General features: G+C 40.6%; 1 long non-coding RNA gene across 1 annotated transcript; it reads left to right on the forward strand.

Annotated features, from left to right (window-relative positions):
* The first annotated feature begins 24,526 nt into the window (after positions 1 to 24,526).
* LOC138737693 (uncharacterized) lies at positions 24,527 to 60,705 on the forward strand. The gene is made up of 3 exons (XR_011341153.1): positions 24,527 to 24,650; positions 40,847 to 40,930; positions 60,574 to 60,705. It is a non-coding gene; the product is annotated as an uncharacterized lncRNA (long non-coding RNA).
* Positions 60,706 to 60,948: the final 243 nt, after the last annotated feature.

Below are 60,948 nucleotides of genomic sequence, written 5' to 3' on the forward strand. Positions count from 1 at the left end.
TACAGTTTTTTTTTGCACTACCAATAAGTGGTAAATCTGTCTGGCCTGCAGGAAAAAGAATCTTAGTGTTGTATGACATGTCATCTACGTATTCTGACAATAAATCTGAAATCTGACAAATTATCTATATTTTTGGTTTTTCTGTGGTTCCATGGAGGGGGAGGAACCTGCAGATCCAGTGACGGTTAAATGTTTTCAAAGAATGTCACAGAAAATAAAGTAAAATATTTTAAGGTTCACATATTCATGCAAGTGAATTTTGTTCAGTGTTAAACAGTATAGTATTTTTGTCTTATAAACTGTTTATTCTTAAAATAGATGTATTAGTCAGGCATTGTAAAATTAAGTCTCAAGGAACAGGAAAATACAATTATCTGGCATTTATCAATCCCCATAGATGACGGATACGAGTTTTTTTTTAATGGTACCTTGGATTAGTAGAGAATAAATTAATCAGAAGATATATTTTTATTCATTGCAATTTTAAAATATGTTTCCTAATTAGGGAACAGCTAGCACTGGGCTGAGCTGATACAACCTTTCAGAAGAACCACATTGATTGTTGGAGAACAACGGGATACAATGACATCAGTACTACCAGATGAACATACTTGTATGAATTCCTTTCAGAGATTTTAATGGCAATAATAAATGATTTTAAAATAAACCAGATTGACACCCCTGCTAAAAGAGAAAAGGTAACATTTTACTTGAACATCAAATTATTTTAAATAAAGCACTATCGGGCAATAAGAAATATTTTGTGGTTCAGATGGTGTTCTCAGGAAGTGTTCCAGACCTAAGGTGCTATCTGCTTTCTTTTTCATCAGATGCTGCTTCCCTCTGACTGTTTTTTGTTCTTAATTTATTCCAGAAATGGTTGATCAAGATGGATTTCAGTTTCAGTCAGGGTCATTCGTAAAATCTTGAGGTCCATCATTGGTACAGAATTTTCGCAGGATATAATCAATGTTAGGCTGTTCAGTATTAATTATTCTTTCTTGGCAGCATTTGGGTAACATAGTAGGAACCTTCTTCCTGAAAATTTGTTGCTTGTGTGGTGAAGGTACATGCACAATTTTATTCAGTAAAGAGTTCTATGATATTCACACAGGGATCATAAAACAATGAAGATACAATGTTCAAAGTGAGGGGAGGAAAATTTAAGGGAGATGTCAGGGGTAAGTTTTTTTTACACAGAGAGTAGTCGGTGCCTGGAATGCATTGCTGGGGTGGTGGTGAAAGTTGGTAGAATAGGACATTCGGCAATGGATGCAAAGTTTCAGTTGGTTGAGCAGCATCAGTTAGAGAAAGTAATGGTGGATGTTTCGAGTCAAAACCTAACTAAATGTAGTGGGGATGCTACAAGCTAAAGAGGGCAGGTAAGAGGAGTGGAACAGGAGCCCCAAGTGGGATAGATGAACCAGGTGGAGGTGAAACATGACAGGCAGAGGCAGAGGATTGGCATACGTCAGGCAAATGGAGAGAGAGGAAAGAAAAACAAGGGCAAAGGCTGCCTGTACTGCAATCTGTTAAGTGGGTTTGCCGGCAGAGCATATATGCTCTGCAAATGGTTCCAAGTCTGTTTTTAGTCTCACTGATGTAGAGGAGATGCATGTGAATCCTTACCCCAAGTTTTGGGATGCTGGGTGGTGGTGAGGGAGTATGTAAAAATGTTGCAGCCTACAGTGGCAGGGGAAGTATCAGGGGTCATGGAGAGTTGGGTGTGGAGGGATGAGTAGACAAGGAAATCACAGAGAGAGTGATCCTCGCAGAAGGTGGAAAAGGGTAGGGAGGGATACATGTGTCCGACGGTGGGGGATAGTTGCAGCTAGCATGGAGGATGATGTGCTGAACACGTAGGCTGGTGGGGTGAAAGGTGAGGACAAGAGGAACACTCTCCCTGTTCTGTTTGGTTCCATCAGGTCTCTCTTTATACCACATCTTATCAGATTCCTGCTCTGGCAGTTTTTGTTTTCTCATCACCCACTCCATCCTGCAAGACTCATCTTTCCCTCTTTTGACCCCTTTATTTTTCTTGCCTTTATCTTCCTCTGCCTGTCCATCATGTCTCTCCTCCAGTTGGTTCACCACTCCAACATGGGACCCCTGTCCCACCCTTCCCATTCTGTCCTCTCTACACCAGATTCTCTTCTTCATTGAACCAGTCAATGCAAGGTTTCAACTCAAAAGTTTGCCCATTCTTTTTCTCCCAGTGATGTTGCTCACTCTTCTGACTTTCCCTAGGAAAGTGGGTTAAGCATTTACTGACGTTCTCTTTCTTTGATGGAAATTTTGTGTTTGTGAGGTGCTGCTAGAAAATAGAATAATAACTTCACTCACACTTTGCGTTTCTTTTCCATTATAACTTTTATATACATTTGGCTCCATTCGACGAGTCTTTACAATATCCAACACAATTGATTGATCATTAAAATCCAATTAAGCTGCTATTTTAAAAACCCAATGTTCTTTCATTGTGGTTTTTAAAAAAATTCTCTTCCCGCACTAAATTTATGTTAATGTAAAATTGTTTCGGTTCTGTTGCCAGGCACAAGCGTTTGCTGATCTGCTGAGCATTTTATCAAGGTTCAATTAGAAATTTAATGCTAACTTGCATTAGTTAATTAATGTTAGTGCACACTTGCCAGATTTAGTAAAACGTGCTATACATCATAATGAAGAAGTCTGCCAAAGAGGTGAACTCTGCATCCACAAGAGATCTGTGCAAAACCTGTGAAAGATCTTTGGAGTATGATTCTCTTTTACCTGTCATTCTTAGCCTAGAGCAATTAACCATTGAAAAAAGTAACTACATTTTAAAGGACACAGCTTACTATGACAGAAAAAAATGGAAAGATTAATAAAGTACTGAAAAGGGGTTCTCTGAGAACTCTGAACTGTGTATTGCACCATCTGAGAATTCTCATGCTTTTCAAGTACTGAAAAAAAATATGCAAGATGATTAATTAATGACAATGCAGAAAGAATTAGGTTCATGCCAGCTCCCAACAAAAAGAACCCACTAGCCCCATTCTTGGTCTCCTTATGCAAACCTGCCAACTTAATTTCTTTCACTTCCCCATCAACTTTGATTCTGTTGCTGAGAGGTAATTATGTGCAGCTAGTTCATTTACCAGTCCACCTTTGAGAGATAAGACACTACAGGACCCAACAAAAATCAACATGATCATAGAGCAGATGTGCATTGTCCGCATAGACATCACCAGATTTTATGATCAATCCCAGATTAACGATGCACAAACAGTACCACTCTTTATTTAATAATACGCATTTACCCTTCTTTCCTAATGTTTATTTCAACATAAGCAGCCAATGCCTGCTTTACATATACCAGCTTGCTGTGCAGTAGAATTTCCTGCCATGTTTACATGAGAATTTTGTCAGTCTTCTGCATTATAATTATTCTGCTCTATTTTGGAGAGCATGCCATTTTCCTGAATTGACTTTCCAGAGATTCGACCATCACTTTATCCAGACTCTTAGCTGGTCAGTCCTTTGCCCATCAGCTTCCTGAGCACAGACTTTATGAAATGCGATATTTTTTTTCTGTCATTGAATCTGTATTGCTCCTTGACAACTTCAGTTATTTTTCAGATGAAAGATTGCACAGCTGGGCAGAAAATTGCTCTCACCAGCTATTGTAAATGCTGTTTTGTGGCTGATGGACTGGCTGTGTACTAAGTGGAGCAGGATCACATCTGTTGATCTCCCTTAAAAAATTCTTGACGTAGTCACGGCCACCATGGCAGATTCTCTAATGCTTTGGGATGCACTGAGAGTGAAGGGGAACACCTACTCCTAGTAGTTTTAAAGCTGATAAGCTGACAGGAAGGTGGAAAGAGAATAGGTGCTTGGGGAACCAGCTCCCAAATTTAAATATTTTAATGAGATTGAGAGCCTCACATATTTGGTCCAGTTTAAATTTAATGTAGGCAAACTGGGTTTCCATTATCTGGAATTTCACATCTTCCATGAAGGTATTACTAATCTGCCAAGGATGGCAGTCTTAACATGTGCTCAGCCTTGAGCTTTTTTCTCTGTAGGCTCCTGGTGAATTCTAGATTTGACAAGTAAATAAGCCAAATAAGTGTTGTCCACTGGGAAGGAGAAAGAAAATACATAATTAACTTGTTAAGGGGACTGTTCCCTGCAGTGCGGCATCAGTTTGGTCAACTAAAAACAATGAGACTTCGCGTTTCCATGCTAATTTAAGGTTATTGATTGTGCAATTTTGTTTTCTGAAGAACACAACATGGACCCTGGTGAAGTATCTGGTAGGGCTGACCTTGAACATGAAGCTTGGATTGTTTGTATTTTAATCCATCCATTCATAGAGAATGTGCAATGGTATTTTATTCAAAAGTGATGTCTATCAATTTTGCTTTTATTACCTTCCAGTTTAAATTAAGCAATTTGAACACAATTGCCCTATAGGTGCTTTTACACAATTTCAATTAGAATTAACATAATTTCAATGAACTAACTTCACATTAAGAACAGTCATCTGTACTATAAATATCCTGCAGCAACAATGCTGATGTGTTGCCATGTATGTCTAATTAATGAAAATATTGCCTGATTTTTGTAGCTCTACTATTCCACGTCTGCTTAGAAAAGGGACAGTAATGAGTGAACTACGTAATGGATGTGTGATTGAATCATGACTTGAATGAATCATCCACTGAAACAGTTGTGAGAAAATAGAGTGATTGCTTATCAAGGTTAAACTTAACATATTTTGGCTAATCCAGTTAATATTGATTCTCACAATGGCTTTACTTATCCACTGGTTCATTCATGGAAACCACCAACATGTCGAAGATTTCTTGCCTGTATTAAATTGTAATTGAGAAAGTCCCTCAGTTGTGGTTGTTCCAACTTACTGTTAGATTGTAAGTTAAGGGCTGAGAAGTTGGATCCTTATCGTTCTGTTTTTCGCTGTATGATGAGATCCAATCTGGATTATTAAATGACCAAGTTGTCACCTTTTGATGTGATTAATACCTGCATGGATATTGGAATCAGTTATGAATTCTTAGTGCTAAAAATACCCTTCGGAATCAGAATTTATTGTCATGAACAGGTCCTGAAATTCAGTGTATTGCAACAGCATCACAGGGCAAATATACATGTTATAATCATCTTACAATATTATAATTTAAAAAAACAAAAATCGTAGTGCACGGAAAGTAAGGCAGAGTCTTTGGTTCATTGATTATTCAGGAATCTGATGGCAGTGGGGAAGCAGCTGTTCTTGTGCTGCTGAGTGATAGTCTTTCAGCTCCTGTACCTTTTTATCCCGATGGTAGCAGGGTGAAGAGAGCATGGCCTGCGTGGTGGGGATCTTTGAGGATAGAGGCTGCTTTTTTAAGGAACTGCCTCATGTAGATGTCCACAATGGAGTGAAATCTTGTGCCTGCGATGTTGCAGGCCGAGTTAACAACCCTCTGGAGTTTATTCTTGTTCTGAGAGTTGGCGCCTCCACACCAGGCAGTGATGCAACCAGCCAGAATGCTTTCCATGGTACACCTGTAGAGGTTTACGAGATTCTTTGGTGATATATCGAATCTTCTTGGACACCTCACAAAGTAGTGCCACTGGCGAGTCTTCTTAGTGATTGCATCAACATGGAGGCTCTAGGACACATCCCCGGAGATGTTGCCACGCTGGAATTTGAAGTTTTTGACCTTCTCCATCACTGAGCCCTCAATAAGGACTGGATCATGTTCCCCTGACTTCCTCCTGAAGTCCACAATCATCTCCTTGGTTTTGCTGATGTTGAACGCGTTTGTTGTTGCACCATTCAACAAGCTGATCTATCTCCTTCCTTTACGCTTCCTCATTGCCATTTGTGTTTCTGCTGACAACTGTGGTGTCATCGGCAAACTTGTAGATAGCATTGGAATTGTGCCTGGCCACACAGTCGTGAGTATATAATGAGTAGAGGAGTGGGCTAAACACACATCCTTGGGGTATGTCTGTGTTAATTATCAGTGAGGAAGAGATGTTGTTTCCAATTCATACTGACTGTGGTCTTCTAATGAGAAAATTAAGGATCCAGTTGCAGAGTGCAGCACAGAGGCCCAGAGTTTGTAGCTTCTTGACCAGCACTGAGGGAATATAGGTGCACAATCGTTTATCCGGAACCCTTGGGGGACAGTGTGTTCCAAATTTTGGATTTTTCTGTATTTCAGAAAGCCCACCCGAATTGTGCTGCCATATCCACCCCCACCCTCTTCCAGTCGCCCTGGTGTCTCCCCCAACTACCTCTCGCCTGTCTGACTTGTGTTGCCAGTCTCTTGGCTGCCCGACTCACGCTGCCGGTCTCGCCCTCTCATCAGCCCGACTCGCACTGCCGGTCTTCCCCCCCACCCTCACCCACCCGACTCGCGATGCCGGTCTCCCCCCCTCACCTGCCAGTCTCCCGGCCGCCTGACTCACGCTGCCGGTCTCTCCCTGCTCTTCTCTCGCCGCCTGACTCATGCTGCTGCCTCTCTCCCCACTTGCCGGATTTTGGAGCTTTCCAGAGTTTAGATGTCTGGATAAAGGATCGTGTACCTGTAATAGTATTGATGGCTGAGCTGCAGTTGATGAAGAGCAGCCATATGTATGAATTGCTGTCTTTGAGATGATCCAGAGCTGAGTGGAGAGCCAGTGATATTCATCTGCTGTGGAGTGAATTACAATGGATCCAGATCTTTGGTTAGGTATGTGTTAATTCTGGTCATGATCATCCTCTAAAGCATTTCATCATGTAGAAGTTAGTGATATTGGGTGGTACTCATTCTGGCAGCTCACACTACTCTTCTTGGGTACTGGGATGATTGAAGCCCTTTTGCGAAGAGAGGTTGAAAATATCTGTGAACACCCTGGCTAGTTGGTTGGTGCAAATTTTCAGTACCTTGTCAGATACACCATCAGGGCCTTGTGAGGTTCCACCCTCTTGAATGATGTTCTGATGCTGTGCTCAGAGAAATATATCACTTTTCAGGGATTCTAGTAAGCATTGTTTGGTTCTTTTTTCTCAAAGCAGGCATAGAAAGTGATCAGCTCATCAGGTAATGAAGCATTACAGCCATCTATAGTACTCACCCTCACTTTGTAGGCTCCCTGCCATAGCTGGTGCTTATCTGTCTCTGTCTGTAGTTTCCTTTGGAATTGTCACTTTGCTTCAGAGAAGGTCTTCTACAAGTCATACCTAGACTTCTTGTAAAGATCCCGAACCACAGCCTTAAACACTCTTGTTCTTGCCCTCAGCAGGGTGTAAATTCTCTGATTCATCCAGGGCTTCTGGTTGGGAAACACACTCATCCACACAGGTCTTGATGAAGTCAGCGATACCTGTTGCATATTCCTTTTAACAGTAAAATGACAACGCTGGAGAAACTCATTTGGTTAAACAGTGTACTTTATGTAGCAAAGATAAAAGATGCAAAATCAAAGTTTCGGGCTTGAGCCCTTCATCAAGGTAGGTAAATTACACTTTTAACAGTGCCTGTTAACAGATCCATTGATGGCGTGTTTCATTTTATATTCCAAACAGGACATTTTTAAATGTTGTTTTACTGCCCTCTCTTCAGTGCTGGTAGTTCATCATTCTCAGCAAGATGATATTTTATTTGGTCTGTTACATTGCCATTTTAAAGGTCATTCAGAGTTTCATTTCTGCCACTGCACAACATCTGCAAGAAATCACATAAGGAAATGTGAATTGGCTCTGCCTTTGTAGAACATTACGGACCTAGACAAACATTCTAGGTGTCAAAGGTATGCAAAGAGACCTGGGGGAGGAGGATTCCGAATGCTTGCATATTGTGATCTTATGTCAAAAGTAGTTTCAGGAAAGCATATTATTCCTAGATCTCTCTGAAACATGTGAACAGGGTTAGGTTCACTGTTGCACAAAGTTATGACCTTTTGAATAACAATTTGCTCCACAGCATCGATGCTCATCATGTCGAAGTGAGAGCCATGATGAGTTACATTATTATCCTTGTCAGATTGAGCAATATAGTACAAGTAAATTTAGATAAAACATTACACAAGGAGCTGATAAAAGTGTGTGTGTGGTGGGGGGGGGGGGGTAGAGATGGGAGTTAAATGACCAGAGATCAGACTTTCCCTGATAATCCTCCTCAACAACCATTGGTGTATTTGATTTCTGGTCATTGTATTCAATGGGTATTTTTGTCAATGTTTCCTGTACTCCCTAGTTCCACGGCTACCTTTTTGTTTCTGATATTCTTATGGAATATTCATGGATTGTCCTTAATCTTACTTGCCAAGAATATTTCAGTCTTTTTTTCCCTCCAAATTTTTTTAAAGTTCTCTTCTGACTCTTCCTGAATTCCAGTAATGTACATCAGTCAAATTCTTTTTATTCTTCTTGATGAAACATCAATATTTTTTCTTCATTCTTGTCACCTTTGCTTTTTGCTCTTCCTAGGACATGCTCATCCTGAACCCTTACTCACTTTCTTTTAAAAGACTGATTTGTCAACAGTCTTTTTATCTGCAAAGATCTGCTCCCATTGTACATTTCCCACATCCTCCCTTACATTATAGAAATTAATCTTCACCCAATTCAAGAACTTAACTTGAGAACCAAACTTAACTTTTTCCACTACCATCTTAAAGCTTATGGTCACTGGTCCTAAAGAATGCTACCAATGACTTTTTCATCACCTGCCCAGTCTAAGATAAGATTGAGTACCACTCCATGTGTAGTTGGACTCACTACATATTATTCTCCCTCAAAGATTATTGGACAGACAACAAATTCCATCCATTTTCCATCCATATGGTCTTGTTGGCTGATCTCTCCATGATATCCTATGTACTGCCATTATATTCTTCGTAAGCTAGGGGTGGGTAAACTACGGCCCCTAGGCCACAGTGGCCTGTGGCCCATTTTTAAATGGCCTGTTAGAAAAAAAATGGCAGTGCTGCAGCTGGTGCAGACCTGCAGAGAGTGGGGAACAAAGTCTCAGTGCTACCCTGTGGGGACCATCTGCCCAGTCTGACTGCAGTCAGTTCTGTACAGACTTTAAACAGCCTATTAAAGGAGGACAGTGGTTGAAAATTGCTGGGCGTAATATTATTTGGCCTTTGCTGTAAATGGACCTCATACACCTGTCCTGAGCAATAGTACAAGTTCCCTATTGCTTTTGCATTTTCTCTGTCATGCCTCAGCCTTTTATACCCCAGAACATTATGCTGCTGGTCTTGCCCTTCCCTCAACTATATTCATATGATTTCAATAATATAATTCCAAGTGCTGAATCATGTTTAGAGCTCATCTGCTTTACCTATGAGACTCCTTGTATTAAAATAAATGCAGCTGTATCTCCAATGCTCCCTATCTTCCCTCTGTCTGTTCTTCCCACTGGACTTGCTTGAGTTATGACCTACAAAAGGGGCTGGCCACCTACAGCTTGCGATCCAAATTTATCCAGCCCGCAACTAAATTTATCTGTACAGTGCATCAACACGCCCCCCCCCGGCCCCCGCCCCCCCAGTCCAGCGCTGCCACCACTCACCCCCTCGGTCCGATGTCACTGCCACCCCCGGTTCGACACTGCCACAACAACACCCTGGTCCGACGCCCTGCAAAACACCCCCACCCAAGTCTGATACCACTGCCACCGAAAAATCTGCACGGGCCGCCAATCAACCACTGACTCATCATCAGGCCCATGCATTGTTAAAGGTTGCCCCCCTCTGATCTTCAATTTTCTTTCAACCTACTGCATTTCTATTATGCTTCACCATGCTCCCACCACATCCGTTTAAACCAGTGATTCCAATGCCATAGTCACCACTTATCATTTTGTCATAGCATCATTATATGCACCCATGAGGTGTTTAAAAAGTGGCATTACTAAATCTCACACCCAGTGTCCTTATTTTGCTGTCGATGGGTGATTGTGAGATGATATTATGAATAAAATTCAATCTAACCGTATGTGAAATTTTCATGTGAGTGAACTCTTCAGTCATATCAGATTTGTCCTCCTCGTTCTTTCCCTCACAAATGCCTACTTTCCCAAATAGTCTTCATCCAAGTTCATGCAATGTTCTTTTTGTCATGAGTTCCCTACACATTTCACAGTTAAAAAAAAAATGAAGGCCCCACAATTTATGACATTCAATTTCCACATATTCCCTTTGGTGTAGTTAAAAAGAAACTGCACTAAATTGAATGGAGCATCAGCCATGTTTCTGTTTAAAACCATTGAATTGCAACAACTTTATTAAAATTGCTAAATTTATGATGATCTATTTTCAAGTAATATAAGTATAGAAATATAATTATTCCAACAAATGCAGAAATGTCTGTTTCTCTAAGTTTTGCATGTTTGCAGCTGATTTTAACATTTGGTTTTACTGAATAGAAAAGTGCGCAATAGAAATGTAGTTTTGTTTTGTTTTGAAGCTTTGAGGAATGTAAGATTGTCGAACACTTGAGTTCTAATGATAGAGCAATGTTGGTAATGGAAGAGAAGAATCTATGAATAGACAGAGACTTTGTGTGACCTCAGTAATACATTATGCTACTCCTTGTATTTTCCTGCAGAATAATTTGTTCTTTGATAAATTGCATCCCTACACCACCACACAAAAAAAAGTTAAATGAGGATATTGTTCACCAAATATTCTGGTATCCTTGGGCAGAAATTATTTATGTGCTTGGAAACAAGCAAAAATTAAATTCTGAACATGCTTCAGGATTTCTTTGTGGTGGAAAAATACTTATTAATCAACGCTAATTGCCTTCCCTACTTTTTAATTATTCTATTCTTTTTTGTCAATTTCTTTCTGAGGTGCAATAACATAAGACCATAAAATAGAGGAGCAGAAGTAGGCCATTGGGCCCATCAAGACTACCCTTCTTTTCCATCCTGAGCGGATCCATTCTCCCACTCAGCCCCATTCTCCTACCTTCTCTCCATAAATCTTGATACGCTGACTATTCAGAAACCTTTCAATCTCTGACTTAAATACAGCCAACAACTTGGCCACACGTGGTAGTAAATTCCAGAGGTTCACCAATCCGTGTCAAGAAAAATTCTTCCATTTAAATCTTTGTCTTAAATGGGTGCCCTTCATTTCTGAAGTTGTGCCCCTTGTCCTCAACTCCTCTATCATGGGAAACAGATTTGCCACTTCTGCTGTGTCCAGGCAATTCAACATTTGAAATGTGTCTATGAGCTCCTCCCTCATTCTTCTGAACTCCATAGAGTCCAAGAGCTGTCAAACATTCATCATACTAATCCCTTCATTCCAAAAGTAATTATTGTGGATCTTCTCTGATCCCTCTCCAATGCTAGCCTATCCTTCCTTAAATAAGAAGCCCAAAATTGTATGCCATACCCAAAGTGAGGCCTCACCAGTACCTTATAAAGCCTCAACAACACATCCCTGTTCTTGAATCCTTTTCCTCTAGATATGAATGAATGTCAATATTGCATTTGCCTTTTTCACCACTGACTCAATCTGGAACTTAACCTTCTGTATCCTGCACGAGGATTCCCAAGTCCCTATGTTCTTTCAAATTTTGAATTCTCTTCCCATCCAAATAATAGTTGGCTCTTTTATTCCTTCGACCAACGTGCATGATCATACACTTTCCAACATTGTTTTCCATTTGCCACTTCTTTGCCAGTCTCCTAATCCATCTGAGTCTGGAGCCTTTCTATTTCCTCATCACTACCTGTCCCTTCACATATCGTTGAATCATCTGTAAGATTAGCCACCCGCTCGCTCGCCCGCCTGCCTGGCCTCCTGAGTCGCGCTTGCGTCTCTCCGCCGGCTCGCCCGCCCGGCTTCCTGAGTCGTGCTGGCGTCTCTCTGCTCGCCCGCTTTCCCACCTGCCCGGCCTCCTGAGTCACGCTCGCATCTGTCCGCTTGCCTGGTCAGCTGCCCGAGTTGCTCTGCCATCTACCGCTTGCCCAGCCGCCCACCTGAGTCGTGCTGCCGACTACCACTCGTCCACCCGTCTGCAGAAAAAACTTTAAAAAAATTTACTCTTGTGTATAATATGAACCCCCCCCCCCACCATTTTTGAGGGGGAAAAGGGGGAATTTTTTTGCATTATACACAAATATTTATGGTAATAGTACTCGGAGATTTGTGTGAAGCACAAATATGCTTTTATTCGCTTACATTTAATGAATGGTACCTACAATGGTCTTCAGGTAAATTGGAGGTAAGGCAGGAAAACAGGGTTTATATCAAGATTGAAGGGGGCGGAGTCAAGAGGAAGGGCCGGTCATCTAATCTACCCATAGACAGTGAATTCCAGTTTACTGTATTCACCCCTTTTTGTAGAAGAGAACCTGTGGGTGAAAACAGAGACCACATTCAGCAACACAAGCTTTTTTAGAATTATTTACATGTTGAGTCTGTCTGGGGCCTGGTTATTCTGGTTGATCATCTTAGAACTGGTGAACTTTGCTCTTCCAGAACTTCCTGTGCCTTCTGTGGGTCTTGGATACTGAGACTCAAAGGGGGACTCGGGGGTTCAGGATCCTATGGTTGCATGGTTGGAACCATGTTGGCTGGAACCCTGTGCGGGTTATTTGGAAGTTCCAGGCCTATTGTGGGCATTGGGGCCTCAGTTCCTGAAGGTGCCAGGTCACTGATCAAGACAGTGTCCTCTCTGCCCTTAGGCTATGCATGCAGTAGGTGCACTCTCTTGACCAGAGGTCTATTTTGCTTCTCCTCACGTGTGTTTTCAGCAGGGCTGGTCCTGGTGTTGTTCGCCAGGCTGGAAGAGTGATCCCCAACATGGATTTTCTCGTGAATGCAAACATTAGTTTGTGAGGTATCTCATTGGTCGCACTGCAGAGAAGCAATCTTATGGAGTGGAGCATAGTGGGCAGAACCTCTTGCCAGCATGAGTCTGGAAGGCCTTTAGACCGGAGAGTTAATGTCACAGCTTTTGAAACTATTGCATTCTCTTTTTCAACTTATCTATTCCCCAGGGGGTTGTAGCTGGACTGCAGAGCTCCGATGACTGTGGTGGTGATGGTGTCTGGGCAGGAGATGGCGAATGGAAAATGTGAGTACTCATCAATAACGCTAAGAAAATACACATTTCCATTGATGGAAGGAGGGGGGCGCCTTGAAATCGACTCTGAGTAATTTGAAGAGGCGGGAAGCTTTTATCAGGTGTGCTTTGTCAGGGTTGTAGAAGTGTGGTTTGCACTCAGCGTAGACCTGGCATGACCTGATCATCTTCCTGAGGCCTTTGATAGAGAAGGGCAGGTTGCATGCCTTGACAAAGTTGGCCATGCGGGTGATGCCCTGGTGGCAGAGTTCATCGTGATTGACCCTAACTGGCTGGTGTGTGCAGCAGCACAGCTTCCTTGGGATGGGGCATCTGGAGGCTCACTGAGTGGACCTGGCCTATACACTATCTCCTAGTTATAGGTGAAGAGTTCGATCCTCCACCTCGTGATCTTGTCATTCTTTATTTTACCCTCTTCGTATTCTTAAACATGAATGTTACAGATCACTAATCAGTGAGCAGAGTGAATTTCCTGCCGGCCAGGTACTAACTTCAGTGCTTGATGGCCTTCACGATGGCCTGAGCCTCTTTCTCCATGGAAGGGTTTTGGAGCTTGTGGCCTTGTAGGGTGTTGGAAAAGAAAGCTACCGACTTCCCTGCCTGGTTAAGGGTCACAGCCAGAGCTACGTCAGAATGGTGCATTTTCATCCAACACATGCATGGTGGCCTTAGTGATAAGCTCCTGATGTAGCTAAAATCTACCTGGGCTTCAGTCGATAATGGAAAAGAGGTGGATATTAAAAGGGGGCAGACCTTGTCTGCATAATGAGGTACCCACTGGACGTAGTATGAGAAAAAGCACAGGCACCTCCTTAAAGCTTTCATGATCTTTGGGTTCAGAAGGTCTAAGAGGGGGGACATAAGCTTGAGGTCTGGGCCAATGACGCCATTCTTCACCACATAACCCAGGATAGCTAGATGTTTAATCCAGAAAACACACTTACTGATATTGTATGTGAGTTTCAGGGATTTGGCTGTGTGGAGAAACTTCTGAAGATTGGTGTTGTGGTCCTCCAGATGAAGTCTGCAAATGGTGACAATGTCAAGATAGGGGAAGGTAGCCCTTAGCCTGTACTTATCTTCCATTTTGTTCATCTGCCTCTGGAAGACCGAGACCCCATTTGTAATACCAAAAGGGACCCTCAGAAACTGATAAAGCTGTCCATCTGCCTCAAATGCTGTGTAGGGATGGTCCTTGGAATGGATCGGTAGCTGGTGATATGCAGCTTTCAGGTCAATGGCTGAATAGACCCGTTATTGAGCAATTTTATTCTCCATGTCCAAGATTCAGTGGAGGGGATATGCGTCCAGGAGTGTGAAGTGATTAATAGTTTGACTCTAATAAATCACTACCCTGGGCTTTTCTCCCCCTCTCAAAACCACCAACTGGGCTCTCCATGGGCTGTTGCTTGGTTCAATTATTTTTTTCTTTAAGCAGCCACTGTGTTTTGGTTCTAATAGATTCTCGGTTCCCTGCACTGTATTGCCTGCTCTTTGTTGCTATTGACTTACAGTCAGGGGTTAGGTTCTGAAACAGGGGGTGGTGCAGGTGGTTCAATATTCTGCATGGAGAGACCACATGTAGTGTCGGCCTTTTGGGACCTTCTGTTCCACACTGTGAGGGGGGAAGTGGGCCTGAGTACTCCAAGGTCACGCTTTTAAGGTGACACAAAAAGTCTAGGCCCAGCAACACAGAAGTACATAAACCTCCAATACAACAATTGGAACTTAAAAAATTCCAACCTCCCCCCCCTTTTACAGTTAAGTATACAATACCCCTGAATAATCACTGAATATGATTGTGACACTAGATAAATACAGTAGTCCATTGGGTAAACCATTAAGTTGTACTGCCGAGCAGTCACAGAGTTTATAAAACTCTCAGTTGAGCCAATGTCTATTAAGCAATCCATCAGATGACCGTTTACCCTCACCTCCATTGTCAAGTTGTATAGCTGGTGGGGTTTTACCTGGTTGAGGACGACTGATGCCAACACTCCGGAGGCTGCATTGCTTTCCCTGTCGACATTATCTTGCTTCGAGGACTGGGAAGATGGCAACGACCATGAGGAGCGGCAAGATGGCTGCCATTCCCGATGTTGCTTCACCTTCAGATTTCCTTGATGCTTCACTTCCAGTAATGGCTCCTGTCATGAGATGCAGCAAGATGGTGGTGGTGAACAGCATGGAGAGGCAGGGACCCACACTTCTGGGCTTGAGCAGAGGGCATACGAAGGTTCGGGAGTCGCACATGTGGTCAACTTCCTGGGGTTTCCCTTGGCCCGACAGATTTTCACCCAGTGTCCCCTCTTAACACATTCTGAATATACGGAATCCTTTGCACAGCATCTGGCATGGAGGTGTTTGGTCTGTCCACAGAAGTAGTATCCTTGGTTGCGGGTGGCCACAGTAGTTAGTATTGGTAATAGCTGCGCTCCGCAGGCCTGATCTTCTGAGAAGGTGCTGCTTTCATTAGAAAGGTTGTCCACTCCCAGTCAGGTCTGTTAAAGAGATTTTTCCAGATCAAGGGTACTGGCAAGGTCCTTCTTCCCCAACTCTAGCAGTCGCTGTCTCACGTACCTTGATCTCACTCCTTCTACTAGTGTATCCCAGACTTGCTCTTCTTCTCTCACCAGGGCTGAGACTGCTTCATAGTGACACTTTCTCGTTAGTGTCCATAGTTCCAGAACATAGTTGTCCACTGATTCACCTGGACATTGCCAATGTTGAGAGGGTTGGTGTCTCGCCAGCACATCATTCTGAGGCCTAATTTAATGGGCCTTCAGGCCTTCGGTGGCTGTTTTATATGACGCACAGTCTCTGATGACTGCGTATCCCTTGGGACCAACTTGGGAGAGGAGGGGTCATCTCCAGTGACTGTTGGAGTGGAAGACTTCTTGGGTGGCCATTAGGTAAGACTGGAAGCACTCCAACTAGTAGGGGCCTCTGGGGACAGAGGGTCAACCTGGAGCATGCTTGGCTTCAATAGGGCTTCCATTCCGTTTCCCAAAGTAAGCTAATAAAATTGTAATGCGATTGATAGTACTCAGAGACTTATGTGGATCACAAACGCACTTTTATTAGCTTACATTTAACGGCCGGAATCTACAATAGTCTTAAGTTAAATTGGATTTCCAAGTTGACATTATACATTTTTTTTGCTACAGCTAAGGCTATAATAAAAAATCTTCTTTGCGCTTCATCCAGTTTGAGGCCTAATTCCTTACTTCTTACATTACTTAGCTCTCTGGATTTTTTGGTATTTTTTTTTGTGATTTAAAAAAAAATATCTGATTTAAATCTTCCCAAAACTTTTTCACTTTCTCACATGCCCACATTACATGTAATTGAGTTTGTTGTTGAGGAGTCTGATGGTGGAGGGTTAGCAGCTGTTTCTGAACCTGGTGATGAGAGTCTTGTTGCTCCTATACCTCAGCCCTGTGATGCTACGGTACTGATAGAGATTGTGCAGGAGATGTTCTTACCAATCCACAGTGATTGTGGTCTGGAGATGTGGAAATCCAGGATCCAATTATACAGTAGGGTGTTGATTTCCAGGTCTTGGAGCTTGCTGATCAGTTTTAAAGGGATAATGGTGTTAAATACTGATCTATATCGATAAAGAGCATCCTGATGCATCTTTGCTACCAGGGCTTTGTGTAGAGTCAGTAAGATGGCATCTGTCATAGACTTGTTGCTACAATAGGCGGGTTCAAATTCCCCATGATTTAAGAGACCCTAGGCACATGGATTGAAGAAAAATAAAGGGTTAGGGGTAAGGAGGGTTTAGTATTTTTAAAAGGGTCAGCACCACATCGAGCACCAAAGGGCCTGTACTGTGCTGTAGTGTCCTATCTTCTAAACTATATTTCTCTTTTTGCATGCCTTCTTTATCACCCATTATAATTTGCACAGCATATCCTAACTACTATTTGGAAGCCTGTATACAACTCCCATCGGGGGCCTTTTTGCCCTTACAGTTTCTTAATTCTACTCACAGGATTCTATATCTTCTGATCCAATGCCTCATCTCCCCAAAGATTTAATTCCACTTTTAAACAGTAGAACCACCCCTCCCACTCTTCCTACCTTCCAATACAATCTGCATCTATGAATATTTAGTTCCCAGCTGTGATCTTTCAGCCATGACTCATAGAATCATACAATGCAGAAGGAGGGCATTTGGTCATTAAATGTGGGCATATCTGTGTATATGGGTGCAGAAGAAAGAAATTGTGGTGTGTCTTTTTCTGAGACTTTGTGACATTATCATGAACAGTGTGGAGCTTTTAGTCTGCCAGCTTAAAGCCTCAGTATGTAAATTGTTTATGCAATACCTTGCAATAAATCACTACCTATTTAGATATATGTACTGTGTTTCATTTAAAAAAATATATATTTATCCTTTTCTCCTCTTTTCCATTTTTTTTCTGAAATACATGGAATCATATGATGCTGAGTGATTCCCTTTGCCTGACCGAATGTTTTAAAGAGCCTTTCAATTATTCTCAATCACCTAATTACCTTGTAGAACTCTAGTTTTCCTTAATCATGAATTTTATTTGGAAAATGTGTATGTACAGTATATTTGATGCACTCAAACAGTGCACCCATTTGCAACCCCTTCTGTATACTGACTCCTTCACCTTTGGGACAGTTTGTTTACTTATAGTATCAAGTCACTTGTGATATACAATAATTGGATACCAGTTGGCTTTGCCGGAATTACATTTCTTAAACATGAGATACTGATCAACGAGTGGAGCATTGATAAACTGTTTGTGGATGGACATCAGGTCCTGAGAGGCTTAGGTTTATCTTAATACTTCCTCCCAATAGCCAAACACAATTTTCTCCTCTGTCTTTGGGGCAGAAAAAGCTGATGAAACTGAGAAGAATCCAAGGAATGGCACCTTCCTGGCTTGTGGTTGTAGCTGCTACCTAGCTTAACAAAGGGGGATGTTGAAGAGCTTGACACCAAACCTCAACCAAAAACTGCATAAGTTTTAATAAAGTGATTTGGAAAATGCCCATTTTAAGAGAAAAATAGTGAGAGCGGATGTGATAATGGGATGAACATGCCTTGAGTAACATGAGACAAGGTGTAGACCATCCATCAATTTATGCTGGAAAATTTGTGCATCATAACATTTACGATCTTCGCTGCTAACAAATGACGAGATAGAATAAAACTACTTTGAGCTTATTCATTTATTTTGTTCAAATGATCCAACATTCATATTGAATCACATGGCTCTTGCATGGTTAGTGTTATGCAATCTAATTTTCCTGAAATAACCTGTACTGTGTAGAACACAGAAAAGTGTTCTCCTGATTTCAGTTGGTGCACACGCTACATTCCTTCTGAGACGTTAACACAGACAAACATTTTCAGTGGTGGGCTCCATCAAAGGATGATCTCTGGTCATAAGGGCTCCTCTCTACTCCCTTCCTCCTCACCTTAGTCCACTCTGCAACTGAGAGAGTTGAGCACATATACATTGGAGATTATGCAAGTACTAGGATCAGAGAGTAAAAAAAAACCTCAACAGTTATGATTGCACCTTGTTGCCTCCACCAGTACAGAACCATCTGTGGGTTTGATAGCTTCAGGTATTGAGGCTACATACAGTTCCAGCAGCCTGAGTCGATTCTGATATCAGGTGCTGTGGTTTGGACATTGACAATTCCTTCTATGATTACATGGATTCCCCCTGGCTATTCCACTTTCCTTCTGCACCCTAAAGATATGGTGGTTGTTAGGTTAATTGGCTACTGTATGTTTCTCCTAGTGGAGCTGGGTGGTAGAATCAATGGATGTTAATGAGCATATGTGAGAAAATATATTTCAGGGAAGCAAGTGGGAGAATGGAATTGCTCTAAGAGCCAGCACAGACTCAATGCCCCCCCACCGCCAAAAAAAATCTTCTAATGGGGAATAAGAATTAAAATTCCACAGTGCTTGCCAAGCATTTCTGTCATTGAACAGTGCAGTAAACTATAGCCAGCAGACAATAATCAAAGAAGGGCAGCCAGGAGCCCTGGAGCCTGAGGTTCATGGGGATGAATATGAAGATTAGTAGCACGAAGGGGAATAGGAGGAAGAAGAAGACCACCAGGGAATGTCCCTGCTCACAATCCATAACCTCACCCCATTTGAGCAGAGGAAAGTACAATAGTATTTCAGCTTCTCTCAGAAGCCGCTGCTTCCTCCATGGTAGCTAGTGTTTGGCTTGCTGCAGTTCCACCGCCATTGAAGACTGGTTTTAAAGGCTGACACTCTTTCCTAACTGCAGTGCAGTGAAGCATTAGGAGAGGTTGTGAAGTAAAATTCCCAATGCAAGTCAGAAGATTTTTCCACATGTAGGAGTCATGGTAAAGCTTCTGCCTCAGAGCACTAGTTTGTTTCGACATCCCAAAGATTCACTGATTCATAAGTGCATTGGCCATTGTAAATCACCCTGGTGTGAAAGTGAGTGGTGGAATCAGGGGGAGTTGACAATGATGTGGGAAGAATTAAAATTTGGATAAGTGCAAGTTATTGCACATGGTTGATTGATGGTCATGCCAGTATGTCCGAATTTTTTGGTTTTGAGTGAGTGTAGAGCTATGCGGAAGAGGCAAGAGAAGAGTGAGTTCAAGATCAGCTTGCCTACAATTTAAAGGAATAGTGGTACAGGTCAGAGGAGCTTCTCCTGCCCTTACATCTGAATTTATGTTCTTGTAACAGTAATCTGCTTGGACAGGCCATTTAATACATAAAACCCCTACATCAAACTGTACACATCCAGTAGCACTGAAGACAACATATGAATGAATGAATCACTGGTCCAATTACGTTAATGATTGTTTCTATATCTCCTAGTTAGTGGCAACTCACTTGAAATCTCAGGTCTTTATTTACAAATGCTTTCATGCAATGAATTGTCTTCATGTATTTTGTGAGATCAAGAAATTTCTTTAATTATTGCTTCATAATATGTTAATTGGTCGAGAAAACCACTGTAGTCAACTCATGCTGCATTCTTTTGATGGTTTCAGGAATGTTCTTTCAGTTCCCTGATGTGTAGGATTTTCCTCCTGGCATATCTCTTACTGACCAGAATATGCATGTCCTTGAAAGTGATCTGTTCCTTATCCATGACAGTGAAATATGTTGTTACTGGGCGGCTGCTATTGGGCAATAAAGCCGTATGGGCTGACACCCTTAGAGCCAGCCACAAAGTGTGCAGCACAGAAATGGTTCCTTCATCCCACCACCTCCATGTTAACTTTTTGCCCCCATACATTGGCTTAATTTGCCTACATTTGCCTTCTACGACTTGTGTATTTAAGTATCGGTGTAAATGAGTCTTTAAATTGTTACAAGCTCAGAGGACCCCAAAACCCAGCAGCAATAGATATTCACCAAGACAAATGGTTACTTAAACAAGAGTTGCTTTTAATTATCTTTAAACATGAAAACAGAATCACACTCTAACTTTTCACTATTGACTTAACTAACCTAACTTAAATCCCCTTCTGATTCTAAGCGCACGTGTATGTAATGTGTGTGTAAGTTCAGAAAAGTTCTTTGATTCACAGTCCAGTCTCACTTCTCAGACCTCCAAGTTCACTGGTTGCAAGCAATTCTTATACTGTGTACAGTATTTAAGATTTATAAAGTTCACCAGGCTTTTTACCGCTCAGGAAGGTTCTTGTTGGTTTTAAGAGAAAGATTTGTTGTTCGCCGACACCCACAACTGATTCCTTTTTTTAATTTTCAGTGTCTTTCTGAAGAAACTTGTCCCCTCAGAGTTCTCTAGATGATAACCTCTTTCTTTCAGGCCACCACAGAGTTCTCTTTTGCTTCTCTTATTTCAAATGAAACATTAGATAGCCAGTCCTCTCTCCTTGCATGAACCACAAGGACTTTGACCAGGATGGCCTAAGCACTCACAACTGGTCTTCCAAATGGGGTTTTCCACAAGCTTGCCAGTTTGTCCTGCTCCAGTCCCAGTTGCTGTTGCTGACTGTAAAACTATAGAACTAATCTCTGTCTCTGTTGTTCTGATAGAGAGAGAAAACCTATCTCTGCTTGCAAAACCACATGACCTTCCTAGAACATTCCAGAAAGTTCCATTCCAGAAAGAATGCGTCTCCGCCAAGTTCTTTCATCTGTTGCCTTTTTGTAAACAAGAATCCATTAGTGAAGTCTCTTGGGCACTCTGCAAAGCTTCTGCAAAGGTTCTGTCTAGCATTAGCAGAGCTCCAGTATTTTAAATAAGATCTGTTTTAAAGTGTTTGTATGTGACCTACACTAAAAACTTTACCCCAATTTATCTCCCAAAAATATATCTATATTCTGTCACAAAATGTATGAGTATTATCTGTTTCTACCACTTCTCTAGCAGGATATTAACCACTCTCCATGGGGGAATTTTCCTACTTTTCACTTAAAATCATGTCCTCTTGTGTTCGATACTACTTCCAAGGAGGGAAAAAAGTTTTTCACTTTCTACTCCATCTTTGGCTCTCACAATCCTGTATTTATCAGGTCACCTCTCAGCCTCCTTTGTTCCAGGGGAAACAAGCAATCTCTCCCATAAGTAAAAGCCTTTGATCTAGGCAGCATCCTTGTGAATCTCTGTACTTGTATAATTGTTGAGAAGCATAACTGAGTGAATCAGAAAAATGTAGGAATCCTTTACATGCTTATTTCAAACTGGACCTTAGGTAATTTTGTGACTCTTTTAATATTTACAAAAAATTACTTATTTCAAAATACACTAAACTTCCACTAAATTCAGAGAAATGTGCAGCGAAATAAAGAAAAGTAACTCTGCATCTACCTTTTGAATGAAGATCAACATCACCCAAATGCATGGGTCTGAAAATGAATTGCAACCAGCCTCTGAGATCAGGTTATTACTGAAGGCTACTGGGCGTAACAAGATTTGATCTTCAGGATGAGCTGTCCTCATGACTGAGCCCGAAAAAAATCTACATCAATATTATCACTCACAAAAAACATGATCAAAACATGCTTTAAAAATTAAATAAAGGATGTTTTTTTAAACTACAGTCAACAAAGGTTGTTGATATTTACTGCAACTAATATATCCACTTTCCTATTAAAATATAGGGGTTAAATTGGAGAACTGCTGGAGAAAGGAATGGTGGGGCTAGATGAGGCAGAGACTATTGCAGAAGCTTTAGAAAGCACCAGGAAAGAATTGGAGTACTCACAGGATCCTGGGGCTGGGACAAACATCACACTGCTGGTGTCTAGCCCCATGAAAAGAAAAGTATGCTGCCTCACAGGAATTCACAGGAGCAGCAGCACCTTGAGGGTCCCAAGTGCTTTTTCAGTAGACAAAGAAAGCACCCCAGAGCCCTCTGCCCTGCCAGAGAAAATGTCTGTTCCAGCTGTGGAAAACATGGGCATTATGCAGAAGCCCCAAGGACCATTCTCATGCTAATGAGAGGCGGGAAAGCTCTTCTTTCTCCACAGACAAACCTGGAAGGCTAGACTGTAGCTCTGGACTGCTTTATATACAAGGTCACCGGGATGACCTCTGGTGACCTAGTGGTGTAATTACATATCACCACAGAGCTCGCAGGATATACTTCTGTTAAGAAGTGTTATGGTGATCCACAATGCTTTCTAAATGCCAGAAACCCCTAGTTTGGAGCAATTTCTATGCCATAAGGAAAGGCAATAAAAATTGCATAAATTACATTGGTACATTACTTTAATGGTTGGGATATGCTCTCAGGAAAGAGAGCACCAGAAGGGTCAGCAGAAAGAGGGGTAATTGTGATTGCTACTGTGCTAGAAACTGAGTCTGAATACTTGCCATGAACCCCTGCCTCTCTGCTGTTGTGCTGGAAATCTGGTGCCCTCATCACAATGACTCAATGTCAAGAGACTGTCTGTGAGGGCTGGTGTTGGGCAGGCCAGGGAGAATAGTATAGCTACACTGCTCCCAGATGTGGGACCCTGAACCATCCCGTGGAAGGCACGATGAGTGTAGGTCACTAATGGGGATTGAGAGCGCTTGCTCCATGTGTTGACAGACTAACCAGATCTTATGGTCTCCCTCTTCACCTACTGATGAGTGCTGTGGAAACTCCTGTCTCTCCCACTCTTTATTTGACTGCTTACCTCTAATAATTCAGAAATAGGCTACAAGCAAATTAAAATAAATGAATTTGTAAATTACTGTCATTGTAAATTAATACGGAGCAGCAGATCCATGCAAAAATGAAGTCCCATGGAAACACAATGGGAAGTGTATTAAAACAAAAGATTGATCTTAATTTAGAAAAAATACTATAGTAAGACCTGCTTTATTGAAATCCATCAGAATTCCAATAATGAATCAGTGAAACTTCAAAATGAAATTTTCAAGATTGTGCTTTTGAGAACTCAAAAGTTAAAAGTTGATACAGCATTACTTTAAGCTGAATATTTATGCGGTATAACATTGTTGTCCCAAACAATGCTTTTGTTGCCAATTCTATCATTTTGTATCTTATGTAAGTTATTTTAAAATAAATATCTGCTTTTTCAATGATTATGTAATAGGTAAATGAATTAAACATACTGTAGTTAATACTTTAATGGATCATTTGAAAGTAGGAACATGGCATATTTTAGACAGAATGGCAGATTACTGCAGGGGTTCCCAAATCTCTTTTTTACCATTTCCAGAAGTTTATTCCAATCTCCGACCAATATTAGAAAATGTCAGGAAAGCCCCCACTGAAATTACTAACAAAGAGTTTCAATAAATATTATTAGGATGTAGTAACATTCCTTTTCAGAAACATAAACCATGCTCTGTGTGGGAATATAGCAACAAATCCCTGAGCTCTGTGATAATTAATGCTTTGGAAGAAAGTTAGGGAGCAAATCTTGGAGCACAACAAAGGAACCATTGTACAACATTCTGAGAAAATTCACTCAGAAAACAATGTTTACTTAAAATTTGGAGGAAACAAAGCCTACATCCAATAAAAGCAGCAAAATATTTCCAGTAATCTACTGTAAGTGAGAATAGTGATGTGTAGATGATCTTGATGGCCTGATTGCTGAAGAATGATGCAACCATTTCCACGCTGGTTTTGAATCATGTTGTCACAAAAAAGGTTTGGGCTAAACCTGAAAAATAAATGCTTCCATTAGTACCCTATCTAACTTCACCTTCCACTGTGACAGGCTTCATAACGTTTTGAAATGAAGAGGCTCTATGACTGGATGGCACGTTTATGATTGTTTCAATCATTGTGGCACTACTACATTTTCATCTGTGAGAAAGAGATGACAGGGACTGAAGGAGAAGGAGGGCAGAGGCCGAATGTCACAACACGATGGGTGAGCTTTGGTCAGTAGAGAGAGAGATAGAGGTGAGTGATTGTGACATCATATGTGTCCCATAAGAGGATGGTAGAGTGGTTCAACTGGGGCTGGGAGGACAATCTGACTGTAAGCTCAGCAGCAGCAGAGAGGAAAGGATAGAGACGATATAAGTGAATAAAGATCAGAGTTGGAGCCCAAGACTGAGATCAAGTAAGTGGCCTAAGATTGGGGATTGGACACTGAGATTTAATCAAAGCAAAACAGAAAAATGTTGGAAATACTCAGAACCTGTGAGGAGGGAAAACAGTTAACGTATTAGGTCAATACTTTTTCATCAGAACTTGGAAAAGTTTTAAACCAAAGATTTTTTTTTAAGGTGCAGGGAAGGTAGAATGGTGGCAGGTGAAAGAGGAAGTGAAAACTTTTAATCGCAGCAGATTGCCTGGAGGAGGTTGAAATAGAGATTCCAGGGGTGATGGTGGAGGCTTGAACAATAGGGACATACAAAAGACTTAGATAGGCATATAGATGTAAGTAAAACAGAGGGTTATCAGTGTTATAAATTGATTATTGTGGTTTATATAGGTCGGCACAACATCATGGGTTGAAGGGCCTGTGCTATGCTTTAATGTTCTATGTTTTAAAGAAAATGGAACAATGCAGTGCAATTACCAGAAATCAGAAATAAAGTAGAATGCTGGAAATAACCAAGATTGTGTAGCATCTGTAGAGAAAAAATGTGAGTTAATATGACGGATGGGTGACCTGTTAACAGAAGTGGTCTGTTCTGCCACAAACCAGAAAGATTTATTTTCTGAAATTGTTTGAGGATTATGTCCTGAGTAATGCGATCTCAAAAGATGAGATACTTTTCCTCAAGTTAACACTGAGATTGAGGTGGAACCATAATGGAGAATTAAAATGACAGCAACTGGAAAATTTGTTGACTGTACAAAGCTGTTCTATGAAGCGATCATTTGGTATCTGCAGTGCAGGGAGATATTGTCGTGAACACTGAATGCACTGAACTACATTGGATCAAGTGCAAGTGAATTGCTACTTCACCTGAAAGAACTTGTTTCCTTCCCTTGATGGTGGGAAGGGATGAGATAAAATGATAAAGTGATCTGCTGTTAGAATACAATTTATTAACAAAGACAATATATCAGTTGCCTTGATTATTGATCTAATGGCCTCTCTCCTTGGAACAAATACTAAATCTCAAATCAATTAAAAAAAGTTGTTTAATGATTTTCCTTTTCTAAATGCAAGCTCATGTTCCTTGCATTGTTGAAAAACAGATCAATGGGAGAAACAAAATAACTCATGCTCTCAGAAGTTGCTTCGCTTTTGTTTCATTTGCCATCTTCCTCATAAAATATTAGACCATAAGATAATAGGAATAGAAATAGGCCATTTGGGTTGTGGTCTGTCATTCCATCATGAGCTGATCCTTTCTCTCACAGCCCAGTTCTCTGCTTTCTCCATATAACCTTTGATACCTTGACTATTCAATCTCTTCCTTAATTACACCCAATGACCTGGCCTCCACAGCTGCCCATGGCAGCAAATTCCAGAGGTTCATCACTCTGACAAAAGAAAATTCTCCGCATCCCTGTTTTAAATGTGCACTCTTTAATCCTGAAGTTGTGCCATCTTGTCCTTGACTCCACTACTGTCCAGGCCTTCAGCACTTGAAATGCTTCTAGGTGGTTACCCCCTCATTCTTCTGAATTGCAAGGAATACATTCCAAGAGCCATCAAATGATCCTCATATGCTCATACCTCCATTCTGGAAATCATTCTTGTAAATCTTCTCTGAACCCTCTCCAATGCCAGGACGTCCTTTCTTAAATAAGGAGACGAAAACTGTACCCCGTACTCCAAGTGAGGCCTCACCAAGGCCTTATAAATAAAGCCTTAACATCACTTCTTGATGTTGGTCCTGAACAATGCAGAGCTCCAGAAATCCCTGTGATAGTACAGATTCTATCACCAATGTGTATATCTACATATGTACAGATGGTAGTGTAGGATGACTGTGATTGGCTGAGAGTGTAGCCACACCTACTGGCAAGTCTTAAAGGATTGCTCCTAGCCAGACCAGGTTATTCTGGACTGGTCGACCTACTTGTGATATGCTCCAGTCTTTTAGTTAATAAAAGCCTTGGTTTGGATCAACAAGTCTTTGGTTCTTTCCACGCGCATTACAATCCCCTCTATAGACTGATCATATCTGTGTGGTGACAGGTTGTGGGAGCACTGGTGGCACTGAAGAGACTGTGTTTTTTCTTCTCTTTCTTATTAGTGGTGACACCTCTCTGTGTGCCTTTATGTCTGGCAAAATTTGACAAATTTGTGTATTTATGTACATGACAATAAAGGAATATTGAATCTTTAATATTTGATTTCAAATAAGTGAATACAACAAAGCCATGCTTGAAAATAATGATGGCAAATAAAATGTTAAACGATTAAAATAAGAGTGGTAAATCCCAAAACTACAGGTCAGTCTGCATCTGTGGCAAGTTTTCAATTCAAAGAAGATTCAGCAGAGCTGAGACATCTCTCCAAATTAAAGTAATCAGTTCTGTAATCACAGTAATCATGTTGCAAGATTTGTAATGTAAAGGCATAATATGGAGACACAAGATCAATTAATTACAGCATATTTCGGCATATAGGTCGAGTCGTAAAACCCTCAAAAATCCCTCACAAAATGGGGGTCGATTTATTATACTTTTGAGATCTTAAATTCACTGAAAAAAAACAGATTGACGTTGATTCAGCATATAAATCGATGTTGGAAGCACCTCCCCAACGCTGGGGCCGCTGGTCCCTGACACCTCCCCACTTCTGGGTGCCACCATAACCTCTCCTACCTGGGATCCTGATGTCGCCGACGCCACTCCAGCCTGGTAGGCCGAGATTCCTGCTCTCACTGGGCCATCGCTGCTTCTGCCCGGTCGGCAGGCACAGATTATTTTTCTTACTTACTTAATTTACATCTTTGTTACTTGAGATTGTGGTGTTTTAGAAATTTTTGGGTTGTTCCTGGAAGGCCCGGAAAAATGGGGGTCGATTTGTATGCTGGATAAAAATGAGGCTTAAAAGTGGGGGGGGGGGGGGGTTGACTTACCTGCCGGTCGACTTACACACCAAATTATATGGTAATTAAATTCAGACAAAAAACCTAGAATCAGTAATAGTACAGTAACCAGCTTTTATTGTCTTAAAAGCTCTCCAGTTAACAAATGTTCCACAGAGAAGGGAGTCAGCCTACCCAAATGGTCTGTGATTTGCAACACCAGGGTCTCTACTTTCATTTAGGTTGTGTGATTACTTTGAAGAACATTTCAGCTCAGTTCATTCTGTATGATCTTAGAAACATAGATGTCACATTTGTGGCCCGAAATGTGAAGTTAATAAAACATTAAACACAAGTTTTATCAGATAAACTTCTCAGTGGCTTTATTTTCCAGTTTCCTTTGTTCTCCTGCTTGTGTTCTTATCTCTCTCTCTCATACCACGTGATTTCCGGTACATCTCATACATATTCATTATCATGACATCCCTCCTTTAATCAGAAATAAACTTTACCTTCACTTATCAATATCCCTCGGAAACCTACAAACATCGTAACTAATGGTAATACTATAACTCAACTACATAAAATTTACTTCCTACAGCACTCATACATGCACTTTATGATATAAGATTAAAATACTGTCCCAAAGTTCTTATTAAAACTAAAGCACAAAGTCTTCGTATCGTTTGGGCACTTTCCGGTTTCATTTCGGCCTGCCTGCGATATTGTCGTCGCTTCTCGGTTGTTCACTCTCAGCGTCGGCAATACTGCTCGCCACGGTTTCGGGTGTTTCTGGCGCTCTAGTCACTTCATCAGGAGTGCTGGTAACTGCCTCTGGAACATCATCAGGTCTCTCAGTTTCAGCATCTCGTATTGGCTTTTCAACCTCTTCGCTCGATGTATCTCTGGATTGGTACCTTTTTACACTTGATACATTTCTCTTATACAGGACTCCAGTCGGAGACTTGACTGTCACCATACTGCCACTTCTGGATACGACAGTATAGGGTTGATGGTAATAAGGTGTGTCTAGCTTACCACCAGTTTCATGCCTCACTAGAACATTATCTCCTGGCATGATGTCTGAGTACTTGGCTCCACGTTTCGAATCTGTGTACAGCTTTGCTGCACCTTTCTTTTCAGCATCGTGGTCCCTCATCTCCTGGTCGTCTCGGATTTCCTTTATTTCTGGCATTTTTGTGCGGATTTTTCTCCCAAAAAATGCTTCTGCAGGACTTTTTCCAGTGGTTGCATGAGGCGTTGCTCGATAGACAGCCACATAAGATAGCAATGCTTCTCGCCAATTTTGTCCTTCAGTGTGTGCAATCCTCAATCGTTTTTCAATGGACTGATTTTGTCTCTCTACTTCTCCGTTGGCTTGCGGCCATTTCGGAGTTACTTTATGATGGTGGATACCTGTGGTCCTCATGTATTCTGCAAATGTCTCTGAAATGAATTGTGGACCATTGTCAGAGTATAATGTAACAGGTAATCCATATCTTGCGATTATCTCTGCTAACGCTTGTATTGTTTTTTCAGTGGTTGTGGACTTCAACACCACGTACTCATAGTATCTGCTGTAGTAATCTATCACTACCCTAATTGATTCACCCGTCGGTAAAGGTCCGAGAAAATCAACAGCTACGTCGATCCATGGACCAGTCGGGAGTTGCGTACTCTGGATCGGTTCTGGCGGATTACTCCTACTTGTGATTTGACATCCGTGACAAGTTTTAACAAATTTCTCTGCATCTTTATCACAACCTGGCCACCATACCTTGGTCCTGAGGTTTTGCTTGGTACCAACAATGCCTAGGTGTCCTTCATGCGCTAAGGATCGATCTTCGGTCTCAATCTTTGCAGAATCACCAATCTGCAACCTCTTAATACACACTGTCCGATGCAACAAAGTTCGTCTCTAATGGGAATGTAAGCCTTGTGAGTACACTTGTCCCATTGTCCACTCTGTATGCATTCTCTTACTTCCATGAGTTCTGGATCACGTTCGGATTCTCTCTCGACTTCCTTCGTAGTCACAGCTTTCGGTGTCGGCTGAATAGCTACGAAGCGTACAAAGCTCTCTGTTTCTGTTCCCAATTCTGACTTGGATTGTGGACCTCCATCCTTCACCAATCTGGACAGCGGATCTGCAATGTTTGCTTTCCCTGCTATGTGGATTACTTTATATTTGTAGGGTTGTAGTCTGAGTACCCATCTCTCTATTCTGGCACATGGTTTGGATCTAGGTGCATAGACCACCACTAATGGCTTATGATCTGTGATGAGTTCAAATTCAATGCCGTATAAATATGCATGGAACCTCTCACAGGCCCATACAAGTCCGAGTGCTTCTTTCTCTGTCTGAGAGTATCTTCTTTCCACATTTGATAATGATCTGCTGGCATAGGCAATGATTCTTGGTCCTCCATCATGCATCTGGACCAACACGGCTCCTGAACCAACTGGGCTGGCATCCGCTATGACTTTGGTTGATGCCGCCGGATCGTAATAACCAAGAGTTTTTGCATCTGTCAGGCTTTGCTTCAGCGCTGTGAACGCTTTCTTCTGCTCAGATCCAAAATGAAATGGTACACCTTTCCTGGTTAGTTTCCTTAGTGGTTCTGCCACTGTAGCGAAATTAGGAATGAACTTTGCACAAAAATTGACCAATCCTAGGAAACTCCTCACCTCTGTTGCGTTCTGAGGTGCACGTGCCTCTGCAATAGCTTTCACCTTGGCTTCTGCAGGGTTTAGTCCTTTCCGTGTTAGTCTGTGTCCCATGAAGTCCATTTCTGACACACCGAACTGGCACTTGTTTCCATTCATGGTAAGGCCTGCCTCCTGTAGTCTAGATAGTACACGCCTCAACCGTTTGTCATGCTCTTCCTTCGTTGGTGCATGGACTATGATGTCGTCAGAAATGTTGGCAACTCCAGGAATGCCTTGAATCACTCGATGGATTTCATACTGGTAGATCTCCGAAGCTGCATTAATTCCAAAAGATAGTCTCTTGTAACGATACAATCCACAGTGAATCACAAATATTGTTACATCTCGGGAACCTGGATCCAGCTCTAATTGATGATAGCCCCATTTCAGATCAATTTTTGAGAATACCTTGCTGGTAGTTAGTTCTTGAAGTATTTCTTCCACTGTTGGTATAGGGAGTCGTTCTCTAATTATAGCTTCATTGGCCATTCTCATGTCAACACATAGTCTTATGTCACCCTTTGGTTTGGGCACAATCACTACGGGACTGATCCATTGTGTTGAATGTTCCACCGGTTCTCTAATGTCTTGTTCGATCAATTCTTTAATTTTGGCTTCGACTTTCCCACGAAGTCCAAACGGAGTTCGGCGCATTGGATGTGCCTTGGGTTTGACCGTTTCATCTACCGCTAGCTTCATTTGTCGACCTTTCAGCTTTCCTACTCCTTGGAAGACTGCGGGGAATTCTTGCTTCATATCCTCGTATGACTGAATTGAATTGACACAAGCTCCAATATGAAGTATTGCCAGGTCTTGCGCTGTGCTTCTACTCAGCAATGGTTCTCCCCTCTCTTCTATGACCATAAACTCTGCTTCGGTGTACTTATCTCCAGCTTCAACAGTTGCAGTAAAACATCCAATGGTCTGCAATGGCTTGGTTGCTGTGTATGAATACAGTTTCTTGGAACACTTCTTTGAGGTACAGATGATCTTTTTCCTTTTCAACTTCTCCCATAAATGTCGATCAATCACATTACTGTCACTGCCTGAGTCTACAATGACCTGCACTGTCACTCCACCAATGATCTCTGGGACCTTCTCATGATGTACTTCATTCAACGTAAGTTGGTAACAGCTCTGTCCCTCCTGGGTATCATCATCGTCACCGTCTATCTGGCGAATGGTGTCTTTCTTTCCAGGATACTTTCCTTTCCCCCAGGCTTTGCCTTTGGAAGTTGTACTCTTCCTCTTCTGGTCTGCATTGGACTTGCTTTTGCACTTCTTTGCAAAGTGGTCCTTACCTCCACACTTTCTGCAAGCTTTGCCTTTGGCCGGGCAATATGGGTCTTTTCCAAAGTGACCTCGGTTTCCACATCTATAACACTCCACGTCCTGTGTCGACTATATCATGGCTGGTTATGGCGATGTGAGAGCATCTTAATTTGCTGGCTTGAGTTGTCTTTCAGGGTCATGGTATGAAATTGCCCTTCAACAGCCTCTAATGCAGCAGCAATGGTTAAAGCATCGGTGAGTTCCAACTCACTCCCTCTTTCCAGTAGACGTCTTCTGAGTTTATCTGATCTGCAGTGCTGTATGACTTGATCCAATAATTGGTTGTCCAAATCAGCTGGCATGTAATTGCATCCAACAGCTAGCTGGCGTAGTCTCGTCACGTACTGAGCAATTGTCTGGCCATCTTCTTGTCTCGTTCTCCGAAACAAATGGCGTTGAAATGTAGCATTCGGAGTCACTACATAGTGTGCATTTAATGCATCTACCGCTTTCCGGTAGTCATCCTTTCTTCCAGTATTCGAAAGTGTCTTAAATGTTTCCCGAACTGGGGATCCTGCGGTGAAAAGAAGTAACGCCCTTCTCTGCGCTCTTTGTTCAACTGTACCGGTATCTAGAAATAGGCCACGACTGTTGGCGTAGGATTCAAATTCTTCCAGCCATGCCTTCCACTTCACACTTACAGTGCTTGCATCACCAGTCGGGTCAAAATGAGCAATTCCACTATGTGTTAGAAAGTCACCGTCTGCACCAGCCATGAGGAAATATTCCAGCCCCAAAAGTACAGAGTCACAGAGAAAATTCTTATCACCTTGAAGTTGTCTGTAATCCTCTGTAATCTTCTTTAGTCTTTAATTTTCTTCAAGCTTCTTTCATCCTCATTGCCAATGTCACATTTGTGGCCCGAAATGTGAAGTTAATAAAACATTAAACAGAAGTTTATCAGGTAAACTTCTCAGTGGCTTTATTTTCCAGTTTCCTTTGTTCTCCTGCTTGTGTTCTTATCTCTCTCTCTCATACCACGTGACTTCCGGTACCTCTCATACATATTCATTATCATGACAATAGAAACATAGAAGATAGGAGCAGGAGTAGGTCATTCGACCCTTCGAGCCTGCTCCGCCATTCAACGAGACCATGGCTGATCTTAAAGTTCAGTACCCCATCCCCGCCTTCTCTCCGTAACCTTTAATACCCTTATACTGAAGAAATATATCTAATTCCCTCTTAAATATATTTAATGAACCTGCCTCTACTGCCCTCTGTGGCAATGAATTCCACAGATTCACCACCCTCTGGGTAAAGAAATTCCTCCTCATCTCGGTCCTAAATGGTTTGCCTATTATCCTCAAACCATGGCCTCGGGTTCTGGATTTTCCCATCATTGGAAACATCCCATCTGCATCCATTCTGTCCAGTCCTGCCAGAATTTTATATGTCTCTATGAGATCCCCTCTCAATCTTCTAAACTCCAGTGAGTACAATCCCAATTTGCCCAATCTTTCCTCATAAGTCATTCCTACCATTCCAGGTATCAGCCTGGTGAATCGCCTCTGCACTCCCTCCATTGCAAGAACATCCTTCCTTAGATAAGGTGACCAAAACTGCACACAGTACTCCAGGTGGGGTCTCACCAAGGCCCTGTACAGCTGCAGGAAGGTATCCTTGTTCCTATACTCAAACCCTGTTGATATGAAGGCCAACATACCATTTGCCTTTTTAACCGCCTGCTGTACCTGCATGCTCGCCTTCAGAGATTGGTGTACAAGTACCCCTAGGTCTCTCTGCACTTCCCCATCTCTTAATCTATTGCCATTCAAATAGTAATCTGCCCTCCGGTTTGTATTACCAAAGTGGATAACCTCACATTTATCCACATTGTAGTGCATTTGCCATGTATCTGCCCAGTCCCTCAATTTATCCAAATGACACTGGAGCTTCCTGACCCCCTCTTCCGTGCTCACAACCCCTCTTAGCTTAGTGTCATCTGCAAATTTGGAGATATTACATCCAATCCCCTCATCCAGATCATTAATGTAAATTGTGAACAGCTGGGATCCCAGTACAGATCCCTGTGGCACCTAACTGGTCACCGCCTGCCACTCAGAAAATGAGCCATTTATCCCAACTCTCTGTCTTCTACCTGCCAGCCTGTTCTCAATCCACATCAATACTTTGCCCCCAATCCCATGAGCCATGATTTTGGAAGCCAGTCGTTTATGCAGTACCTTATTGAAGGCCTTTTGGAAGTCCAGGTACACCACATCCACTGACTCTCCCCCCATCTATTTTACCTGTCACCATCTCAAAGAATTCCAATAGATTTGTCAAGCACGATTTACCTTTTGTAAATCCATGTTGACTCCGTCCGATTCCTTCTCTGCTAGTCATATGCTCTGCTATAACACCCTTAATAATGGATTCCATTATTTTGCCCACTACTGATGTAAGGCTCACCGGCCTATAATTCCCCGCTTTTTCTCTACCCCACCTTTTTAAATAGTGGGGTAACATTAGCTGCCCTCCAATCCATGGGTACTGATCCTGAGTCTATCGAGTTCCGGTAAATAATTCTTAAAGCATCTGCTATCTGAATGGCCACTTCCTTAAGTTCCCTAGGATATAGATTATCAGGCCCTTGGGATTTATCTGCCTTCAATCCCATCAATTTCCCCAAGACCATGTCCTTAGAGATACTGATTTCTTTCAGTTCCTCCCTTGCATTAGTCTCTATGTTTCCCAACGTCCTTGGGAGGTTATTTGTATCCTCTCTTGTAAAAACAGAACTAAAGTAAGAATTTAATTGGTCTGCCATTTCCTTATTCCCCATTATATATTCCCCTGATTCCGACTGCAAAGGATCTATTCTGGATTTCACCAATCTTTTCCTCTTGACATATTTATAAAAGCTTTTACAGTCGGTTTTTATATTTGCCGCAAGCTTACTTTTGTAATTTATTTTTGCTCTCTTGATTAATCCCTTTGTCCTCCTTTGGTGCATCTTGAACTGCTCCCAGTCTTCAGTTGTGGTACTCTTTTTGGCCAATTGATATGCTCTCTCTTTGGACCTAATGCTGTCACTAATTTCCCTTGTTATCCACGGTTGAGTCACCTTTTTTGGTTTATTTTTATGCCAAACCGGTATAAATGATTTTTGCAATTTCTTCATTAGATCTGTGAATGCTTTCCATTGTCTATCCACAGTCAACTCCCCCATAAACACCACCCAATCAATCTTACTCAACTCCCGTCTCATACCATCATAATTCCCTTTATTTAAATTCAGGACCTTAGTCTCGGTTTTAATTTCATCACTCTCCATGTCGAGTGAGAATTCGATCATATTGTGATCGCTCCTACCCAAAGGGCCTCGTACAACAAAATTGTTGATTAGCCCCTTATCCTTGCATAATACCCAATCTAAAATGGCCTGCTCCCGAGTTGGTTCTTCTACATATTGGTCTAGATAACCGTCCCGTAAACATACAAGGAATTCCTCCTCCTCAGTATTTTTACTAATTTGGCTAGTCCAATCTATATGCAAATTAAAGTCTCCCATGATGACAGCTGTTCCCTTATTGCACGCTTTTCTAATTTCTCTTTTAATGCCTTCCCTCACCTCTACACTACTATTTGGAGGCCTATATACCACCCCCACTAACATTTTATGCCCCTTGCTATTCCTAGTTCTACCCATATAGATTCCGCATCTTCCAAGTTGATATCCTTTCTGTCAATCGTGTCGGTCCCTTCTCTCACTATCAATACTACCCCACCCCCTTTTTCTTTCTTGCTGATCCCTCCTAAATATCGTATATCCCGGGATGTTAAGTTCCCAGGCTTGCCCACCCTGCAGCCATGTTTCTGTAATCCCAATCAAATCATGTTTGTTTATCTCAATTTCCACAGTTAATTCATCTACCTTGTTCCAAATGCTTCTTGCATTAAGATATAAAGCCTTCAGATTTGCTTTTTTCACCCTCCTTGCTCTTTCCATTGAAGGAGGAGAACCTGAGGAGGGACTACCGTGAGCTCGGAAGGAGGTTAAGAAGCAGAACCTCCAGGATTGTAATCTCGGGGCTGCTACCTGTGCTGTACATGGGTGGGAGCAAAAATAATAAAATCAGGAGGTTAAATGTGTGGCTGGAGGAATGGTGCAGAGTGCAGGGATTCAGGTTCGTTGACCATTGGGATCTCTTCTGGGGAAGACAAGACCTCTACAGGAGGGATGGTTTACACCTGAATGCAATGGGGGGCAATATACTGGCAGTTAGGTTTAAAAATGCTGTCAGATTTGATTTAAACTAATTTGGCAGGGGGAAGGGAACAGGACTGATAGGGAAGCAGATAGGAGAGTGAATATAGGGCTGTTTCCATTAGATGGTGAAACAATAAGGAAAAAGGGAACTAAAAAGAATAGGAGAGTAGGGGCAAGTGCATCGAGAACAAAGGTGGAGGGAGAAAGGAGATATGGTATCAAGGTATTGTGTATGAATGCACGGAGTGTAAGGAATAAAATGGATGAGCTTGAGGCACAAATGGCAATGGGAGGTTATGATATTGTCGGAGTAATGGAGACATGGCTGCGGGAAGGCAGGATTGGGAAATAAATGTTCCAGGGTACACGTCCTATAGAAAAGACAGAAAATTAGGAAGAGGAGGTGGGGTAGCTCTGTGGGTAAGAAATGAAATTCAGGCGTTTGAAAGGAAAGACATTGAAACAGGTGGGGTAGAGTCTGTTTGGATAGAATTAAGAAATTGTAAAGGCATGAGGACCATAATGGGGGTTATTTACAGGCCTCCGAAAAGTAGCTTAGATATCAGTAGAAGTATAAATCAGGAATTAAGAGTGGCATGTCAAAGTGGTAGCAATACAGTAGTTATGGGGGACTTTAACATGAAGGTGGACTGGGATAATCAGACGGGGGCAGGAGCACAAGAGACTGAGTTTATTGAATGTCTACAAGATACTTTCTTGGAGCAGCTAGTGGAGGAACCTACCAGGGGGGAGTCGATTCTGGACTTGGTGCTGTGCAGTGACGCAGAGTTAATAAGTGACCTCGATGTAGGGGAGCCATTAGGGAATAGTGACCATGGTATGGTTGCTTTCGAGCTGCAATTAGAAAGGGAAAAAGAAAGGAAGTCGGAAGCATCTGTACTGCAGTTAAATAAAGGGGATTATGCAGCTATGAGGGAGGAGCTAGCCAAAATAAAATGGAAAGATACACTAGCTGGGAGGACAACTGGGGAAAAATGGCAGGTATTTTTGGACATTTTTCACAGGTTTCAGGACAAATTTATTCCAAAGTGGAGGAAAGGTTCTAGGAGATGCAAATGGCAGCCGTGGCTAACTAATGAAATCAAGTGTAATATCAAATCCAAAGGGAGTAAGTATAGGATAGCGAAGCGGAGTGGGAAGTTAGAGGATTGGGAAACCTTCAAAGAGCATCAGAGGGTAACTAAGAAACTCATAAATTAAGTACGAGAGGAAATTAGCAAATAATATAATGGAGGATAGCAAAAGCTTTTTTAAATATGTGAAGAGGAAGAAATTGGTTCGGTCCAAAATTGGTCCATTAAGAATGGAAAAGGGTGAAATTATTACCGGAAACAAGGAGATGGCTGAGGAATTTAACAAATACTTTGCAACTGTCTTCACCAAGGAGGATATAGGTTATGGTCAGTTAGGGGGTAATGGTCATGCGGTGTCAAGAGACTTGGGGAACTTTCCTGGGGAAGTAGGGGATCTAATGGATATCCGGATCCAGAAACAGGAGGTTGTGAGTAAATTGTTGGGACTGAGGGCTGATAAATCCCCAGGGCCTGATGGGCTGCATCCCAGGGTGCTTAAAGAAGTTGCTATGGAAATTGTGGAAGCACTGGTCGACATTTTCCAAAGTTCCATAGATTCGGGGGAGGTCCCTGAGGATTGGAGAGTGGCTGATGTGGTGCCGATTTTTAAGAAGGGAGGGAGGGAGAAAACGGGAAATTATAGACCGGTCAGCTTGACGTCGGTGGTGGGGAAGATATTGGAGTCTATCATAAAAGGAGTAATAGCAGAACACTTAGGCAGAAATAATAGTATAAGGGCTAGTCAGCATGGATTCCTTAAGGGTAAGTCATGCTTGACTAACCTTCTGGAATTTTTCGAGGATGTGACGAAGAGGGTGGACTTGGGAAAGCCTGTGGATGTGGTGTATTTGGACTTCCAGAAGGCCTTTGATAAGGTACCGCACGGGAGACTAGTGGGCAAGATCAGGGAGCATGGTATTGGAGGTAAGGTGCTGACATGGATAGGAAATTAGTTAAGAAATAGGAAACAAAGGGTTGGGGTAAGCGGGTCTTTTTCAGGATGGCAGGATGTGACGAGTGGAGTGCCGCAGGGATCGGTATTGGGTCCTCAGTTGTTTGTAATTTATGTAAATGATTTGGATGAGGGGATTATTAATAATTTGAGCAAATTTGCAGATGACACGAAACTGGGTGGCGGTGTGGGGTGTGAGGAGGATGTCAGGAAAATGCAGAGGGACTTGGACAGGTTGGGGGAGTGGGCTGCTGAATGGAAGATGACGTTCAATGTAAGCAAATGTGAGGTTATCCATTTTGGGGGCAATAATAGGAAAGCTGAGTATTATTTAAATGGAGACAAGCTAGGGAGTGGGGAGGAGCAAATGGATCTGGGAGTACTTGTTCACCGGTCACTGAAGACTAGCATGCAGGTTCAGAAAGCTGTGAAGAAGGCTAATAGCATGTTGGCTTTCATAAAGAGGGGATTGGAGTATAGGAACAGAGACGCCCTTCTGCAGTTGTACAGGGCCCTGGTGAGACCCCACCTGGAGTATTGCGTCCAGTTCTGGTCTCCAATTTTGAGGAAGGACATACTAGGACATACTAGCTATAGAGGGTGTGCAGCGCAGATTTACAAGGTTAGTTCCAGGGATGGCGGGGTTGACATATTCTGAAAGGCTAGAAAAACTAGACTTGTATCCGATGGAGTTTAGAAGGATGAGGGGGGACATGATTGAGGTATACAAAATTATCAGGGGGATAGACAGGGTGAAGTCGGATTACTTGTTCCCAATGATGGGGGAGACAAGGACTAGAGGGCATAGTTTAAGAATACAGGGTAGACCCTTTAGGACGGAGATGAGAAAACATTTTTTTACCCAGAGAAATGTGAATCTGTGGAATGCTCTGCCACAGAGGGTGGTAGAGGCGGATTCGCTGATTATGTTCAAAAGAGAGTTAGATAAGACTCTAGTGGGCAAAGGAGTTAAGGGTTATGGGGATAAGGCTGGAAAGGGGTACTGATGGTAGTGATCAGCCATGATCTGTAAAATAGCGGTGCTGGCTCGACGGGCCGAAGGGCCTACTCAGCTCCTATTGTCTATTGTCAATTGTCTATTTTCTGATTTTTTACTTTCGCTGCCTAACCTAACTTTTCCTGTTTTATCTTTTCTGTCCTTTGCCCTATCATACAGGTTCCCACCCCCCTGCCAAATTAGTTTAAACCGCACCCGACGGCTGTACCAAACCTAGCTGCCAATATATTGACCCCTTTTGGGTTTAGGTGCAACCCATCCTTCTTGTAGAGGTCATGCCTTCCCCAGAAGAGATCCCAATGATCCAAGAAGCCAAAACCCTGTCCTTTACACCAGTCCCTCAGCCACACATTCATTTTTCTTAACCTTCCATTTTTGTCCTCAGTTGCACTTGGCACAGGTAACAAACCAGAGATCACCACCCTGGCTGTCTTATTTCTTAGTTTCTGTCCTAGCTCTCTGTAATCCTTTTTCAGTACTTCCTCCTTCTTGTTATCTATGTCATTGGTACCCACATGTACCAAGACATCAGGCTGTTCACTTTCCTCTTTTAGAAATCCCTGGACCCGATTTGAGATATCCCGATTTGAGATATCCCGATTTGAGATATCTTGGGCTTCCAGTTCCTGTCATTCTAATTTTCCACCCATGCCCTTGGTGATCTCTCTGCCTTTGGACCCCTATATTGTCATTTCACTTTTGCTATTTTATCTCAGTGAGATTAAATGAGAAAGATAGTGAGACCTGACTAGGAGTTGTGCTGCCTGTTTAACCCTTCTGCTCTGCACGTCTACCTCATGATTAATCACTCTCTTTGTCCACATGTCATCTTTGTTACAGAAGGGTGAAATGTCAGTTCATTTAAAAGAGGTGTAAAGGGCTAACTGAATACAGAGACAAAGAATGGCCCATAAAGTGCAGAAAGGTCACAAATGCTGTTTAACCTTCAGGATGGGATAGTGCAGGGGATACAGGACACAAAATATTGGAGAAAGCAATGAGGAGAAATTAACCAGCTGGACAATCTCTTAAATAAATGGGGATTACCCAGTGATAAATGAATGGTTATTGTCCACCTTATGGGGTGTGTAGCTTGTAAATTGGTGGAAAAGCCTTTGAGGTGTTTCCTCTTGTGCATGTGAATAAACAATTTGAATGTTGAGATGAGCTGTTAAGTTTATTATTTTACACTATCCACTTAGTTCGGTGATTCCCAACCTTTTACTTTCCACTCACATCCCACTTTAAGTATTCCCTATGCCATAAGTGTTTTGTGGTTAATAAGGGATTGCTTAAGGTGGGATGTGAGTAGGAAGGGAAGGTGAGAACCACTGCTCTAGGCCCAATTATCACTGAAGTATTTTGCTTGAGAAAAATTGTCATTGGCCCATTTCCTTTGGAGTTATGAAATCGTGCACATACCAAATCAATTTGGAATGATTCAAACTTTTTCTTTCCGCCCACATCCCACCTTAAGCAATCCCTTATTAATCACAGAACACTTATGGCATAGGGAATACTTAAAGTGGTATGTGAGTGGAAAGTAAAAGGTTGGGAATCACTGAATTTTAGTGATGACTCAATAACTTGATGACTCCTTACACTGCGTGTTCATGGTTAGCGAGATTCCATTGTCATCTGCATTACTGACTGAAATTTAATGGATGTCCAATCTCAGAGCTGTACCAGTTTCTCTTTGCTTAATCATAGAAAACAAAGATGAATGATTGGTTCCCAACTGCCTTTGTCTAACAGATGTTCTCTGAAATGTTCCCGATTCTCTTGCATTTTCTTAAAGTGTGTTAGTCAGAATCAGTAACCACAGTATTTTAGTATTGTTTTAAAACGCTCCATGTTATTAGGCAGGCTTTAAAACTGTATTTTCCTTAAATCACAGCCCTTTCTAAACCTGCTGTCCAAAAATCATATGTTAAAATGAAATGATTATAATGACAGCAATTTGACAGAGGAACTATACATGTGCAATTTCTTTAAAGTCTGGCAGTTTCCCTGGAGAGAAAAAACAAAATTATCTCAAGGCAGCTCTAATTTGAAGTGATGGTTTTGATGAAGAAGTTGAGGTGGGTTCTACTCTCCCAGTTTAAGCGAACTTAGAAGCTATTACGCAATTGGGATCGAAACCAGGCAAGATTTGTTCTTAGCATTATTTAACGGTCATTCATGTCCCATTGGGAAAGGTTAAGGCTATAATTGGCCCTTGTCTGAAACCACTCAAGCTGCAGAATATGTTAAGGTTAGCAATAGTTTTCAGTCTAATTGCTCCCTTCTGAGTTAATCATGAAACAATACATGCACAGCAGTAGGCCACGACTCATTTACTTTTTTCCAATGACTTTTTCCAAGAGATGATTAGTATGTCATTTTGTTTCCCCACTACTTCATTGTCATTCACAGAACATAGAACAGTATAGCACTCCATTATGTGATGAATATATTTTTTTTAAACTTCATTGATTCATATGTTTTGGGAGAGAGTCCAAATAGAACATTTTTGGAAGGATTTTTTCCAAACTTTATCAATGATTCTTACGATTAAATTAGAAGCATGTCTTTTGATTGCTTTATTTGGTTTTGCTTTAGAAGAGGCTATATCTCTGCCCTCAACTCAGGAGAGAATCCTAGCTTTTGCTTCGTTGATAGCCAGATGAGCAATTTTGATGAAGTCGAAGGATAATGTTTCACCCCCTCACATTCAATGGTTACACGATATCATGTCTTATTTAAGTTTGGAAAAAAATTAGATATAATATTAAAAATGCAAAGTCTGAATTTGTTAAGATGTGGGGCCCATTCATGGATTATTATTATAATCTGAGGATTTAAGTGGTGTGGATGCTCCGGGGTTTTCCTGTCTGGTGTTTGGCGGCTGTTATTCTATTTACAATATATACAGATAACCTTGTTTAGACAGAGGGGGGTAGATAAGTAGGGATATTTTTTTCCTAATTTTTTCCCTTTTTATTATTGACAAATAAGTAAATGGGGGGGGGGTGGTGAGGGGTTAACTACAGATTAAGGATCTTATCATAAAACGACATGATCACATCAGAGAAGTAAAAAATATCTTATATAAGAGGATTTAATGTGTATTATTTATATAATTTTTGTATTCAGTATTATTTTTGGGCATAGTACAAGTTATGATCTAATTGTTTAATTATTATAATTATAGGATTTAATGACCTGAATGAAATCAGTTATGCAATAGTTCTGGTTATGCTTTTAATTTACAATTGACATATATATGATATGATCTGATTTATGTTATCATTAGGTTACCTTGTGTAAAGGGTTTTGGTTAAACTCAATAAAAATATTTTAAAAACAGGCCCTTCGGCCCACAATGTTGTGCCAACCTTTAGACCCACATAACACTCAACTTAAAATTCATCCATATGCTTGTCTAATAATCTCTTGAATTTTACCAATGTACTTTCCTCCACCACTGACCCAGACAGTGCCTTCCACACACCAACCACTCTGTGTAACAAACCTTCCTCCAATATCTCCCTTGAACTTCCCACCTATTACCTTAAAACCATGCCCTCTTGTTTTGTGAAGGAGGCACTGACTCTCTACTCTATCTGTTCCTCTTAATATCTTGTATACCTCTTTCATGTTTCTTCTCATCCTCTTTCTCTCCAAAGAGTAAAGCCCTAGCTCTCTTCATCTCAGCTCATAATGCATACTCTCTAAACTAGGTAGCATCCTGGTAAATCTCTTCTGTGCCCTTTCCAACACTTTCATGTCTTTCCTACAATGAACTGGACACAGTGCTCCATGTGTGGTCTAACCAGAGTTTTTTAGAGCTGTACCTTGCGGCTCTTAAACTCAATCCCTCAGTTTATGAAAGCTAACAACCCATAAGCTTTCTTAACTACCCTTTCTCCCTGTGAGACAATTTTTAGGGATCTGTGGATATGGACTCCTAGATCCCTCTGCTCTTCCACACTACCAATAATCCTACCATTAACTTTGTACTCTGTCTTGGAGTTTGCCCTTCCAAAGTGTACCACCTCACACTTCTCCGGATTGAACTCCATCTGCCATTTCTCAGCCCAGGTCTTCAGCCTATCCATGTCCCTCTGCAATCGTCTACAATCCTCTACACTATCCACCAACCACCAACATTTGTATTGTCTGAAAACTTGCCAAACCACTCTTCTACCCCCTCATCCAAGTCGTTAAAAAAAATCATGAAAAGCAGAGGTCCCAGAACAGATCCTTGTGGGACATGATTAGTCACAGCCCTCCAATCCGAATGTACTCCCTCCACAACAACCCTCTGTTTTGTACAAGCAAGCCAATTGTGAATCTAAAGGCCAATCTTCGCTGGATTCCATGCCTTCTGACTTTCAGTATAAATCTACCATGTGGAACATTGTCAAATGTCTTACTCGAAATATAGAACAATTACATTAGCCCACATCCACCGCACTACCCTCATCAATATATCTGATCACCTCCTCAAAGAAATCTGTCAGGCTTGTGAGACATGATTTGCCCTTCACAAAGCAATGCTGACTGTCCCTGATCAGACCATGATTCTCTAAATGCCTATAGATCATATCTCTAAGAATCTTTTCCAACAGCTTGCCCACCACAGACATAAGGCTCACTGGTCAATAATTAACTGGACTTTCCCTACTACCTTTTTTGAACAAGGGGACAACATTTTCTGATATCATTCCCATGGATAATAAGGACACAAAAATCCAAGCCATCTCCTCTTTCACCTCATGGAGCAGCCTGGGGAACATTCCGTCAGGCCCTGGGGTCTTATCTGTCCTAAAGCATTTTAACTGCTCCAACACATCCTCTCTCTTAATATCAAGAAGCTCTAGAACATTAGCCCCACCCATATTGTCCTCACTGTCATCAAGATTCCTCTCATTGTCATTCAGACATCCACAGGAAAGGTGTCTTATACCGTTGTCCAATTGCAACATGAAAATACATTTGTAATTTTCAATGTCTATGGCAAAGAAAGAAAACACTTCTGGAGATATTCTGATGATTCCCTGTAGCTACCAATTGTTTCTGTAGAACTAATATGTGCAAATAATAGATGCATCAGGAAAAGTATGATGGGGTTATCACAGCGACAGCGACAGGATAGCTTTTCTATGCTCCATTTTAATGAAGATGCTCCATACATAGAATTATTTATCGGTAACTTTCAGTGCCTTAGGATATGCAGCACCACATGTTGTGCTTTCCTTTATTTTTAACTTCCAATAATATTTTAAATTAATTTTACTTGTCAAAATGTGACACATATTTGCTAAGATGTTTCATTTTCAAACTATTTTGAAAGAAATTATCTAGATTACTGAATGGATTATAGGGATAAATTCATCTGCTAAAATGCTTATTTGCTGAGCTTTGATTCTGAATAATTTTTTTTAGGATCATTCCATTGAATTGTTACTGTCTCCTTAATGTTTCTCCTGAAGACTCTCCTTTGTACAATCTGCTGTTCAGAGCATTAATGAACCATAGGTCATATTTAACTTGTTAATGGTTTAAGGAAAAAAAATGAATTGAATGACAAATTCCAGAATCTTTAACTTCTTACATGCAGAATACTTGTAGAATACAAACTTCCAATGGAATAATTAAAAAAAAATAATAAAAACTGGTGGCAAAATTAGTTAAAAAAAATAGATCTTCACCAGCTGCACATGGGCATAAGGAGTCTTTCTTTTTCATCCACCTCTTCAATAAAATTTATGGATGATAATACACACAGTTTCTAGATAGGGATGAAGTAAATAATGGAACTCTTTCATTAAAAATTTTGACAAACAGATGTATAGTAAACTTACGATTAGCCGTAATGCTTGAGACTAGACCTAGTTCGGTTAAGTGGCTTTTTCGGATATTCGGGAATTTCTCTAAGAAGACGAGTGGTATCAGGAGGATACATATCGGCCGCCATCGATCCCCCACATTTCTCCACCGCTGTCGCGCATCCTGCCCGGGAGCCTGAGTCCCTGCTCCGGCTTGTGAGCCTGAAGACTCACTTCACTGTAAGCTCACTTCCTGGTCACCTAAGCCACACTCTCTCCCCACTCGCTTGCCCACCTGAGCTGTGCTCTCTCCCTGCATGCCCAAGTTGTGCTCTCTCCCCACTTGCCCAATCCGCACAGTCTCCCCGCTTGCCCCAGCTGCTCTCTCTGTCAAATACCCTTTCAGCGGGGTCACTGAAATTCTGTTGGCAGATAATGCAGAATTTTAGTGACCCCACTGAAAGGGTATTTGACAGAGGGAGCAGTTCGTGGAGCAGGAAAAGAGTGCGGCTCGGGCAAACTGGGAGAGAGTGCGGCTCAGATGGGCAAGCAGGGAGAGAGCGGCAGCATGACTTTTTATGGACCATTTATTCTGAGAATAATTACCTTCAGCATTTTGCATGTAAATAGTATCCACAAAGGTAATATTAGGTCCATTAGAATCAATTTTTCAGAAGCTGATGCTGGGAGTATGCAGAAACTAAAGAAGGAACGACAGTATGATATTGATTGGATAGTTTTCACCTTAGCTCAGAATAATTCGATGATATGAAAAGGAATGGACCAGGGTAGACCTGGTCCAACTTTTTTTCAAATTGTGCCATCACGTTACGCCCAAAAAAAGTCTCAAGCATTTCGGATAATCATAAGTTTCCAATAGTTACCGAGCTTCACACACTGAATAAGTCCTGTGAATTTGGTGATTTGAAAAATTCACTCATTAGAGACAGAATCATTTGTGGAAACCCATATAATGGACTTGGAGAAAGACTGCTGTGTGAAAAAGATTTGACAGTGGAAAAGGCTGTGCATAGATGACACGACCACAAACTAAGGTGCTGCACAGGATAGACATAACAGTGCATGTGGTGAAAACAGAGAAGCAGAGCACCAGAAGTTTCTCAAAGCTACAGAAAAGCAAAGAGGTTGGCTCAAACAGCAAATGCAGCAGGTGCAGAGGTAGACATATTCCAAAGATACGTCCTGCTTATGGAAAGTGATGCAAATTCGGGGCTACCAAGAGAAAGGTATACACAGTGGATGGTGAAATGGAGGAATTCTTTGTGGATTCACTGATGCTGGAAAAACAGAATGGATAATTCCAGTGGGTGTGAATGAGACAGTAATTCCATTTAAGATCGACAAAGGAGCCCAGGTGAATCTGTTATCTGTGGACGATTACAAGACCCTCATCACAAAGCAAGATTTAATCTAGTGAAATTAAAAATGCCAGCCTACAGTGGAGAGAGACAGTTCCAGTAAAAAGGGGTTGTATAGTGATTTTCCAACACAAAGGACGGCACCTAAAGTCACAGCTACTGATTGTAGAAAAGAGTGTACAGCCAATATTCGGTCTGAGTGCATGTGAAGAACTCAACTCAGTGAAAAGAGTTTTCATAGTGGCTTCACAGTCTGAAGATGAGCACACAGCGCTCATGGAAGAGTATGCAGATGTATCTGGTGGGCTTGGAGGTTTATCTGGTGTACACAAGATTCACATGGATGAGGCAATGGCTCCTGTTGTCCATGCATGCAGGAAAGTTATGTTTCCACTTAAAGATAAATAAGAACTAGAACACATGGAATGGATGAAAGTCATACAGAAAATGGAAGAACCTACAGATTGCGTCAGCTCACTAGTAATCATGCAAAAGAAAAATGGAGTATTGGGTTTCTGTCCATATCCAAGAGAACTCAATAAAGCCATCAAGAGAGAGCATGTTGAATTCCTAATATGGGAGGAAATCATGCCCCAGTTTTCAGGGGCCAAGTGGTTTAGAAAACTTGATGCGTAATCTGGATTTTACAGATGAAGATTGATGAGGCAAGTTCGAGACTTTCAATGTTCCACAACTTTCTTTGGCTATCACATGGGATCTTGTCTACACCAGGAGTCTACCATAAAACCATCCATGTGATTTTTGAAAGTTACCTTGAGTTGTATGAGAGTCTACTAAGGAGGAGCATGATACGTGACTAAGGTAAGGGCTTGACAAGACACGGAATGTCAGTATGAAATTAAATAAAGAGAAATGTGAGTTTGGCAAAAAAAACACGAACCTTCATAGGAGATGTCCGATCTGAACAGGGAGTGAAGCCTGGTCCAAGAAAGACATCAGCCATTGAGAGTTTTGTGAGGCACTTAGATCACTTCTTGAGCAGAAAAAAAATGAGTGGATCTGGTTGCACGAGCAAAAAGAGGTCTTCCAAGCACTCAATAAACTCCCAGCAGAAGAGCCTGTACTAACATTTTATGATCTAGATAGGCACACTAGGATCTCGTCTGATGCATCCCAACATGGCTTTGGAGCAGTACTTCTGCAGCAGCATGAGGACACATGATGTCCTGTGGCCTATGCATCAAGGGCGTTAACAAGTGCAGAAGCCAACTATGCACAGGCAGAGAAAGAGCTTCGTGCCACCACTTATGCATGTGAAATGTTCCATCAATACATTTATGGACAAGCTCTTGAAGTGGAGATGACCATTAACCACTAGTCTCAATTATGTCCAAACAACTGAATGTCCCATGAGAATACAGCGCATGTTGATAAGGATGCCGAAATACAATATGAAAATTATCTACATGCCAAGAAAATACGTTTGCAACTGATGCAGTTGACAAGAAAGAAAAGAGCGTCCAAAAGATTAATGTGGAGATCCAGGTCTGTTTACATGATTATCACCTCATTTCCAGTATCCCAGAATAGAACAGACCAGATCAGAAAAGCAACAGAGACAGATGAAACAATGAAAGAGCTAAAAGATACAGTACAGAAAAGATGCCCAGCAACTAAGAATGACTGTCCAATGGGTATTTGGAATTACTGGGCATGCAGAGATGAACTTTCAGTTGTGAAAGATATGGTCATCAAGGGGAACAGGTTTGTGATTTCAGTATTGCTACACAAGGAAATGCTCCAGAAGATACACGAAGGGCACCTTGGTGAGGAAAAATACAAACATAGAGCTTGAGAGGTGATGTCCTGGCCAAGAATGAATCAAGACATAAGCCAGACCACTGCTTCACATGAAATATGCCTTACCTGTAGGCCAGAGCAGCAAACAGAACCACTTTCATCCTTTACCAGAGAGGCTGTACTTCAAAGTTGGAGTAGATTTGTTTGACTGTAATGCGAAGAGTCATATAGTAATAACAGACTATTTGTCCAATTACCCAGAGGTAGCAACGCTGCAGTCAACATCCAGCAAAGCAATTATCACTTTCATGAAAAATGTGTTTGTGGGGCACGGAGTTCCTTGTGAATTAATATCAGACAATGGACGACAATTTTCGAGCAGTGATTTTTGAGTCCATTGCAACTACTTAGGGGTTTTGACATTTAACTTCAAGCCCACATCACCCAAAGTCTAATAGCCTAGCAGAAAGTTCTGTCAAGGTGGTGAAGAGCTTTATGAAGAAAGCGCATGATGGACGAGAGTATTTCCACAGAAGTCTAAAGATTCACAGAAGTGCACCACTACAGAATGGCCTTTCTCCTGCCCAAATGCTGGTGGGTCTACACATACGTAACAACCGTCCAATGCATGAAAATCTGTTGACATCTAAAGGAGCACACAAGGTCAAACTGGCTAAAGTGGAAGAGAAAGTAAAACGGAAACAGTATCATGATAAGACTGTGAAAAGCCGACTAGTCCTGAAGGCTGGAGTTCAAATGTGAATCTGAGATCACAATTCTGGCACATTGTCCATGCATGGATATGTGCAAGAGGAAATAGATCCACAATCTTAACAGATCTATACAGAGGGAGGGACACCTCTGAGAAGGAACCATGTTGATCTACGACCACAAGCTCCAACACAGAAGGGACTAGCACATGTAAATAAGGAACATGCTGTTCAGAGTTCACAGAAAGACATAAATACTAATGCAGCAAATGCAAGCAGTGGAAGCACATACCAGACCAAAAAGGACTATTAAACAACCTCAAGAGACTAATTGAAAGCTGCTGAGTGGAAAGGGACTGGCACAGAATGTAGATACCCTTGTTATGTAGACATAGTATTGTGTGTTTTTCTTTTTTTTTAAAAAAAGGGGAAAGATGTGTTATTATGCATGTACAATAAGGAACTACATTGCCCAGTTGATAATGCATGCGGTTTTGTGTGGGAACAAAATGTAGACTACGATAGAAGTCAAATGTGTTGTTAGTTCAAGAAGCTCAAAAAATAAAGTTGTTTAAGCGTTAAAACCACGCAAGGTTTTTCCTCTTCAAGGAACAAACAAAACTGTGTCTGAAATTTGTAGTCTGATTCCACCAAAACCTTATACTTTGACTCTCTCAGATGCATCTTTCTAAATTTAGGATTAAACAAAAGTGCTGGATAAACTCAGCAGGTCTTGCAGCATCATGAAAAGAGAAAAGGCAGTTGATGTTTCGGGCCTGAACACTTCTTCAGGATGACTTTCTGAGTTTTTGTGCCAATATCAGTGTTGCAATGTGTTATTTTCTGATACCTGGAATGGCAGGAATGACTTATGAGGAAAGATTACGCAATTTGGGATTGTACTCGCTGGAGTTTAGAAGATTGAGAGGGGATCTCATAGAGACATATAAAATTCTGGCAGGACTGGACAGAATGGATGCAGATGGGATGTTCACAATGATGGGAAAATCCAGAACCCGGGGCCATGGTTTGAGGATAATAGGCAAACCATTTAGGACCGAGATGAGGAGGAATTTCTTTACCCAAAGGGTGGTGAATCTGTGGAATTCATTGCCACAGAGGGCAGTAGAGGCAGGTTCATTAAATCTATTTAAGAGGGAATTAGATATATTTCTTCAGTATAAGGGCATTAAAGGTTACGGAGAGAAGGCGAGGACGGGGTACTGAACTTTAAGATCAACCATGATCTCGTTGAATGGCGGAGCAGGCTCGAAGGGTCGAATGACCTACTCCTGCTCCTATCTTCTATGTTTCTATGTTTCTATGTAAATTGGGTCCTTGTTAATTCAAAATAGAAAGTTTGCTTCTTCTCTCCAGTTGTCTCCTAATTTTCAGAGTAAATGACTAATTTTTTTTGATGGGTTCCTGACTGCATGGAAATTGGATGCAGTACTCACATTTGACCTGAACTCAAGATTATTTGGTTCTAGAAACACAAAGCAATTATCTACAAAGGAAGTAAAAATGACAGATTTTGGCAACACAGAAAAAGAAATAAAATTTCTGCAGAAAAAAACAATTGTGCAAAACTATAGCAAAATTATGAAAGGGATAAATGTGGAGCATTACACAGAGTAAGTCCAATGTTTAAGTGCTGATGAAACAACATAATTTCACTGTGTAAACTGGATGATAAATTGGCTGAATAATAGGAAACATAACTGGTGACCAATGGTAGACATTTGGACTAGATTGCATTGTATTGTATTGCATTGCATTGCATTGCATTGTATTGCATTGTATTGCATTGCATTGCATCGTAAAAATCCTGGGAATGTTGCTGTTTATAATATATTTATTGATATATTTCATGTAACTATTAACCAAGAGACGACAGATGAATATATTTCATTTATTCTGGCAAGATAAAATTAATATAGACGATGTAACTATAGGCTGGAAAAGTAGTGGATATTTCCATAGAAGGTCATCAATGGCAGAAATGCTCCGAAGATATTGTTTTATCTCCCAAAGTGAAAGAGAGTTTGGTTTCAGATGTGTGCAGTGCCTATGTTTGGAAATGGTTTGAAAATTGAAAAGCTTATCACATTGACCTTGCGTCAAGCTCAGAGATCACAAACTTAAAAAAAAAACTGCTACATGCTGATTTATTATTTAAGTAATGATTTACAGATAAGTAGTACTTTTTTTAAACACACAAGTACAACAGGGCATGAATAATAAATGTGTGAATTACAATGCATTAATGAATCACTGCCTTTAAAAATAATTGGTTTTCTAAACTTTCTTCAAAATAACATTTAAATACCCAATGACAAAACTTGCATTGATAAATTGATCTCTGAGCCTCATATATACAAAATAAAAATGAGGAGAACACCTGAGAAAAATATTTCAGTAGATCCATAAATTTTCTTCATTATATTGTTGTTCATTACCATGTTGAAATCAGTGCAGAAAAGAAGTCAGGGCCCCTAATATGACAAAACACCAGTGAATTTGTGGGATTGAAGTACACCTTCTTCATATAGATTACGACCAATGAAGTTGCCCTATTTATGCACAATATTATACACTTACATGGCATCATAGACATATTTGTCGGATGTTGTCTATTTCTCCACCAACTAGCTATTGTAATGCACTGAAGTATAATGAAAATGTATTAAAGAGCAGAAACAACTCATTGCATTTTAAGAATAAGAAAGTGAAAATATAGCAGCTTTTAGTCTGTACAGCAGTGGTTCTCAACCTTTTTTGTCCTAGGCCCCATTTTAATTAAAAAAAAATGTACGCCCCACCATTAGTGGGAAAAAGTAATATATTCAAAAGAATTCTATTTACACCATTTACTGCAAGTGCATTTCAATGCAATTAGGTTTGGGAATACACTGGAATGCATATTTCATATTCAACTATTACTGACAAAAGGCAAAGGAGGAAAAACCCAACACCCAACCCCAACCAACCAATTTTCCCCTGCAACCGCTGCAATCGTGTCTGCCTGTCCCGCATCGGACTTGTCAGCCACAAACGAGCCTGCAGCTGACGTGGACTTTTTACCCCCTCCATAAATCTTCGTCCGCGAAGCCAAGCCAAAGAATTACTTCAGTATGTCAACCATCTCAAACACATATTCAACAAATGTCATCACTTCAGTGGGAACCTTGCCCCTGACGCTGGCTGCAGATTTTTTTGATTCAAAGGACCAATTTTGTTAGTTTCAACCTTAAATCTCCACATTTTGTAATTTCCAGTCAGTTTCTCTTAGCTTGTGGCAAATCGCTAACAGCACTGAAGGCACATTCTACTAAATAAGATGATAGAACATGTATCAATAGTTCCCTTGCTAAAGTAGTCGACTTTGGGTGTTTCTTTTCGATCTCATTAGACAGCCACATCATGGTTCCTTTCACTTTGAACAGTTTTTACATATTCATCATGTTGCAACTCAGATAACTCCTCTTGCTATTGCATTGGAACTTCAGATAAGTCCACCAGCAATGGCTGAGCTAACCAAGAGGGAAAACCATTGCCTTTAAATCACAAAATCTATCACTGAAGTCAGTAACCAATATTTTCAAATGGTCAACAATGATGCTTGTAGCAGCATTAGTTACCTTACACTTATTCAACCAATAGAATTGACCGAAATTTTTTGCAGAAATATTCCTTTGGTATAATTTTAGAAGTGTCATGAATCTAAATTTCTTTGTTTTTGCATCAACGAGTGTCATATATGCTACTTGGAGTTTCTTGTTCAATGTACTTAGTTTTTCAAAAATGTCCATCAAGTAACTCACAAATGCTTTGCCATCTGTTGTGAGCAAGAGCTTCATTTCAGGTTTGTCCTTCAAAAAGTTGCTAAGGAGATCAAACAGGTTCATAAATCTTTTGAAGCAGTTTCCCTTTGACAACCACCTTACTTCAGTGTGAAATAATATTCTCACATGTTCTGCATTTTTATTTACACAAAACTGCTTAAACAAACATTCACATTTGTCATTAGCTTTGATGGCATTGATACACTTGATCACAGAATGCAATATCTCATGTCGAACAGGGAAACTTTCTGAGCAACTAAGTTTTCTCAGTGCACAACCAACAGATTTGGATTTTCATCCTTCATTAATTTTAAACATCCTGTTTTTTTACCCATCATAGCAGGTGCACCATTTGTAGCACAAGATACAATGTTTCCTTTTGATATTTCATTTTCATCCAAATAATTTTTGAGCTTGCTGTAGATATCAACTGCTGTGGTGATTGTTTCTAATGATTCACAAAACAACGTCTCTTCTTGAATCTTTTCCTGATCAATAAATCACACGTATGCAATAACAGAGCCTCACTGTCCTATACAGCAGATTCATCCAGTTGTATTGAGAACTTTCATGATTTCAACTTCTTAATAAGTTGTTTTTTTAAAACATCTTGACCCATGTCATCTATTCTGCTGCAGAGAGTATTATTCTCAATGGCATTGCTCGGACATCTTTGTCATCCTTTTGCAGAGATATAGTATGATATTTTGCTATCAGCAGAGAAATGTCATAGCGAGCTTCAAGGGTACAGTTCAGGGCTGTAGTTTGCGCAGCAAATAAGGAAGAGATTTTTTATCTATTTTCTGTTTCAGTGTTTTAAAATATTCCAATTTCAAATGGCATGGTTAGGATGTTTTACCCTCAAATGAGCTTCAAGAAGGCCTGCTTTCATTGATTTATTTGTCAAAGTCTGTTGGCATAATAGGCAAAAAGGTGCACGTTCATCATGTACAGCAGGTATAAACCCAAACTTCAAGAACTCCACTGAATATTGACAAACATTTTGCTGCTTGGTCTACTCATTTTGAATATACAACAGCGCAAACTCCCTAAAACAGATTAATACAACAGCGCGAGGTCCCTGAATCAGATTAATACAACAGCGCGAGCTCCCTGAAACAAATTAATACAACAATGCGAGGTCCCTGAATCAGATTAATACAACAGCGCGAGGTCCCTGAATCAGATTAATACAACAGTGCAAGGTCCCTGAATCAGATTAATACAACAGCGTGAGGTCCCTGAAACAGATTAATACAACAGCGCGAGGTCCCTGAATCAGATTAATACAACAATGCAAGGTCCCTGAATCAGATTAATACAACAGCTCGAGGTCCCTGAAACAGATTAATACAATAGTGTGAGGTCCCTGAAACAGATTAATACAACAGTGCGAGGTCCCCGAAGCAGATTAACACAACAGCGTGAGCTCCCTGAATCAGATAAATCAATATTTTATTATCTTAGAATTGAAAAATGTAATAAAAGTTATGATCGAATCAAAGGAAGATACTGATCCTAAAAAAATCATGAAAAAATCACAAGGGTTGTTTCTGACATTTTTTCTCACAGGGAAGGCACCAAAACTTCACTAGCCTGGTGCTTTATTTTCTGGGGTCCCTATTTTCCAATTTTGGCTCACTCCTCAGGCTTGGTGGACTCATCAAAATATTCCCATGCTAACCCCCCCTCCCCTCCCCACCCTGGGAGTGCATATGTCCCACGTTGAAAATTTATGCTGTACTGAATAACTACCCAATCAAAAGGTAACTGTTGAAACATATTCATTACAATCTGTGAAAGATTAGAGAACATTCCAAAACAAACCTAATGACATATTCACTAACACTGTTTAAAAAAGTTAAGACATATATTTCAATTAAGTATTCATTAAATTAAATATTTACCTTGCATTTGTGAATATTTTTATACTCCTTATGATCTCAAGGCTCCTCAAATGTTTCAAATTATGGTTTGCGAGAGTGAGGAAAGAGAAATTAATGAGGATTATTCAACCCTTACAGAAAGTGCATGTTATATCTCCTATCAATCACCTTACAATTTAATATATACCATAGTAAATATGATTAACAAAATCATATTTTGTTGTATCGTTTTATTTACTATAATCCTCTCTCTAGATTCATTAAATGTTGATTAGGTTTATTTTGTAAGATTACATTTCAGAAATTACATCATTACTTATTAATCAACCATCAAAAATAATTGAATTTGCTAAACAATTCACCTGTGCTGCTTTTATCTTGCAGACATAAAAATATAAAGACATTGAAATTCTCTTGAAGTACAAGACTAACTTAAATTACTTTTTTTTCATTTTGTGTTCCATGCACCGCTCTTTTTTTGTCCTATCTATTCCAATGATTTATTTTTTGAAATCCATATTGTGATCATGTGACCTCTTACTTTCTGGTTCTATCAAGTGCTGTGTGACCTGGAAGATTAATTCTTATTGCTACAAAATGAAATCAATATTGATATTTGTTATATGAAACATCAATAATGCAATGTATTTCAACTGGCCAATTCCGGTTGGCACCTTTCATATTTTGAAGTAGAACGATATTGAAGTTGTAATTCTCATGTAGTCTCCATTGGTCTTAATATATAGAATGCACACCATCAACATATTAAAACAATATAATTATTAGTTCTCTTCATAGAAGCAGCCTGGCCATCAAGCCATAGGAAAAACTCTGAAAAGGTGATTCACCAGGACTTGGCTTGTTGTAGGGGAAAGCTGGATAGGCTGAGTCTTTATTCCCTGGAGCATTGTAGGTTGAGGGGTGACCATATATAGATATATGTACCCATCATAATTTTTGGGATAAAGACATTTTTGTCCTTTATTTTCCCCTGTGCTCCACAGTTTTAAATTTGTAATCAAACAATTCACATGTAAATAAAGAGTGCATTCCAGATGTTATTTAAGGTTATTTGTATACATTTTGATTTGACCATGTAGAAATTACAATGCTTTTTATACATGGACCCTCATTTCAGGGCATCATAATGTTTGGGACACTTGGGTTCACAGGTGTCTGTGAGTACTTAGGTGGGTTTAATTGCTTCATTGATGCAGGTATAAGTGAGCTAGGCTTGCTTCTAAGCTTTTGATCACCTTTTGAGTCTGTAGTATTTTTCAACATGTTGACCAAAGCTATGCCAATGAAAGTCAGAGGCCTTTATGAGGCTGAAAATCAAGAGTAAAACAATAAGAGACATCGCCCAAACTTTAGGATTACCAAAATCAACAGTTTGAAACATTGTTAAAAAGATAAAGCATGCTGCTGAGCTCAGTAACTACAAAGGAAGACCTCCACTACTGATGACAGAAGAATTATTATTATAATGAAGAAAAATCCCCAAAAGTATGTCCAACAGGTCAGAAACATTCTTCAAGAGGCAAGTGTAGATGTATCAATCACTACCATCCATGGAAGACTTCATGATCAGAAATACAGAGGCCACTCTGCAAGTTTAAAACCATTAATTAGCCAGATTACAGTTTGCCAAGTATTTAAAAGATCCTGCTGAATTATGGTAAAAGGTCTTGTGGACAGATTAACCTGTATCAGAGTGTTAGCAAAGTGTGGAAGTGTTAAGGAAATTCCCACGATTCAAAGCATACTACTGTACCTTTGCCATGGTTTGCATCTTCCAGTGTAACCTCTATATTTCTAAGGTTTGGGTGATGTCCTTTACTGTTTTATATAAATGTATGCAAAAATCCTTGAATAAAATCTGGAATGCACACTTTAATTACATATGAATTGTTTGATTACGAATTTCAAACTGTGGAGCTTAGGGGCAAATAAATGAAAAAGAAGTCTCTTTGACCCAAACTTTATTGAGGGCATTCTATAAGATCATAAGGGGCATGGATAATATGAATGATTACAGTCCTTTTGTGAGGGAAGATGATTAGAGGACCAGAGTGCATATAAATTCAAAATGAGAGGGGGAGAGACTTAAGAGGGACCTGAGGAGTAACCTTTTCACTCAGAGAGTTGTCCATATCTGGCATGAGCTGTCAGAGATAGCTACATAAGTGGGTACAATTTCAATGGGTAGGAAGCACTTGAAAAGATATGGACCAAAATGAGGCAAATGGGATAATCCCAGAATGCTAATGTGGTCAGAATGGAAGAGATGGGCTGAAGGCTATGTTGCATGTTATGTGACCCTATGTCCAATGAACGTTGTTGGCAGTTTCTACATAGGTTTCAGATTTCCTGCATATTTTCAAATTGAACTTTGAGATGTGGGCAATGAAGGTAAGATCTGTTATATCCCTAAGTGGCCTTGAGTCTGTGATGAGGAACTGCAATTTGGAGAGGAACCTGCAGATGATTATTTCTCTAGCTATCCCTGCCCTTCTCAATTATATAGGTGCATACTTGGGATGCATTATCAAAGAAGCCTGAGCAGATTGTGGATTCACTGCCCTCTTACTAGTGGAGGGTGTAAATTTTTCAGGTGGTGCTTGGGGTGTGACTTAAGTGAACTACCTGACCTGAGTAGTTTTTTGAGTGTTGGAGAGTCATGGAGTATTGAGGTAATATCACTTGAAAACAGTTCCTTCAGACCAATTTGTCCATCCTGACTAAGTTGTGTATTTGAGCGGGTAACATTGTCTTGGATTTGGCCTGCCCTATCCAAGTCCTTGTGTAAATGACTTATAAACTTCACAATTGTGCACACTTCTACAGCTTTCTCTGCCAGCTCAAGCTCGCACACACCACCCTTTGTATGAAAAAAGTCTTGCCCTTTGAAATCTTTTCCTTCTCATCCATTCTCTCCTGGCTTTGGACTCTTCTATCCTGGGAAAAATACTGTGACCATTCCCCTTATAATTTTATGCACCTGAATAAGCTTACCCCTCATTATCCTCTGCTCCAAAGAAAAAGGTCCAAGTCTATCAATTATGTCCTTATAACTCATGCCCACCAGCCTTATAACATACTTATAAGTTCTCTTTTCATCCTCTTAAACAATGACATATTTCCTATAGCTGGTGACCAGAACTGTACACAATACTCAAAGTCTGGCATCACCAATTGTAGTGTGGATTATGGAGGGTCATGTGACCTCTCCAGCAAGCCTGTGATCAGAAATGACCTCACCTGCCAATCAAGGATTATATCTATCCTCCCATGAAGCTGATTTGTGATTGTTTCTTGCAGATGATGTGTGTTTGGTCCTTTGGATGTCAATCAATTGTTAAATCTGACCACAATTGGTCCAAGCAGGTCATGTAATCTGACCCTGGATTGAAAAGCCATGCATGGAGCCTGTTTACTCTCTTCCTTTTTGAACCTTGATGAGCTCATTAGCTTTATCCACTTTGCTGCCAAGATCCACCCCAACATCAAATTCACTTGGTCCAACTCTAGCAACACTCTCCCTTTCCTCGATCTCTCTGTCTCCATCTCAGGAGACAAAGTCTCGACAGACATCTTCTATAAACCCACCAATTCCAACAGCTACCTCAACTACACCTCTTCCCACCCTATTCACTGTAAGGATCCCATTCCATTCTTTCAATTCCTCCATCTTCATTGCATCTGCACCCAGGATGAGAACTTCCATGCCAGATCATCAGAGATCTCCTTCTTCTTCAAACAATGTGACTTGCCCTCTATTACAACATAGACCACCAGCAATAGAGATTTTCCAAGACAATGGTATCCCCAAAACAATAATTTTTTATTAATAATATAAAATCTTACTTAACTCTAAACGTAACCCCACAATGCGCAAATATATATGTGTGTGTGTGTGTGGGGTGGGGGGGGGGGGGGGTGGGGGGAATCCTAAACCATTACAGTTCAGGCAAAATTCTGAAGAGATGATTTTTAAAGTTCAGTTGAAACTCAGAGTCAAAAGTTCTCAAACTCACATATTCTTGTAGATTTGCTTCTAGAGGATGTTTCTTCATATGAATTACTTTTTCACAAATTTCCCTCTTTGGAGGTTTTGGAACTTGTGTTTCACACTATGATTTCATCAACCAAGACAAGGGTTAAAAGAAGTGACCATTACAAAAGCACATGCAAAACTGCCCTCTCTTAACAAAGAAACAGTTGAAGTGGCCCTTTCCTTTGAAGCTACTTATTCTGTGTTCCTTCCCTATCATGTGGAGAACACACAACCGTACCTCTCTCATTGATGGTTACTGCATCTCTTTGCCTTCAGATGAAGCGTGGTTCAATATTAAATATGCCGTCTTGAAATGTCCCAATCACGTGATGTGACATCACCACTGCTTTTGTTTGGTTTATCTCTTCCAAAGGTTTACGAGGAAATATACACGACACTTTCGTTATTCTAATATATCTTAATTTCAAAGTATCATCTTCCAAATGGATGAGCTACGATATTTCAAATTTCGATCTCTTTAATCCAATAAATCCAACTCTGTGACTGCTGCTTTATGTAGTTTTAATTTGTTGATAAAATAGATGAAATGTTGTTAACTGCTGTAGCCTGTGACTAAATCTTGCTGCATGCAGACAGGAACCTGCTTCTTCATCTGCAAAGCTACAAATGGGATTGAACATAATCAGGCAAACACAACGGAAAATCCTGCTTCTCACATTACCGTAAAGGGAAAACCTACAATAAGGTGTTTTACTTTGTTGTTGCTAAACTTTGTTCTTGATTGAATGGTGATCACTCAATTAGTATTTTGAATATCCGGCCTTCCTTCAAAATTCAGCCATAACTTGCAGTTGATCAAAGCTTTCTGGCATTCTGATACTTTTAGCCATGTCCAGGCTCTCAGTCAATGGATTGTATCCATTCAAGGGCATTACAACTTTGAAATGATCTATGCACAAATGTCAACAGCACCCAAGATGAAATTTTGCTTGTCAGCTCCAGTTCTTTGACCATGTTCATACTCTGTGCCTTAACTCATATTCTACAATCATCAATTCTATCAAGGCAAACAAGAAGGCTCGATTTAAGATAATACATCCTCTATGTTCGAAGTTTGGTATTATGATAAAACTGCCTTTCACACATCTGCTTGAAATTTAGTGACACAAAGGCAGGAAATATTCCTCCTCAAGGCTGACTCCTTGAACTCCTTTCGTTTGCAATTTATGAAAAGTTCTTAAAATGGTTTCTTGTATTTTTTTTTCCAAAATGACACAGTATTGATTTAGATCTATCTCCTTTGTATTTGTGCTGGAGAGTCAAGTTTAATATGTTCATAAAGAAAGATGGCATTCACAACTAGTGCAAATTTAAATTAATAATGAAAGACTGATATATTTCAATGGACGCTTTGAACTGTTATTGAGATTTGTTGCATTCCTTAATGTAGTAAGCATGAACCTTAAATGAACCCACTTCCACATTCCTGAGAGAATACTTACTCTTGCTGAGTTATCTTGTTACAGTAGTGATAAATTGAGCAAGGAATATCTCTTTTCAGTTTATTTTAGCCATTGGTTCTTGAATGTGGTTTCGCCAATCTCCTGTGTTTTTGTAAGGCTAAAGAATAACCAAATTATATTTTAACGAGAGCTTTAATGACATATTATGCACCTGAGCCATTCTAATGTTCTGCCAAGTGATTTGTATTTTTTACTCCTTGGAGCTCACATTCTCTGATGTAAGAATCACAAACTGGATCAATCCCATTTACTGGCTGATTGTCATTAAATTCTGTTCCAACAAAACTTTGGTTTTAAAGTCCTTGTCTTTACATTCGAAGTCTCCCACCACCTTTCTCCTCACTACCTCTGTGATAACCTACAGCTGTACAAATCTCCTAGAACTCTTTTCACAAGACCTGACTTTATGAACACCCCTGAATTTATTTTCTCCAATATTAGTTGTTGTTCTTGAGTCCCAAAGCTCTGTAATTCCTTCTCTGACCCTCTCTAATTGACTCTCCTCTTTTAAACTATTAAAACTTTTTTTTCAAGATTTAGGATGTGTATTCTTTCCTTTGACTTGGTGTCAGTTTTTGTCTGTTAACTTGTATAAGATATTTAACTCTGAGACAGACAAGTGGCTTATATGCAATCAAAATTTGTTATGCAGCTGAGTTTGTTGTAGAAAATGTTAAATGGATTGTGAAAGCCCATTATCTTTCAGTCCTTTGCTACCAGTTGTATTAATCCTGAGGGATAATGCTGACTATTTTGGCCCTTTCTACATTTTATGCATATTCATCAAAGCATCTGGCTGTTGGGGAAAGGACGAAGAGGATGAAACACTCCAGAATTTCCAGCTGAAAGATACTGGCATCTTTCAGGACACCAGTGTGTGAGGTCCCCTCAGAACACAGTAACACCACAGACTCTGAAAACTTTTCTATTGCTCAATACAATGAGAGGTAATTCAAAGTAAATGTGAATGATTGCAGATAGAATGATAAAGTAAAAGATTTCAAAATTATTTCCAGAAATCAGAAATAAATGCTCTCAGGTTCTGGAAGTCTTCACTTACATCTCGATCCAAATATCTTGGCAGCTAGATTTCCCTTAGGAAACCTATTCCAATACAGCAGAAGGGTAATTCTAGGATTTGGTGTTAATTCATCACTAGCTTTG

Source organism: Narcine bancroftii, chromosome 6, assembly GCF_036971445.1.
Source record: "Narcine bancroftii isolate sNarBan1 chromosome 6, sNarBan1.hap1, whole genome shotgun sequence".
NCBI classification, from domain to species: Eukaryota; Metazoa; Chordata; class Chondrichthyes; order Torpediniformes; family Narcinidae; genus Narcine; species Narcine bancroftii.